Here is a 71060-nt window from a genome sequence, read left to right on the forward strand (position 1 = left end):
GTTACGTCCCGCAGCGACTGGGAAGTGCCGGAAAGGGTTACTTCCAGGTTTTGCTGCTCACACATGCGCAGAAGCGCTAGATCGTGCTGTGCACCTGCGCAGATACGGCGCTTCAGGTTGTGCTCTCTTCATGTTGCAAACAGGCCTCCGTTCGCAACCAGAGGTACCACTGTAAAGTATTTAAAGTCTGACACCTCCTTCCCAAAGCCCGGGAAACTTCTGTCCGGCTTAGAGAGGTATGATGTTCATGCACATGACATTCCCGCCGCCACCTTCACAAGCTGGAGCCTCTGGTCCCAACTGTTCCCCTACAAGAAATTTCACCACATGCCACCGGGGGAGGGGGGGTCCCTTCATGCCCAGCTTCTGGCTTTCCAGGAGAACCTGGCCAGCCACAGGCTCTTGATCCAGCAGGGCTTTTTATGTTCTCTCTACACACACACAAACACCTACTTCACTTGTCCTACAGCACTGAAGAGGAAAGCGTCAGTCTGCAAGCCAGCAAGAAAACCAAGGAGGCACATGCTCTCCCCTGCAAAAACACCTGGTGCTAGCGAGGGGAGAAGCAGGACCTCTCCTCTGACCCGCTGGGGGTGGTGAGGAGGCCTTTAGCTTTAATGCTCCTGCCTCACACAGATGCCTGATGATCGTCTTCCAAAGCAACTACTCTATTCCGAACTTAAAAATGGAAAGTGTAATGCTGGTGGTCAACAAAAGAGGTTTAAAGACTCCCTCAAGGCGAATCTTAAAAAATGTAGTATAAACACCAACAATTGAGAAACACTGGCCTGCGAGAGCTCCAGTTGGAGAACAGCCTTTACCAAAGGTGTCATGGGCTTTGAAGACACTTGAACTCAGGACGCAAGGGAGAAACGTGCTAAGAGAAAGGCACGCTTGGCAAACCCTCACTGTGATCAACTCCCGCCCAGAAACCAATATCCCCACTGTGGAAGGACGTGTGGATCCAGAATTGGCCTCCACAGTCACTTACGGATTCATTGTTAAAAGCGTGTTTATGGAAGACAATCTTACTCAGCTACGAGTGATCACCAAAGAAAGAAGATTGCTCCTGCCTCAAGGATGACTGAGCCACCCTGCTCCTTGCACGTTTGAGGCACAAGTGCTCTGAGTCTCTTTCTGTCCCTCATCCTGAAGACCCTTGTCATCTACGTGGCAACTCTAACACTCCTGGCCTTGCAGCTTTCTTCTCTTTCTTTCAGAACCCTTCTACTTTCTCAGCTTAATTCTTCAAACTATTCCTTTCTTCTGGGGGGGGGGGACGGACACGCTTCCCCTAGCACTCCTTTATTCCATCTCCACTCACTCCTCCCTCAAATCCTGCTCCCTCTTCACTTTTTTCCTTTTTTGAAGTGCATTGTTCTCTTTGCCCAGGAAAACCACTTACAGACACAAGCGGCGTCCCTTCTGTGGCCATGGTTTTGGCACCAAGTGAGGCACTGAACACAGTAGCAACTTGTTGCTCAAGTCCTTGGCAGACCTTAGGAGGCGGAAGTTGAGTGCAAAAGGACAAAGACCAGAACCTTGACTGTAACCAGGGTGGGACTCAGGAGCCGGCAGACCAGAAGGCAGGCATTTTTTTTGCCACAGAAACAAGTCAACAGGGGGGGGGGGGCTTTCGGTTTAGCCCATCAGAAGAACCCAAACATCCCCCGCTCTTCATTAATCCAGAACACAGAATTCAAGACTACAAGATCAATTTCCCCTTGCTCTGTTTTTTTTTAATCCATTACCCCCATTTCACTCAGAGGCCACACTGAAAGCTTTGTTCTACCAGAGTTTTAATGAGAAGCTTTGTACAGACACCTTGTCCTTAATATATATTATAAAAAAAATACAGAGATTACGGACACAGGGGAGATCTTCCCCATCACAGCCAGATGGTATCAATAGGAGCACATAAGCACCACACATAATGCTCCACTCATGCTCCCTTCAGGCTTTGGATGGAGTAAGTGAAACTACCCAGAGTCTGGGGGAGCAAGTGCAGCTAAAAGACAGCAGGACAGCCTTAGAGCACATGCTGAAATAGACCAAGCCAACCCTCGCCACCATGAAATGCTTCTGGCCCTGGTAGCCCAGCCCCAACTGCCTCCCCAGAGAGACACGACTTTGTCTTCCTCCTCTCCTCCACCTGTGAGAAACAGTCAAGCAGCAGTATTGTTCTGGTAAGTTCACATTCAGTCTCTTTATTGGGGGGGGGCAGGGGCACAAGGATAAAGAGAGTAAGCCGTCCACTCAAAAGCTCTATCACTGAAGGGGGTGCAGGACGGGGAAGGAGCAAATAATGGTGGATGAGCAGATCACCCAAACCCATGCCCAGAAAGTGAGGGGAGGGGGCTCAGCTAGGCTGCCCCCAGCCCCATGAAACATGAGTGTACAGCAACCAGGTGGAGACTGGCCAGAACCACCAATATGCAGCAGGGGAATCATTCTTCTTTCTTGTCTCTTGGTCCATCGCAGGCCTCCTGGGAGAAACAAGGAGGGTGGGGAAACAACATGGCGTTACATAAGAGGTGAATTATTTCATTCAACTGTATTTTTAAGCCACGTTTTGGACAAGCCAGTGCAAAGTGACTTACCACAGTTAACTTCTCCATTTTACATGCTTTAGGGACAGTTGTCTTGTTTCCTCATGCTTACACCCCCCGTCCCCATCCCCTTTTCAAAAACTGCAGCCGAGTAAGTAACACTGAATTCTGCAAGTGGTTTATTTTTGTGCTGGTTATGGGGAGGAGCCAGAAGTTATGCAGCACTAAGGGCCCCACAGTTCAAGCCACAGAACTCTCATTCCGTCATCCCCTTTGGCTTCTGAGAGGACAGCAAACACACTCTTCCAGGCATGTGTTGCTGCCATTATGGCCTGGAAATCAGCTTTAAGTGAAGATTCCCAGGAAACAAAATTCCTTATTGTCCTTTGCCACATGCTGCGCTTGTTACTTTTGCAGGATAAGGCAGACACATAGTTTTGGATTTGGAGTTTCACAGAACTCTGCAGACAGCAGAGCAAGGTAGCAAGTGGACACTTTGCAGCAGAAAGCGAACTACAAGTCCATTGTCATTTCAGGCAGATAATAAGCAAGTCACAAGGCCTTGCATGCCCAAATGTACACAACAGATTTGACTCCCTGCTGGCCGATGACGCAATATCTCCATTCAAGCCATTGTCCTTTGTATTCTGCAAGGTCATAAGCTGCTCATTCTTAGGCACATCATTCAAGGCTGCTGCATTTGTTTTGCTTCTGTGCTGTACATGCCTAATGCTGGTCAGTGTGTGCACTAGCCCCATGAAAGGCAGGTTCTGTGAATGTATTTCCACAGCAGCCAGTGGCGATTCCCTACCCTGACCAGTTAGGGATGCTCAAAAATCAAGGCTGTTTGCATGCTGAGAGAGAGGCCGCCTTGTGCATTTATGGCTCAGGTGACTTCCCCATTCATAGCTCAGTCTTAGCCCCAGGCATCTTGAGACACACACATCTCCACAAACTCCACCAGACTGAGCCACATGGCTGAAAGGACATCATCTTAGGTATAGCCCTGTTCTGCTACTCCACGCAGTAATGGCAACTTGAGGGGCAAATAGGCATTCTCAACAGTCCTTCTGAAAAACACAGTTTTGCCTTAGCAGAAATGCTGCCCCCACCCCAGCCTCCTCCACGGATGGCCAGGGACTTCCAATGCAATTCTATCCTGTGCCCAAGTGCAGAGCTCAATTGTCTAGGAGGGACAGCAGCTGCAGCAGCAACATTCTGCCTCTCTGCCAACTAGTCAGCCCTTAGCACTGCAATCCTACCCAAGAGGGAGGGATCTGCTTACACAGCCCAAGGAGGGGGAAGACCACCCAGCTCCCTACAGGAATGCAACCTGGAGAAAGCTGGAGGAAGCTGCCCAGAATGGCCACGAAGGCAAACAGCTGCATGAGCAAATCAAACTAGCAGCAGCTACGGCCCACAACACTCCTACCAAGCTAAGCAGATGCCAGAAATCGCCAGCTAACACAGGTTCAGATAGCGTCCTGGATTCTGCTGCCCATTCAGAATCCAGTCTTCCTCCTCCTCACCCTCCACCCTGCAAATTCTCCCTTTGAAGGGCTGCAGTAGTGCTCAACTTAAGTAGAGCAGAAAGGCCAAGGCACCCCTAATTTTGATGTCTGGACAAGATGCAGAGCAGTCTATCAGCACCCTGTACAGGGGACCATCATCCCTGACCTTTGGTGATGCTGGCTGGGGCTGAAGCTCAACAGTATCTAGAGTGAACCATGCCAGTACGCAGTACAGGGTGCTTTGGAGTATGATGGCAGCAAAGATGAAATATTAGCTCAGCAGGATACCTCACTGCAGAGAGGAGTTCCCACGCACTGTTTAGTATTTGCCGTCACTTAGTTCTCCCCTCCCTTTGAAAACATGCTTCGAACAGAGTTCCCAGGACACCAGCTGAGAATGCTGCTGTTTGCACCCACACCTCCTCAACATGGCCTTCCCCATCCTGGTGGCTTCTAGAAGGCTGTGCTGGGGCTCAAAGGAGGGCACCAGGTTGTGGAAGGCAGCCTTAAGGAAAGGCCAACATGAGAGCCTCCAATCACTACCCAGGAACAATGCTCAAGGGCATGTGAGTAGCTGGAAAGGCCCCTACCCTCCTCCTCCTCCTCGCAGGGCAAGGACATCTCTGCTTCCCTAGGTACCCAAAGGCACACTGGCCCTTCAGAAGCAGGAGGGTGCCATTCCTCAGCAGTGCCAGCCTGCAGAGCCATCAGAATAGCAACAACACTGAGATCCTATTTTTAAGCAGCTGGCAAGGCACACTGTTACTGAGTCTTGGCAGCCGGATCACACCAGCTCTGGGGAGGGGAGGGGGAAAGCAGGTGGTTGCAGCACACAGGCGAAGCCAAGACAGAGCTCAGTAAGGACTTGTGGGCTGAAGGGAGCATGGGGATGAGAAGGGATTGGAATGAGGATATTCAGAGCAACGCCCATTGCAATCCAGAAAGATGCTGCGTGGGGGGTAATTAAGCCCCGAAGGCAGGAGGCTTACTCAGCATGGGTTACAACAGAACCTTGAAACTTTTTTTTTTAATCATCCTAAAACTGAGAAAGAAGAGGCGGTTGCTGTCCCTGTCCAACCCACCCAAGCTCCACCATGGAGCAGATAGCAAGCAAAACGCAGAAGACTCGGCTCGTGTGAACTGTCTGGAGCCCAGTCAAGCCTTCCAGAACCACCCTCCCCAACTGCAAACTTCTAGAGCGAAAGGGGCAAGCCCTCGGTCACTAGCTATGGGAGAACTGTGCAAGCGATCAGGTGCATTCCCCAAGGGAGGCTTCCTGGAATGCCCAATGGGGACTAAGGCTGTGTACACACCACACAAATAAAGCACATCCTGGGAACTGTAGTTTACTCCTCACAGAATTACGATTCCCAGTGCCGATGACAAGCCACAGTCCCCAGGATGCTTTGGGGGAAGCCATGTGCTTTAAACGCAAGGTGTGTACGCAGCCTTGGATAACAAGAGGGGCTGGTTAAGCATGGGAATTGGGAAGGGGGCCATCACAAGATTGTGACTGAAAGGGGGGGGGATATTTTCCCAACGCCAAAGAATTGCCAGTAAGCTTCTGGAGAGGACAGTGACACACAGAGAAACCTCCTCCTAAGATCTACTAGAAAATATCATTTGGTCCCAAAACAATAGTTGAGAGGCTGTTCCTGAGGTTTCCCACCTCTGATAACCAGACCATAGTTGTCAACCTTCCCCTTTTTTTGCAGGAAATTCCCTTATTTCAGCGCCGTTTCCCACTGCTATCCCGGATTGTTAGATATCCCGTAGACTGTCCCCAGGACAGGTGAGGCTGCTGATCCCTTATTTTCAAATCTGAAAGTTGACAGCTATGAACCAGACATCACTATCCCAGTCCCAAGCTGCTGTTAATGAACTTGTATATAGTCCTTCACTCCTGAGTTTAAGTCCAGCCTGGGGAAAAGAAAAACATCCTCCACATCTTTGCAGGCAGTGCTGCCTCAAGTCTTGTTTTAAAACCTGAGCAGCGAGGGGCCAGCCCCTTCCGTACTTCCTTGAGGTGGTGCCAGGCCCAGCATTGTTCCTCCCCGCCCACCTGTTATCAGCTCCCAGGTGAGGCAGCGTCTTGTGACCTGCTGCTTACGTGCAGAGAGAAACGTGGAGGGTTGTTTACCGGGCAGGATTCCCAGGCGCTGCCAAGATCCTCCCCCTTGCTGGTACTCCGCGAATGGGAGAGGCTGGAGTAAAAAACCCGCAACCAAGGCTGGGCAGCTTCTCTCAGCCACTGTGTGCAGATTAGGTTACCCTGGCAACGAAAGCTGGATTATTTTTATACGTGTGTGTGTATGCTGTGTTTGTTGTGGGCTGGCCATTTAAACCTAGCCAACCAGTGACACAGGGTAGGAGAGAAGGCGGATCTGCGGCAGAAGACAGCTTTAATCCAACAGATTCAAAGCCCTCCCTTAAGAATGCAGAAAGAACCTCCATTAATGTACCAAAGCAACTCATCAACATAATCACACACACACAAAAATAAAAGACTGACTACTCCTTTCTTCCTGCTACAGGGGTGGCGACTTTCAGGGGACCCTGAGAAGGGGGAGGTTCAGAAGCACCCACTGCATGCACAAATGTGAAACCTCCCGCAACACATTCAAGGACTGGAAGGATGTATGTTTTGAAGGTAGAGACTCTCAGCAACAAGATTCCAGAACTTGTGGAAGGCTCTTGCTAACTTTTAAGGATATCTGATGCACAGTCAAAAGGTTTGGGGTGCAAGGGGTGGGGGAAGAGAGCACACCCCTGAGGAGGTAATAATGGGTTGTAGGACTATAAGCAGCAGGGACACAGCTCCTGCTTTCCCTGAAAGCTTAAACAATGGCAAGACACACATTTATTTTCAGTTACAGCTGAAACTTCAGAAGATGCCCCAGCTGCCCGCATCTGGAGGAAGATTTGTTCACAAAACTGGCTTTGCCCAGCGGGAGTGACCATGCTGGACTCACCACCTCACACACAGCTGAAATCCAACAAGGAACAAAGCACAGGGCAAGAAAAAAGGAGGTTCTACTTGGGATGCCTCCCTCTCAACCACTGTAAGGGCCGACCGCAGCTGAAACCTTACTTCTCGAGAGTCAGCCCATTCTTCCCTTATTTATGCATTCTGGTAACTGGGAAGCCACCTCTCTTTCAAGGAAGAATGTCCACAGGACACTCAAGTGAAGGCTGGAATGAGGAGCCCCCCCCCCCCCGAAGCAGGGGAAAAGAGGAAGACCAAGAAGCTTCCTTCCTTCTCTAAAAACCAAGCAGATCGGCCTTCTGCAACTAGGGGTCCTCCAGATCTTCTTGGGGTCCCACCAGCCCCAACCAGCCTGGCCAATGGTTAGGGATGATGGGCACTGTAGACCAACAATATTTGAAGGACACCAGGCTGGGGAGTGCCTGGCGTGCTCTGGTCCATGGGGTCACGAAGAGTCGGACACAACTAAACGACTAAACAACAACAACAACAACAACAACAACAACAGGCTGGGGAAGGCTGGCATTGACGACCCTCACATTCCCAGAGCAGCCACAGCACTCATGGGACAAACACTCTCTCTTTTTTCTTTTTTTTAAAAGGATTTTTGAGCCCCAAACCCCTCATCACACCACTACCACTGCCTTCTTCTTGCCTGCCCTAGAACACAAACACCACTGCTCTTCCTGGAGCAAGACACCAACTCAAGCTGGAACCCATATAGAAGCCAGGGAGAGGACCGGTTTTTAGAGTTTTGGAATAGTCCAGCCAGACACAACAGTGGCCTCATGCAGATGCCAGCCAGGCCCCTCTTGACTCCCTCCCACCTCAGAACAGATATTTGCAACCCCACTTCCCTCCCCTGGCACCTGGAGCTTGGTGTGTTCATGCATCAGTCTGTCATACTCCTTGGTGAGTCCTTCGGCCTGTTTGCGCATAGCCAGGGCCTCGTTCTCTGCCTTTTCCAGGGCTGGGGGTTAAAGGGGGAAGAAAAGCACAGGTTAGAGCAATCTCTACACATCCCAACTGACCCAGATAATCAGGCAACAGCAAGCCAAGTCACATGCATGTGTCTGTGTGTAAAAAATGGATCACTGCAGATCCTGGTTTTCCACGAACAGAAAACCACAGACTTTTGGATCAGAGGAGGAGCTGTGATCTTCCACCAAGTTCATTCCTCTGACTTCTAACTCCATGAAAGGACTGAGGTGAGTAGTTTGATTTCTAGCACTTACTTAACAAAAATTGTATGCCTGCCTTGATCCAAAGTTCATAGGACAGTTTACAAAGTAACTTAAGGTGGCTGCAGCCATGTTCCCATCTGCTGTGGCTATCAAATGAGGATGCTATAAAGCTTAGCCACTTATTTCCCTCTTGGTCTTCAAAGTTGAGATCACTGGACAATAAGCTAGGCTGCTTCTCAATTGCCACTTTGCCCACTGCAGGGTTTGTGCTTGACCACCAGCATAGACAGAATTTTAAAAAGTTACGCTCAAAGACATGGATGGTGGTTCTAGAGTGTAATTAGTACTAGGCAAGCCTGAAATAACCGATTGGATCATGTCACCACAAGCACATTTCAACTATTCTCAATAAGCTCTCATCCAAATTTTTGTTCTGAATTAGGACTGTGCTCCCTGGTCCCAATCACCTCTAACATTCACCAGTGTTTTATTGTGGGAGCAGAGAACCAGAACCCTAACCCAAACAATTCCCTGAGTCGCTTCCAGTTCTGCTTCTTAAGATTCCTACAACCTATCATGGGAGGGGAACCTCCAGCCCACACAACAAATCAGAGCCACCAGAGGCCCTAATGGGGCCCACAGGGTAGTTTCTGCCACACCTGGAGTCACCTATGACTTCAGGTGTGGTGCAGGTAAAGCCACATCTGCAAAGGAACAATTGGGAGCCTAAAGATGCACTCTCAGTTGCTCCTTGGCAAGAGGAGCTTGCATTCAGGGCCTTTTGCATGTTGGCCATCAACGGCACAGCCGAGTTTTCCAAGCAGAGCCAATCTGTGCCGAAAGTCGAGCTCGTGGTCAGTGCTGAATTTAAATTTAGTGTGCCAAGTGCAAGCCCCTCTGGGACCAGATCCATTCTGAAGCTTGCGTTTGGCGCCAAATGCAAGCTGCACTCCCTGCACTTCAAGGCTCCGGATGCCGACAGTCAGAGAGCAACTGGCGCACATCCCATGATAGCATTAGCATCACTGGAAGAGAGGGACACCCAAGGCTGGTTTGTGTCAGATGCAGACCTGAAAGGCTTTGAGGATCCTTAAGGAGGACTCAGAGAAAATTGGGAAGATGCTCCTTCCTTCACTTTCCTCACTGGCTTCAAATAGCACATAGTTAAGCTATTCAATTATTTCCCCTGAGAAATAATGATGGCTACAATCTTGGACAGTCACCAGACTTCTGTTTCAGTGTATCTGAAGAAGTGTGCATGCACACGAAAGCTCATACCAAGAACTAACTTAGTTGGTCTTTAAGGTGCTACTGGAAGGATTTTTTTTATTTTGTTTTGACTATGGCAGACCAACACGGCTACCTATCTGTAACTTAAATAATTCAACAAACTTAAAAGGTATATTGAGCACTTCTTGTGTGCCTAGTGTTGCACAGTACACAACCAGTTACAGTCCTGCCTGGCCACTGTGCCATTCACATGGGAAGGGGGAGTCAAAGAGAAGCTGGGAATGTTACACAAGCCCACCAAGAACTGAGAAGGTCGGAAGGGCAATTGACACCCAAAACTTCCCAGCTCCAGGATTCCTCCAGCACTGATGTCAACCCCTCTAGTTTGCCAGCTCTGGAAATGAGCCCTGGAGAAGCTGCTCAGACTGGTTGATACTGCAACTGAGAACTGTAGCCCCCCACCCCCGAGTGTGTGTGTGTGTGTGTGTGTGTGTGTTTTTAAACACATGCAGCATGAGGGGAGAGAGTATCCTATTATGTCATTGCAAGGTTTTAGAGTAATGTGCAAAGACCCTGCCCTGCTACCCTAAAAAAGCTTGCAACATTTATTTGGAGTTGGAGTTGTATTGGAGTTAGAGTTCTTTTCACAAACAGAATTGGTTTTAAATTGTTTGCGTATCTACTATACAAACAATTATAGTAGACACCCAAACAATTTTCTTGGAGGACACCTGGGAAATCGTTTGTCTGCTTCCTATGCATCTGGACACTGTGAAGATACCGTAATCCAATTTTGCATTATGGTTCTTGAGGTCAAGTAACGGGTTTTTCATCTATCGGATGCCAATCTGAATCAAGATGGCAGGCTGAATCTTACAAAACAGTGTGGATTTTAACCACTGATTTCAAAATAGCACTCAATTTGATGAGGTTTCTTAGCATTCCCAATCATTGTTGGGTATGAGCTTGCCAGTATAAAATAGTTTACATACAGAATTGTTTGATTTTCTTTACTGCGAAATCAGATCAAGATATTTTATGGGAAGCAATTCATCAATTGAATCAAAGAAATAAAGAAATACATTTGACTGTGGAGGAGACACAGGGAGAGGAGGGAAGGGTTTAGCAGTGGTGAAGTATGGTGCCGACAGCACCAAAGAGCAGCATTCCCTTCCCACTAAGTGACTGTGCTCTCACACATCTCCCACCCATTCCAGTGGGGCTTATGCAGGAGAACTTTCCACTTGACCGTGCGCCACAGCTCAGAGCAGCAACACCTACACTGCTGCCAGAATCAACCACTTCGCAGGAGGCTACCTGGGATCAATGTGACAAGTGGCACTACATCAGCTTATGCTGCATGTCAACTGGGACAGGAGAGAGAGGAATGGGGAATTTGTGGTCCTGCTGGACTTGCACCATGCCTGGGCATTGGTCATCAGGCTGGGACTGATGGGAGTTGTGACAAAGAAGGTATAAAGAAGTCCCAAACCTGCCAGTGTGTGCAGTGCCTAAACATTCAGATTTGAAGAACTGAGTGCACCAATTAGTGGTCCCCATCATCATTTCCCTTTTCAATAACTAAAGAGACCAATTCCAAAGTTGGACATTGCTTTGTAGAGCAAGGAAAAGAGCATCCTCACAACTATAGAGAACCAAAGTGTTTACAAACAAACTCTTCAGGGCTGGGTCCATCTGTTCCCAAAGTCTGATGCCAAGTGAAGTATTTTTAAGCGGGGGGGGGGGGGGGACAGAATTCTGAGATTGTACATGAGGAAGGCGCATGGCTGTACAGTTCTAGAAGTATAAATAGATAGTGTATCACCCTTTCGTCGGCATCTAGCCCGGATGATCCAGCTGTACACAACTGGGACGTGGGGGGAGAGGGATAGTCCAGGGTCTCTAATAGGTCATGCCCTTTCCCTATAAGTTACTGGGCAGTGGCATCATCTACCACACAAGGTCATTTTGCAGCCAGGACTGGAGGGGGCATGCGCTAAACATACTCCACCAAGTCTCTCACCTTTCTTTGTGGAGGCCAGCTCATCCTTCAGTTTTTTCACTTCACCCTGCAGTGCTTTACTCTCTTCTTCACCTCCAGCGCCTTTGGTGTCCAGATCTGTTATTTTCACCCCTGCTTGCTGCAGTTGCTGAATGAGAAGAACGAGAGAAGGTTAGAGGACACAGGAGAAATCAATCCATCAATGAGAAATAGCTTGACACAAGACTTAATGTGTGTGTACAGACAAACCCATCCTGTACATGGTCAGCTGGCTTATCTCCTGACCCTTTCCCCTAACCTACCTTGCAAAACTTCAGTGTCAACCCATTTCTAGGACAGTTGACACAGCCAAAAATACTAGATAGGCAAACCACTATTGCAGAATCCGAAGAAGCAATTTTGGGATTCCTCTTCAGCTCAGAGACCAGGGGCGGCAGCAGCGGCTGCCTGGAGGACTCCCAAGGAGAGGAGGCTGAGGGAACGCTCCACAAGGGAGGGTGTTTGAAAAAGGGTGAGAGGCTGCCAGCACTGCAGACAAGGAGTGACATAACTGGGCTCCTGAGCCCCACAGGTGTGCCACAGAAAGAATGCAGTTGTTTAAGGGAGCCATAGGCTCAGAAAGGTTGAAAAAGAAGAGAATGTTAAATTACAGTATATTAAGATAAATTATTAGGATAAAAACAAAGATGAAGGATTTGCTGAAATATCTAACTGAACCAGAATACAAAGAGGGGAGGTGTGAGGAGCTCAAGGAAATAAGCTAAAGAAAGAAAGTTATGTAAAGGTTTGATTTGTTCTTTTTTTTATTGTATGCATTTTTTTTCTTTTTTGTCTGTTTTCCTTTTTTTATCTTTTTTCTTTGATGGGACTTGTTTTTATGTATTGTTTTGCTTTCTTTTTTGGTTTAATTGGGTGTTTTTCTGCTGTTATTTTTTATTACTCATGTAACCTTTAAAATTTTAATAAAAATCTATTTAAAAAAACACAGAAAGGTTGAAAACTTCTGCTCTAAAGGGATGGTCAGCATGACATTCAGCGGTCTACAATTTCCCTTGGCATGGCAAATACACATCTGCTGAGCATGACAAGTCTCCATGTTTCCTTCCAACCTGAGGACTAAAAACCTCGCAGAAACTGGTACCCATTTGATGCTGGGCTTCCCAAGAGGAGGAGAACTATAGTGACGATGCCCCTACCCCTCTCCTACTCTGAGACTGAACCTTGGGCAAGGGGCAAAATCCCTGTCCTAGTGCTTTGAAGGTCAAGGACTGGGCCCTTCCTGCTGCACTAATGCATGGCTTAGCAACCAAGTCATCAAGTATGCAGAGGCATCAAGTTTGCAAACACAGATGCAGTGGTTTAGCATTGGGGGGGGGTCCACAAGGGCAGACACCCCAGGCACAAAATTTGAACACCAGATGCTGCCTCATTACAGCTGCATGCTTCCACCACTAGGCTCCACTGAAAACAGCTTTTCCATGCGACTCAGGAAGTGACCTCTCCAGATAATGGAATGACTCTACATCTCTCTGTGATCTCCTGGGTGGCATGATGCCGTTAGGCAGTTGAATGCACATGCATCTGTTTTTCCTCCTTCCCATCCACCCCTGTGCGTGGCCCCAGGCACTGGCAACCCATGCTACACCACTGCACAAACAATCCTCATATGAGAATGGGGAAGCTTAATAGTGAGGCCTGCCCAAGACCAACCAGGAAGCTCATGGATGAAGCAAGATTTGACCTGGGGTCTACCTATTGGAGGACTCTGGGCAATTTCATTTTTACACAATAAAATGCCCCATTTGAAATACCTGTATCTTGCTTTATAGCCCGGAGGTGCTCTCAAGAAGTGGCTTACGAAAGTTTTTCAACTAGGATGATTTAGGCTCTCACCCTTTTCTATTGCCAGGCAGCAGCTCCCACCAAAATCCTTTTGCCTCCAAGGAGCAGGGAGACAGCTGCCTCTCGTGCACAGCATGTGGTTGGATTAGCTGAGGGACTCGCCTGCCATGTTCCACAAACTTCCCAGCCACCTCATTTCCATCCTATCACTTTCTCCCTTTTTTGATGCATATGAAAAGCCACCCTGAATCCTGTCGTTCTCCTAACATTTCTTACTTTGGAAAAAATCCCTGAAGGAAAGTATCCCATAATAACCAGTCAAACAATAGGCATACTGCCTACACACCCCTGGAAATGCCAACCGCGAGTGTATAAAACAATGGTCGTTGCTTCTGGGCAGCTCAAAGGGAGCTGGATAAGCCCAGGACAGAAAAGGGGACATTTTCCTAGGCAAAGAGAAACCTGAGATTTTGGAAGAGAGAAATGGCTGCTGAAAAGACAAGGCATGGGGGTGTGAGGAGGAGAATCTTTCATCCTCAAACTGAGCCTCCACTGGGAGGGGGGAGTTGCACAAGCCTTCTCCAATCATGGTTCGTCTTATATGAGAAGAAGCAGTTGTGATTGCAAGCACTGGCATGACAGGCACAAAAGCGACAGCCTGACATTAGCAATGCTATGTATAGAAAGAATGTTATACAAGACCTTCAGAGCAGAGATGCCCAAGCCTGTGGCACACGACACGACAGCAACTGAAGCTGGGTGGAAAATCAGCACAGACCAGAATGAAGCGCTTCTTCACACAGAACAGTTAAAACTGTGGAATCTGCTACCACATTGACAGCCACCAACCTGGGTGGTTTTAAAAGGCAAGTTCATGGAGAATGGAGCCTATCAAAGCCACAATGTCTACGTTCTGCCTCCACCAACAGAGGCAGTGAGCCAGGCGTCTGGAGAGACTGCTGCTGTGCCCGGTCCTGCCTTTGGACTTCCAAAAAGCATCTGGTTGTGAGATCATCAAAATGCTCATTTGTATGCCACCTTTCCACAATTAAAAACAATGCTCAAGGCGGCTTACAACATGTCAAGATTTACATAATTACAAAAGTCATAAATAAACCACATCAAAAAAATACACAACCAAATGGAAAACAATTTCCACATAAATCAAAATCTAAAACTAAGATTACAGCATTAATATCAGTTTGAAATGACAAAGGTAAAAAAAACAGCAATTAAAAAAAGAAAAACGATGCCCAAGGATCAAGGCTTTCTGGGAGATGATATATAATGAAATGAAAAAGGTATTTAAATATACTTTCCTGAAGAAACCAGAGGCCTTTCTCCTGGGCATGGTCGGCCAATTGGTGCCAAAGAAGGATAGAACTTTCTTTTTGTATGCCACAGCAGCAGCAAGAATTCTTGTTGCAAAGCACTGGAAGACACAAGATCTACCCACCTTGGAAGAATGGCAGATGCAAGTAATGGACTACATGGAAATGGCAGAAATGACTGGCAGAATACGAGATCAAGGAGAAGAGCAGGTGGAAGAAGATTGGAAGAAGTTTAAAAACTATTTACAAAAATATTGTAAAATCTTTGAATGTTGAGGACACTGAAATGAAAAGAAGAGGTTCAAGTAACTAAGATAAATAATATGAAAGAAGGGATAGATATTGGATGAAAATTTGAATAATATAATATTTGAAGGAACTTTTAAAGGATAAAACTAATATAAATGAATTTGCTAAATTAAGTTTGAAGAGGAATACAAGAAAGGAAAGCGGGTGGAAGTCAAGAAAATAAGGTTATGAAGGATATGAATTTGAAAAGAGTGTTCTCTTTTTTCTCTATGTTAAGTGTTTGTATTTTTGTATCTTTGTATTTTTATGGTTTTGTATTTTTCTTGTGTTTTTCCCATTTATTGTTTTATAATCTTTTTATTATGGAAATTTAATAAAATATCATTTTAAAAAAAGAAAAGAAAAAAAGAAAAACAGAGCCCTCCTGGGTAGCCGGATCCAGCAAGGCTATTCTTAATGCCCTCAAGTGTGTTTATATCCTGTGCCCTCCATTTCTGGAAACCCCTTGCTTCTCTCCACTGCTCAAGTAAAAGGGACGCAGGTGCTGCCCTGTGGAACTCCCTGCCAGTAGATGTTTCGCAGGAACTAGCCCAGAGGTCTTTTGAAAACCATACCATTTCAAGCCAGATCTTTGTAATATGAATTCTCTTTTTTAACAAATCAGGGTTGACTGGTGTTTTATCTGCGTTTATGCTTTCATGGACATTTTGTTATTTTATTCTCATGTTGTATACCACATCTCTTTCTCTCTCTCTCTCTCTCTCTATATATATATACGCACACACAGAGAAAGAGATTCAAAATACACAAATATTCAACTGTGTCGCACATACAACTGCTCCATTGCCACTTCAAGGGCCACTGAATCTCCTTTCACAGAAGTTACAACATGCATGGATTCTTAAATTCAAACTGCTTTCAAAATGGCAACCTAAAAATATCCTCCCTCGTGTTCTGCAGCCGTTATATGGAGATGTAGAAAGTGTGCATCTGCTCATGCCTGTGTTTTGCAGGATGACACTATTCCGTCAACCAACTTCAAAGGCTGTGTATTTGCTTCCCACCAGCTACAACACATTATTCCAGCTCTCCTGTGACAATCTGAAAAAGTAGAAATCCTTCAATGGTAGATCACTGCACGTCTGCTGTAGATCACTGGCTCCCCCCCCCCCCAAAGTTCAAAAAGTTTTGCTCCTCTAAAAAAAGCTCAACATTTTATTTTTGCTCTGCACCCCCCAAAACAGCCCCCCTCTTCCCTTCCTAAAAAAAGCTCATCAACTTTTGACGTGCACCACCCCAAAAAAAAAATGGGGGTAGTCTTTAACATTATGAGTAGATCACAGTCTCTTAGGATCAGTTACAGATAGGTAGCCGTGTTGGTCTGCCATAGTCAAAACAAAATAAAAAAATTCCTTCCAGTAGCACCTTAAAGACCAACTAAGTTAGTTCTTGGTATGAGCTTTCGTGTGCATGCACACTTCTTATCTGAATTGATAAGAAGTGTGCATGCACACGAAAGCTCATACCAAGAACTAACTTAGTTGGTCTTTAAGGTGCTACTGGAAGGAATTTTTTTATTTTGTTTAGTCTCTTAGGAGTTGGCCATGCCTGCTATAGGCGATGTCCAACCTCAATCATGCTCAGAGTAACCCACTGAAATCAATGGAAGCTTATGTCATTGAATTTGTTGGTATCAGCCTTTGAGTTCACACATCAACGTGTACCAAGTAATTGGTGGCCAAAATGAAGGACACAGAATCTTTTGTTAAAACTTCCCTCCCTGGTTACCTTGAAGAGACTGACCTGCCACACCCAAGAAGGGGCTGTTTATAAAACTGCCTTAATCAAACAAGAATAGAAGTTTGACCAGTTCCCGTTGTCTTTAGAATACACAGTTCCCTCCAACTTGGCTGGCCTCAAGCAGCCAGGAATATGGGCTGAGTACACACTGCACATTGAAAGCACATGACGTCCCCCAGAGTCCTGGGAACTGTGGCATACTCCCTCACAGAGCTACAATTCCCAACACCCAGCACCTACAGTTCCCAGTATTCTTTTTTTGGGGGGTGGGGAGGGAATCATGTGTACACAGCCAGTTTTTAGAGAAGCTTCTGCATTGATCCTCTTGGCCCCCCCCTCCCAAGACATACTGCAACAGGGCCAGCGTTCAAGAAAGTGATCTGCCCACCTCCCTCTAGGTTAGGGTGGGTTCCCTGTGGCCCCTGCACATGCTGTTAAGCTAGTCCAAAGGAAGCCTGTAAGGGATTCCCACCAGCCCCAGTCAGCATATCTAATGGTCAGGGGTGAAAGTAAAGCGAAACAAAAAACAAAGATAAAAAAAAGAAAACAAAAATAAAAATCACACCTACAAAGAAAACCGTGTCATCATATTAATCGTTACACATATTGACTTCCTTCCTTTGTTCTGAGACCTCATAGTTTTTAATCATTCTGTATTGTTGTGTCTAGTGTAGATTCCCTCTATCTTTATACCTCTTGCACCATTTTTCAATTTCTTTAACCCTGCAAAGCTTCATTCATTACATACAGATAACAGTGGTGCCCCGCAAGACGAATGCCTCGCAAGACGAAAAACCCGCTAGACGAAAGGGTTTTCCGTTTTTCAAGGCGCTTCGCAAGACGAATTTCCCTATGGGCTTGCTTCGCAAGACGAAAACGTCTTGCGAATCTTGCGAGTTTTTTCCCTCCCCCCCCTTTTTCTAAGCCACTAAGCCGCTAATAGGGATGCTTCGCAAGACGAAAAAACCGCTAGATGAAGAGACTCGCAGAACGGATTATTTTCGTCTTGCAAGGCACCACTGTACTTACTCCAGAACAATGTTTTTTCATATATTCTTTAACACAACCCCATTCTTTTACTAATTTTTGGTCTAATTGTCCCCTTAAAAATGCTGTGAATCTTGCCAAATACGTATGTTCACAAAATTTGATTTGCCATTCTTTTATTGGTGGGTTTTTCCAATTTTTTGCAATGCGCATCCTGGCTCACTGAAGGGTGCTCCAACTCTACAATTCTAAGGTTCTATGAAAATGAATGAGAAAAGGGGGGATTTCCTCCCAAACCGGGGTGCCACATCCCCATCCTGTGATGCAGAACCTCCCCAAGCAAAATTCACGAGAGGTGACTTTAAATGGAATAGAAAAGTCCATTCCAAGCCGATCTCTAGCTGTGCCAGTCTGTAGTGCCAGAGAACGGGGGAGAGAAGAGCTCTCCAAAAAGCAGCCGCAAGGGACTGGGGCACTATCAGAAGCCCAAGTCATAATCACCGCCCTTGAGCAAGGTTTGCATTTTTATCTTTGCATCCTGTTTATGGCTGCAGATTGAAGACACACCAAAGCCGATACATTCAACCACCACCCTGCTATCCAGAGGGTCAAGGTTGTCTTGCTAATGCACAGTCCTTATTTATTTGACTCCATAAAAATTATTGCCATATTTAAGGCAGTGCCCTCATGTCAACCCAGTGTGGTGGGGCTTGCCTGCCCCATATGGCGGGTGGTGGCTCAAAACACATAAGGTTTGAAGGCTCTTTGGTACACAGGCAAATGTGAGGCCTCTCACCCCGCTGCAAATGGAAATTCCATGAATTTCCATGCTTAGTTTTATTGGTTAGGGAGGACAGAAAGTAGGGCTGGGCCTCAGAGGAGAAAAGCTGGCAAGGGAAAGAAAGAATGTGCATGAAAGGGAGCTGCCCCCAGGTTGGAGCCCCACCCTCCAAAGCTGAAACTTGAGAATGCAGGGGCACTTTCACCTGTTTTGTCCATCATGCAGTGGAAGGAAGCCTGCTCTTTTTTTTATTTTCTAAGGAAATCTGGATTCTGCATTAGAAGCTGCAGCTGCCATGAATTCCCAGAAACTCCAACACACTTGCCATGCGACAGAGCTTGCCTTTCACAGCCGCACTCTCCACGTGAAGAGGGGGTGGGGAAGACCTGGGATCTAGTTCAGGATTCTTATGAAGCAAAGCCGAGGTTCTCAGAAGTTTCAAGGCTTTGTAGCTGTAAAGATTGTGGGACTATTTAGCAAGCCTATGTTTAGGGAACTTAAAAGCTCCCAGGTACCTTTTCCTTTTGCAAGGGAGAGGGGGAAGCAGATGGAAACAAAATATTTCAGGTGTCAGGGTTTTACAGACTTTTCAGACATTACAGTGGTACCTCTGGTTGTGAACGGGATCCGTTCCGGAGCCACGTTCGCAACCTGAAAGGAACGCAACCCGCGTCTGCGCACGTGCGAGTCGTGATTCACCATTTCTGCACATGACGTTATTTTGCATGTGTGCACATGCGGTGAAACCCAGAAGTAACACTTTCTGGTACTTCTGGGTCGCAACCTGAAAAGACGTAACCCACAGCGTTCGCAACCCAAGGTATGACTGTATTTGTTCCCTCAGGGTGAGCCAGGTGTGAAGAGGCCTCAGGCACCCGTGCTCAAGTAGAAGGGTGCAAAATTACTAGTGCAGACTGGTTATTACCGCTTTCATCATTTAAGTGCAAGACTACACAGCGCCCTGCTTCATCGGGGTGCCTTTCCGTTGCTGCCAGCTTACACACAGTGTTTTGTTTTTCAAAAAAATAAATGCACAGTGAACTCTACAATTCAAAAGCTTGCAAAAACACCCAGCCACCCTAGAGCAACGGTTTCTGGTCTCAATGAAAGTTTGCCATTGAGAGGTGCAGCGACTGGCCAGCCAAACTACACTTTCCTCCTGTGTTACGTCCCAGTACACATGTGCACAATAGTACTGCAGTGAATTCTTATCTCCCACACAGAAGGAGAGATGGCGCAGCCTGTTTGCAAAGTTCTAACCTTTGCCTTCGGTGGGGAGGAGGGATTCCATAGCATGCACCCACACTCACTCACTGTGTAGTATTATTTGCAGAAAATGATTTCTAGGGACTACCCTGATCTCATAAAAACCGACCACAGGAAAAATGCATCCTGGTTGCTGGGGAAAAGGAATGGCAACTACAGGAATTCCAAGGACCTGAAAATAAGTCTGAAGCAGAAAAAGAACACGGAACAGGAGGGGAAAACAGCAACTTTTTAGGACCACAGGAATAACTATAGCCTGGTGTCCAAACAACTCATTGGCTAAAATGGTTGGAGCAGTCAGTCCAGCTTGTTTCACAGAAATTTCTTAGAAGGGGTACCTGCATATTTTGCTTCCCATTTCTCTGTCTAGAAGGGCAAGAGACTTGCTTCTTTAGAAAAAGGAAAGCTCAGAGTCCGGAGCCCCTGCCCAAAGGTACCAGTGAAAGCCTCTCCAGGTGCCACCTTGCTTGTGGGTGCTGAGTTGGTGACCTCCACCATGTAATATTTCTCCTGGCAGAGCACAATGTCCTATACCAGGGATGGAGAACCTGGCACTCCATGTATTTCTGGGGGGAAACTCCCATCAGCCTCAGCTAGCATGGCCCACAGTCAAGCATGATGGGGGCTGTAGTTCAGCACCAGTTCAGAGGGCCGCAGTTATAGTTTCCCTTTGCAAGATTGTCACAAGCACCATGCATGATGCTGAAAGGTTTGGGAGTTTGTTTTTAAAAGAACCAAGCAAGAAGATTTCCAGTGGTCAGAAGGTAAGGCTTCAGAGGAGCTTAGCTCCTTCATTAGATCATCCCAGTCTTCTCAAGGCAAAAAATCAGCAAAGCTACTTGCCACCCAGGAGATGGGGCGGGTCATGGCCCTGGCACACAATCTTGGAGGGGAGCAAACCAGCATCTCTGTCACGCCCTGCCTGGCTCCAGCAGTGAGGACTGGGTGGGAGTGCCAAGGGCAAAGAGCACCCTCTGTGCCCCTACCCTGCCCGGCGCATGAGCACCTGCCTGGCAGCGTTCAGCAGCAAGAGCTGGGCGAATGCGCTCCACTCCCACTGGTGAGCATTTGCGCCACCCCTGGTTCTGGCAAATGGCGCTATACCCCTGCCCAGAAGAGTTTGGCCTACAACACCTCTGCGCTCTCGCTGGAGGGAGGCAATTCCAGGAAATGCAGAAGCAGCGTTTTGGATTTGATATCCCGCCTTTCACTCCCCTTCAGGAGTCTCAAAGCGGCTAACATTCTCCTTTCCCTTCCTCCCCCACAACAAACACTCTGTGAGGTGAGGGGGGCTGAGAGACTTCAAAAAAGTGTGACTGGCCCAAGGTCACCCAGCAGCTGCATGTGGAGGAGCGGAGACATGAACCCGGTTCCCCAGATTACGAGACTAACGCTCTTAACCACTACACCACACTGGCTTGGAGGGGTCACCTGCTCTGCATGCAGAACGTCCCAGGTCCAATTCCAGATGTCTCCTGGTGCCAAGAAAGGGCCCCCAAGCCCCAGGAGACCACCTGCTGGTCACAGGTAGGCCACAGTGGGCTACATCTTCCTCCCCACACCTTCACTGAAGAAAAATGTGGTGGACGGAACAAAGCCTGCCTCACATGTAAATTCAGAAAGTGTGCCTTGACTACCGGAGGGTTAGCCAACACCATCTTGAACCCATTTTGAGGTATACTCCATATTTAGGTGCCAGCAAGCCTCTCACCAACACCAGGCTATCGAGGGAGCGGGTTGCAGTGCCAGCTGCTTCGAATGCTTGGCATTTGCTAGTGCAGCAATCTTGTAGGTCAAAGTCACCCACCAAGTATTCCTGAAAAAACAAGGCACCAGTGGGCGATTAACCCCTTGGGTAAGGTTACTGCCATAAAAGGGGACTGGGTATATAGTGTGACAGGCAGTCTCAGAGCCTTATAGGATTACAGACACCAGCCAATACACCCATAAATCAGACCTCTGAAGTCTGAGGATGCGTGGAAGTGTGCAAACTACTGCCCAGAGGGGCCACTGCACCTGTGTTTCCTCAAGAGCAGAGGGACTAGCATCCAGCAGGGCCATCCGCTGCTAAAACTGAGGGGAGCCTCAAAACTCACATTTGTAACAACACTGCAGCAATCTGCTAAAGTCAAAAGTGCCCCACGGCAGCTTCCCCCGTGCCTCTGGCCCAGGCAGGAGACCATACCTTCTTTAGCTTGTCGTTCTCCTCCATGTACTTCTTGGCCGCATCGCTAGCTCCTTCTGCCTGCTTCTTGAAGGCTTCGTTCGAAGCCAGGACGGTGGCGTGCTGGGAGATGAGGGTGACCAGGCGTCTCAGCAGACTGCAAGGACAGAGGCAGAAGGTGGCTCAAAGAGGGCATCGCAAACCAAGTCAACAAGAGAGTTAAGACACACACAGAGAGGTCTTTAGATCTGGGTCTGCTGTAAAGGGCACTGGAGTGACCTAGTTGATAAAGCACCGGGTTCAATTTCCAGGTCCGTCACAGGCTTCCCCAATGGCCTTGGGAAAGGAGGATTTTGTACTGGAAACTGGGAGTGACAGTAGCTTCCTTACCCACCAAGGCTGTCTCTGAATACTGGGGAAAGCAAGCAAGGAACACAACTAGGCCTTGCCCAAGGTGGGACTTGAATCTGAACCCAGCAGTGCTTTATCAGCTGGATCACTGAAGCCCCCACCTCCGGTCATAAAACGACTGAGCCATGCATACCCTTTGGGGAAAACAGAACAGCAAGGTCTAACAATGTCTCTGACCAGAGAAGACTGGTAAGAAAATGGAAGGCCGGTCTTGCCATCAACAGGATCATGGGTTTAACTGCAGTAGAGAAGACTGTGCTTCGTGTCAAAAGTTCAAGGATAGGGACCTGTGACTTTCTGGGTGTTGCTGGACCACCATCTCCCACCATCCGTGGCCACGGGCTGTGCTGGCTGGGGCTGACACAACCTGGAGTCCAACATTATCCACAGAGCTACTTAGGATCCCCAATCCTGCTTCATGTCGAGGTTCCGCAAACCTTTGATAAAAGAAGCTGCCTTATACAGAGTCAGGACATTGGTCCATCAAGCCCACTATCGTCTGTACCCTGACCAGCAGAGATTCTGCAGCACAGGAGTTCTCTTCCCACACCAAGACAGAGGAGAGCAAAAGGCAGAAGGATCCGTGGAGCGCTTGGCCAAAGCCTTTGCTGCCTCCCAAGTCAGGAAGTGGTTGTGGCCTCAGCCAATGCAGGCACAGCTCCACACTGAGAACCCATTCTGCCAGCCCTTCTGCAATTGTTTATATCAAAATATGGCCTCTCTTACGAGGTTGTTGCTCACCAGGGCTCTCAGCTTAGAGACAGCTTCTTCTCCACCCTCCACCTGCTATCACCACTGCTTCCCTCCAACTTAGCCTTATCACTTCTTGCCCCAACCCCACCAGAGGAGCGAGAACAATGAAGCAACGCTTCCTGGACTTGAAAGAAGCCACCGCACATCGCCCTTTCAAGGAGCAGCTCCTTTTCAGCATAGGAGAAGAGAAGAGTTTGGATTTGATATCCCGCTTTATCACTACCCTAAGGAGTCTCAAAGCGGCTAACATTCTCCTTTCCCTTCCTCCCCCACAACCAACACTCTGTGAGGTGAGTGAGGCTGAGAGACTTCAGAGAAGTGTGACTGGCCCAAGGTCACCCAGCAGCTGCATGTGGAGGAGCGGAGACTCAAACCCGGTTCCCCAGATTACGAGTCTACCACTCTTAGCCACTACACCAGACTGGCACCACAGGAGGCAGACTAATGTACAGGGAACCATGCTGAGCCAGCCCCCAGAGTCATTGCAAGGCGCTACATTGCAAGGCTTACGCAAGCCCTTCCGGCAGCTTGGATTGGCCCAGGGGAAGGAAGGCTGCCCCATCCAGGAGCCACCAAGCAGATCGATCACGACAAGGGAATGGATGGACACAGGCCAAGAGTGCCGCCCACAAAGCTCAGCCTTGGCCAGATGTCAAACAGGCTTTTGCCACCCCCAGGTGACCACCGTCTGTTAGAGGCCACAGACCGAAATGTCGGTCAGAGAAGGGAGTGAGGTGGCAATAAACCCAGCGCAAGGCAGAGATGGCCCTCGGCACAGATTCCTCTGGCAGTAAGAGCTGCCAACGCAAGGCCACAAAGCGGAACGAGAGAACACTGGCAGTCCCTTCAAGTGCTTCAATGCCAACTGAAGCCCAGAGCAGGGTGGTTTGCAGCTCTCGCCTGGAGAAAATGCTCCATCCCGTTTTTAAAAAAGCTTCTCTTGATAGTGAGGACACAAGAGAGGGAAGGGCAGGCTTTTTACCTTTCTGCAAGCCAACATGCTTTCAAGGGCAAGGGAAGGGCAATGCCACCTTGGACAAGCGTTATGGGAGTGAGATCTGGCCCAGGACTCCCAGTTCCCTCTGTATAGCCATTCTGAGCACGGACAACAAGCGCATTTTGCAACAATGAAAGGGAAAGTGAGCTGAGAAGCTGCAGCCCGAAGGCCAAGGGCTGAGCTCACAAGACCAGAACATCCTGCCTCCTGGCCAGACACTCACACACAGCAAAGATATGGAAGCCGACAGCTCGCCCCCCCCCATCCCTACTTCCAGCCCCAGCTGCACAGTCAAGCACATTCCCTTTGCATGCAACTCTGCACCCAGGCTGCTGATTTATGGCCCACAGGCATTGTTCACACCCTTCGCCAGCTGTCCTGTACGGCCAAAAGCGGCTGCTCATCAAACCAGAGAGCTGGCTGGACAGGCACCGTAATGGACACAACAGAGACCCTGCAGCCTGCTCAGTGCCAGGGAGGACATGAGCCCTGGTTCAGCCGGCCTCTGTGAGCAGCTGCTGCCAATGGCAAGGACCACTGGCAATGGAGAAGGGGTGAAGCAGGAGGCCCCAGGTTCAATCTCCAAGTGGCATCTCCAGGTGGGGCTAGAAATGCCCCCCGCCCACCTGAACCCCTGGGGGCTGTGGCTGCCAATCAGTGTGGCAATATCTAGACCAGCAGTTCTCAACCTGTGGGTCCCCAGATTGTTGAACTACAACTCCCATCACCCCTAGCTAGCAAGGCCTGAGCTCAGGGATGATGGGAGTTGTAGTCCAACAACATCTGGAGACCCACAGGTTGAGAACCACTGATCTAGATGGACAGCTGCTCTAACTCAGCATGAGGCCATCTTCCTCCACGGGGGAAAGGGCCACATCTCGGTGGTAGAGCGTCTGCTCTGCATGCAGAAGGTCCCAGGGTCAGTCCTCTGCACCTCCAGGTAAGGCTAGGAACACCCTCTGGCTGAACCCTGTACAGCCTCTGCCAGCCTGTGCAGACAATGCTGGGCTAGATGGACGAATGGTCTGACTCTCAACAGGTTGTAAAATGAATAGCAAACATAAAAACCCATTATGTGGGCAGGAGAATAACTTTAGGAATTGGAATTTCACCTCTTTTAGGCTTCTTACTGTTAATCTCAGAAGCTTCTAAAGAAAAAGTTGGCACGAAGGGCCAAGGGCTGCCTGGCCGTCACTACAGTCCAAGTACCCAGAAGTGGTGGTTCTGTCCAGAGAAAGCGTCCGGCATGTGCTCATTAGGGCATCACTTTGTGGCTTAATCCCCAACTCTGAAGAGTCCACTCTACTGGCTTGTAGACTCAGCTGCTGTCCTCATCCTCAGGAATTTTCAGTAAGAGGTAAGAAATTATGCACGCCTGCCACCTTGTGGCCAAAGAGAGCACAGCAGGCTGCTTCAGCCTCTACAACTACAGTGGTACCTCGGGTTAAGTACTTCATTCATTCCAGAGGTCCGTTCTTAACCTGAAACTGTTCCTAACTTGAAGCACCACTTTAGCTAATGGGGCCTCCTGCTGCTGCCGCGCCACTGGAGCACGATTTCTGTTCTTATCCTGAAGCAAAGTTCTTAACCCGAGGTACTATTTCTGGGTTAGCGGAGTCTGTAACCTGAAGCATCTGTAACCCGAGGTACCACTGTACTTGACTCTAGTCTAAACAGCAGCAAACAGACTACACTGGTACCTCGGGTTACATATGCTTCGGGTTACATACGCTTCAGGTTACAGACTCCACTAACACAGAAATAGTACCTCGGGTTAAGAACTTTGCTTCAGGATGAGAACAGAAATTGTGCAGTGGCAGCAGCAGCAGGAGGCCCCATTAGCTAAAGCGGTACCGCAGGTTAAGAACAGTTTCAAGTTAAGAATAGACCTCTGGAACAAATTACCGTAAGTTCTTATCCAGAGGCACCACTGTATGCAACAGGGGTTAGAAACAGGATGTCTTTGGTCAACTCCCACCTGGTCCTCACAGTCAGGTGGAGGCAAGAGGGAGCAAGCAGTGCATGCCCAGCTACTTATAGTCCCATTATTTATTATTATTTGTATACTGCCCTTCATCTGAAGATCTCAAGGCAGTTCACAGCATAAAATTACGTAATGAAAACACAAAATACATAATAAAAAAAAGAACTATCTGTGGAAACTGGAGTCCAACAGCATCCAGACGGAATCTTAGGAATCTCGGCAAGTCTTGGATAGTAAGCGGGAATACAGAAGGCACTGGGAATAAGGCACTGAGATGAGCAGTTGCATCAGTCGCAGCCAGATTGCATCACCCTGAGCACCCACTGCTTGCCAGTAAGGCCAAATTGTCAGCAAGGCCCTTGACATAGTTCTTGCAGATCGTGTTGCTGTATAGAAATTTTGACACCCTGCCTCCTCCAAGAGGCCTTCCCAAAGAGCTAGGCTGCTGTGCCAGACTGATGCTGAAAACAGGAGTCCTGCTCTGAAGATAAACAGGTTTTTTACAGCATAAGCTTTTGATGGGATGGAAGCCACCTAGACAGACAGGAGAGAGAAAAGAAACAGAGAGATAGCACCCAATGAGACTCTAAACGGCCTAGGACCCTCGTACCTCCGGGACCACCTCTCCCGGTATGCCCCACGGAGAGCCTCAAGGTCCATAAATAGCAACACCCTAGTGGTCCCGGGCCCTAAGGAAGTCAGATTAGCCTCAACCAGAGCCAGGGCCTTTTCAGCACTGGCTCCGGCCTGGTGGAACGCTCTGTCTCATAAGACCACGGCCCTGCGGGATCTGCTTTCCGCAGGGCCTGTAAGACAGAGTTGTTCCGCCTGGCCTTTGGCTTGGGATCAACTTGATCCCCTCCCCCTCTTTAATTTTTCTTTTCCTTTCTCCTCCTGCGATGAGGCTACATTTTAATATTTCAATATTTTAATGTTGTATTTTAATCTTGTTTTTAAGTTGTATTCATTCAACTTGTTTTTATTATTGCTTGTTAGCCGCCCTGAGCCCGGCCTTGGCTGGGGAAGGCGGGGTATAAATAAAAAATGTTGTTGTTGTTGTTGTTGTTTTAAACCAGGAACAGGAAACCAATGTGGCCCCTCTAGCTGTTTTGGGACTACAACTCCCGTCATCCCTAGCTAACAGGACCAGTGGTCAGGGATGATGGGAGTTGTAGTCCCAAAACAGCTGGAGGGCCGAGTTTGGGGATGCCAGCTCTAGATGCTGTTCTGCAGCCCTGACCTAAACAGAGCAACGCAAATGGGAGCAGGGAGAAGAGGCAAGGCCCTCTGCAGCTGACATCACGCTCGTTGTCAAAGCTTCCAGAAGGGAGAGCAGGGAAACGTGATGAAAACCCTGCCTCCTTTTGTACAGCAGTGGTTTTCAAATCTATCTTCAGGGAGTAATTTTTAGTATTGCTTTGCCTGCCAATCTGCACATCTCACAGTTGTTGTGAACAACACTGCAGAAGGTTAATTGCATTGCTTATGCAAGGGTGGGGAGACTTTTTCGTCCACCGTGTGGGCCAACCTTGACAGGTGAGTGGTGCAATCCATCCCAGAGGCGAAACTAGGCTTTATTTCACTTGGGTCAAAGACTCAGTTGGGTACCCAATCCCCCAATGCACATTTGCATATACATACACACACACACACACACACACAGAGAGAGAGAGAGAGAGAGAGAGAGAGAGAGAGAGAGAGCCTGGGAGCCTCAGTGGTGCCCCTCTGGAGGCTTCACCTGAGCAAAAACCCTGGCTAGCCCCCGCCTCCTATAGCTACAGCTCTGAGGCAGACAACACCAGATGATTGGCCACCCCTCCAAATTCATTGTGCAGGGTTCCCAAACTTGGCGTCACAGCGCAGGAGGCATTGCCAGCCCTGTGCCTTCCATGTTCTGTAGGCTGAAAGAAGCACAGGAGAGCAGTTGTAAAAAGGGAGAAGCAGCTTCCACTGAATAGAAACCACATGCCCACCTTAAGCAAGGTGCGTTCCTACTGCCCATCATTTGATGCCATGACTGGGAGTATCCCTTGCTCCAGCAAAAGAACAGTCAGGAATCCACTTTAAGCTCCTGGTTGTTCCTTTGAAACCCCACCCTTACCTGTCCCACACCTGCTATCATGTATGTGGGGCGGTGGGCCTGGATTCACAAAAAGGCCTTGTAGGCCAAGTGGGCAGGCCTGGCTAGCCATGTTTGGCCCATGGGCCAGAGGACTCCACCTCTAGCTTTGCCATCCTCTCGGGTGGTGCTGTGGGTTAAACCACAGAGCCTAGGACTTGCCGATCAGAAGGTCGGTGGTTCGAATCCCCGTGACGGGGTGAGCTCCCATTGCTCGGTCCCTGCTCCTGCCAACCTAGCAGTTTGAAAGCACATCAAAGTGCAAGTAGATAAATAGGTACCACTCCGGCGGGAAGGTAAACGGTGTTTCCGTGCACTGCTCTGGTTCACCAGAAGCGGCTTAGTCATGCTGGCCACATGACCCGGAAGCTGTACGCCGGCTCCCTCGGCCAATAAAGCAAGATGAGCGCCGCAACCCCAGAGTCGGTCACGACTGGACCTAATGGTCAGGGGTCCCTTTACCTTTTATGCAGCTCTGCAGCCACCACCTACGGTGCAAGAGAACCAGGCAAAGCGTCATTAAGGGGAGATGTCAAAGCCTGCCTAGAAGCTTTTCTCTGCAAAGGAGAATACCGTATTTTTCGCTCTATAGGACGCACTTTTTCCCCTTCAAAAATGAAGGGGAAACGTGTGTGCGTCCTATGGAGCGAAGACGCCATAGCTCCGCTACCCTCTCCAGGCTGGAGAAGTGACACGCGGCTATGGAAGGAGCCTCTATAGAGGATAGCAGTCTGTTTCCCGGAGCGCCGGGCGCACTGAAATCAGAGCGCCTGGCGCTTCGGGAACACACCCGCAGCCTAGGCAGCCCTGCGGGAGTTCCCCACGCTGCGGATAGCAGCCTGCCGCCCAGCGCGAGGGGCGCTCTGAAGGAGAGCGCCCCTCGCGCCGGGCAGACATCCGCAGCGTGGGGAGCCCTGCAGGAGTTCCCCACAGGGCTCCCCCCGCCGCGGATAGCAGCCTGCCGCCCAGAGCAAGCGGCGCCCTGAAACAGAGCGCCCCTCACGCCGGGCAGACATCCGCAGCGTGGGGAGCCCTGCAGGAGCCATAGCCCCGCGACCCTCTCCCAGCTGGAGAGGTGACGCCCGACTATGGCAGCAGCCTCTCCGCTGCGCCTTTCCGCTGCTCCCTGACCTGCTCTTTGGGGGCTGGTGGTGGGCTTCCCCCCGCCAACCCCAAAGAGCAGGTCGAAAGGAACCTGAAGCCTGGAGAGCGAGAGGGGTCGGTGCACACCGACCCCTCTCGCTCTCCAGGCTTCCAAGGTAGCCGCCTTGTTTTAGAGCGGGAAAAGAAGAGGGGGGAAATTCTCCCCCTCTCTGCGCAGCGCCTCCTGCCGCTTCGCTGAAGGGGCGCTGGGCAGAGAGGGGGAGAATTTTTTTTCTTGTTCTCCCCCCTCTAAAACAAGGTGTGTCCTATTGTCCGGTGCGTCCTATGGTGCGAAAAATACGGTATATGGAGGCCACCCTTGAAAGGGGGAGAGGGATACTCCCAAGAGAACTCTTTGCTACTATGTGCAAGAACTATGTCAAGGGCCACAAAGTAAATAATTTGGTTCTTACTGGCAAGGAGTGGGTGCTAAGGGTGATGCAATCTGGCTGCAGCTGATGCTCCCCTCAATGCCTTATTTCCAGTGCCTCCTGAATTCAAACCTAGTATCCAAGCCTTACCCAGATTCCCAAGCATCTGGCCCAGGGATTGGGAAACGGTGGCCCTCTAGATGCTGTTAAGACTCCAGTTTCCATCAGGCTCCAGGCAGCATGGCTAATAGTCAGGGGTGATGAGTCTGGCCGGCCAGGCAGCTTGCCCGCCACCTGATCTGGCCTCAGCAGTGCCCCTGAGGTACTCACAAGGACATCAGCAGCGAGAAGCCAGCAATGTAGAGGTTCCGCTGGGCTCGGAAGAGCTTCATGTGATAATGCTCCACAGCCCCAGGGTTAGTCTGCAGGTTCACTTTCTCCGTCACATCGTCGTATTTCCGGATCTCACGAATGGCATCTGAAAGTCACAAATTTATACACGAGTCAGAGCTCCACAGACTGACAATTTATTTGCAAGCCTTGTTTGAACTTAAGTTCCGGTTGGTTTCTGGAGCTTTCGTCCCAAGCCCAGCCCACTGCCATGAATCCATGAATCCAGCTGCAGTCTTTGACAAGACTCCACCAAAAGCCATCATGCCACAACAGCACGTCTTCCGGACAGAAGTATAAAATGGAGGTGGGCTTTGGTCACGCCAGCTTGGGGAAGGGAGAATGCTTGTCCCACTGACCAACGTAGGGTCCCCAAAGCAGGTCTTAGACTGATGGGAACATAAACAAGCTTTTCAGCTGCCCCCACACAATGCAACACTTTGCTACCCTCCTACCATGAGGAGCCTCTGGGTAATTTCCACTGGTCCAGAATATAGTAGCATAATTTCTATCTAGAACTAACCTCCAGGAACATATCTCACCATTCAGAGCAGGGCTGGGGACCTGTGGCTCTCTAGCTATTTATGGACTCCAGCTCCCATCAGCCCCAGCCAACATGGCCAATGATTGGAGATGATAAGAGCTGTAGTTCAACAACTACTTGGGGGGGGGTCACATGCTCCCCAGCCCAGTCTCTGAGGAGAATGCCGTTAGCTGCCAGCTTGTTTTCAGGCCCAGCTTAGGGTGTCGGCTTATAATCTTTAAAGCCCTCAGTGGCCTTGATCTAGGAAGCCACTTAATGAGCTCTTTCTCCTATACTCGCCACCCACCACATTAATTAAGATTGACACATGAGACATTACTTCATGTAATCATGATCATCTGAGGCAAGATCAGCTGTCACCAGGAATAGGATATATTCAGCATGGCGCCCAAGTTAAATTCTCTCCTGAGAGAAATCTGTCAGTTCCACTCCATTGTCATATATTTCAGGGCTTTTTTTGTTTAAAAGAATAATGATAATGAGGTGCCGGTTCTAGGATCTATACCAAAGTGCTGTGGGTGCCAGCACAAAATGGCTGCCATGAGCATCAAAGAAACAGAGGTACTAAAGGGCCCTGCTTCTCATGCTTGAGAATTAAGCCAATGTTAGCTGAAAGGTCTGTGTAGATGTAAGACAATGTCCCCCCCCCCCTCCTTCATTCTGTTCCATTCTGAGACAGTACGAATGCTATTTGGGTGTTAACATTACAAGCCATTTTGACAGCCTAAGTCATGGCAATGCATGATTGCAAAATCAAGTTTTGACTCCTCACTGACTGTGCTAAAGGTGAAACTATTTCCTCACATATTCAGCCTCGCCAAGTATTCTAAAAGCAGCGGACTTCCAATACCAGGCGATAAGTTGGTCACATGATTGTGCTGCCCAGGCTTCGTTTTCTTTTAGCAACAGAAATTGCTGGGGTGCAATTCAGATGGGGATCACAGTGCATGGACCGGCGTGTGTGTGTGTGTGGTGGTGACCTACTCCACAGCCTTTTTTTCACTAGAAACCCACTCTTCTGCTTATTGCCCCTAAAGGTGTGATTTACCACAAGCAGCTTGGGAGGCAATTTTGAGGGGGGAAATGTGTGGAGAGAAGGGACAATTCCCTCACCCCACAAATCCTACCCAAAGTCAAACCCCCACAGCTGATATTTCCAGAAGGAAAATCAAGCTCAAGTCACATGGCAAACATATCATCCAGTCTGGGTCAAATATGATAGTCAGGTTTCAAGAATATATGGGGTTAGCAGGATAAAGGTAACTAAAGTTTGAAGTGACTGAGAACTAAAGCACTGAATTTCTTCTCCTCCTAGGCCAGGTAGGGGATCCCAAGGCCCAGAGGCCAAGTGCACACCCATCTACCCCCAAGACCTCTCTATCTGGCCCACATGACTCTCTCCAGGACACAGCCCACACTAGCACCTGCCCCACTGTCTCCTTGAGGACTTTTGCCTGACTGGAACTGAGACCAGAGAGGTCTGCATGGGAATCTCTGGATTTTACATGACTTGAATGGAGCCTGCTATATGCAAGTGAGTAATGTCTGGGGTCCCACCCATTTTTTTGCCTCTGGCCATGCCCATTTTGTGGCCCCCAGGAGGAAAAAGTGCCCTATCCCTGCCCTTGACCATTATTACAAGAAAGCCTCTTCAAAAGAAAAGAAAAAAAGCCTGTGCAACAACTTCTTCTGCTAGCGCAATGGGGCTTGCCCCCTCAGTTGGCTCTGGGGGTCAGGAGAACCACTGGGACAGCAGGCAGGTGGAGAAGGCAGCTCATTTCATCAGGAAAGCAGAAATGAGTGAGCCGACAGAGCGATCCGCTTGGCTCTATGTTGAATTCATTCCCTAAGTCTCATTTTGGTTCTATAATAAGTTTCTGCATTTGTGTGGAATACAGCACACAAGTCCATCAGCTCCATCCATAGGGAGCCCCGACAAACTGATGGGATGGCGCTCTACTCACTCATAAAACGAATGCTTCAGTGGAGATTCCTACATTGGACTAGATGACCCTCAGGGTTTCCTTCCAACTCTACAATTCTGAGTGCATGAAAGGGGTTTGTATGGAAAAATGCACTTCTCACCCTCACTGTCCTACTGAAAACTCCAGAGGGCAGCAGAAGCCAACTTTTTGCATACCTTGCAAGCTCCATCTCTGCATGAACTGCAGCTTGCATGTGCCACTTTAACACTTGTGCTGCAGAGTCTCTCTTGCCAAAGGAGCCAGAAGCAGAGAAACCTGCTGAAGAACAGCCAGGAATGTTTCACAGGGAACAGCCTACCTGTCACTGGGCATGTGCTGCTGGCTAGAATGCTGGATTCTGGGCCATCACCACAGGTGACTTTAGAGGCAGTGACAAAGAACATGGTGCCCTCCAGGTGCTGGCGTACTACAATGCCTAACAGCCTCAGCCAGCATGACCAACGGTCAGGGATGATGGGAGTTGTAGTTCAGGGACAGCTGAAGGGCGCCATGTTGACCATCCTTGCTTTAGGGGAAATTGAGCATCTCTAAGACAACAACCCAGCCACAGAATCTATCTTAATGGAGGGGGAGGTAAGAATGTGCCCAACTTCTGATCCAATTTATTTCTAAGCCGTTTCTCCATCTCAAAGGCCTTCAAAGTGCCGGCAACCTTATCTTTTAAAAATATAGAATTCTGCACCATAAAACTGGACCAGGAGTGACACACACACACAATTCAGGGGAGAGCTTGTCCACAAAGGCACTACATAAAGGCAGGGCCAAGTGTCGAAATGCTAGCAGGGAGAGGGGGCCAAGTGAGCCCTTCAGGGCATGGAGTTCCATAATCTGGGAGAAACCACCCAGAAGGCTCTGCCCCATGTAGAGGGTAGACTGCATCTCTAACAGTGGCAGAGCAGGGCATCTGCTGAGGACCTCAAAAGGCAGACAAATATCACATGAAGGAGGCTGTTTCCTGAAATGTCCTGATGCAAGGGACTTAAAACAAATTGGTTTGCTTTATGTGGAACTGGTGTAGTGGAGGTAGGGGTCAAAAGAGCAGCCTCATTTCACAAGGCTTCCAGGGTCTCTATCGCCCACCCACCCACCTGAATAGAATACATTGCCATAACCCACACAAAAGATATTTGGCATCCTAGCCCAACTGCTGGTGATATATTTTATTATTATTATTATTATTATTATTATTATTATTATTATTATTATTATTTGTACCCTGCCCATCTGGCTGGGTTTCACGCACCCACTGTTGCCTGGGGCTGCAATGTTGCAAAAACGTGGTTACAAAGCACAGATCCACATGGATCCTCAGGATTTTTGCATTGGGCTACCCCAAACTCACCGTCAGATCACATGTCTGTGGCCATAGCATGAACCACAAAAATCATACATCCACTGTTTCGTTTAGAATATTTTTTTTTTGCCTTATATCCCGGTTCGGGATATAAGGTAATGAAAATAAGAATTGGGAATTATATTTGTTTTGTTTTGTCTTTAAATGTGTATTTTTGCTTTTTGTTTTGTTAACTGTTTTTCTTTGTGTATAAAATTGGAAAATTTTAATAAATATTTTTAAAAAAATAGAATTTTTTTTTCCTCCTCTAAAAACTATGTGCGTGTTATGGTTGGGAGCGTGTTATAGAACGAAAAATACGGGTACCTATAAAGCAGAGGTCTGTCATCTCCACCACTTTCGCACCCGCAACCCCCAATATTTTGACACCAGCTTTCCCCCTCTGATTTATCTTCAACTCTTACTCTTCTAGGATTTTCCAGAGCACAGAAATGCTTCTGGTTGCCTTTTAGATTTCACAGCCACCCTGTGAGGAAGACCCCAAGAAAATTCATGGCTGGGCAAGATTTGAACCTCAATCCTTCACAGCCAAACCCAGCACAGCACTCTGGGCAAAGCCCTACTGCAGCTACATGGAGGGAGATGATGGTTCTCCTGAATCACTGGCCAAGATAAAGTTGAGCGGGTGTGGAGAAAGGCCCTGAACCACAGCCACGTTCCTGTCCCCTTTCTGTCACAGCGCTGGGCTATGAGCAGCTCAGAGAGCACAGGAGGAAGAAGTGGCCCAAGGCCCTGGGGACCTGGCCAGCACCTGGCAGGCACAGGCAGAGAAGCAAACGCTCCCATGAGAGGGTGAGGCGAGAACACCCGCCCCAAGCACACGGGCTTCCGTCCACTCACCAAGAAACAACAGGACCAGGATGACTATGAGCACAACAAAGAAGGTATTCCCATAGGCCAACACTATCTTCACCAAGCGGGACTTGAAGATTTTCTGCCATCTGTGGAAGAAGGTTGGAGGTTAGGATCAATGCTTTGCAGGCAACAAACACAAACACACTTGACCGCAACACAGGCAGCAGCTTGTTCTGCTATGGGTGGGGAAGCAAAATGGAGACAGGACCCAGTTTTTCCTGTCTTGGGCTATTTAGGAGGCTGTGGACAAGCGACGACCAAGACTAGGATGGTAAACTTCCAAACGCGGTTGGCCTATAACATTCCCATCCTCCCCAAGTATTAGTCACACTGGCTGAGCTGATGGGAGTCTCAGCAACATCGGGAAGGCTCTAGGTTCCCCCTTCCCCACCTTCAGGGATTTCCCGCCTCCCCGGTTACCTCTGCCTAACCTGACGCCATGGAGGCACTTTCAGGCAGAAGGCATTTTGGGGCTACATCAATGCCTTGGAGGGAGGGTAACTCCTGGAAGAAATCAGGAGACAACTCGGTAATTGCCAAACAACATCCCCAGACAGCCTTCCGTCTGGGTTAAACAGCAGCGGAAGAGATGCCAGAAGGAGATGGGAGGAAGGAATGGGGGGGGGGGGATGTGTATGCCATGATTCGAAAGAAGTGCAGGTTGGGAAGAGAATTCAGCTTCCTGAGAGTCTTGCATATATGTATTTTTTTTTTTAAAGAAAACTAAGGTTCTAGGCCTCATAACTGGGGAGGTATGTTTGTAAGGTGAGCAGTGCCTGCGAAAGACTCAAAAGCCAGAGGAGCCGCCAAGGAAGGTGTCAGGGAACTGCCAACGGAAAGGCAGGTGGTGGAAGGGCTCACGGAGGCTAGGAGAGACTCGGCAGCGGAGGAGGGAACCGGCAGGGGGAGAGAGGGAGTTCCAAGGGAAAGTGAGTCGGAGGGATGGCTCAGGGAGACTTCCAGCGAAAACAGTGGAGAAGTTTCAGGACCTCCTATAGGTACACCCACTCCTCGCCGGAAACTGTCGCGCCGAGAATCCCGAAGACGCGTTTCCGTTAAGGAGCTTTTATGTTGGAAGAGATTCCGCAAACGCCCACTGTCGGATTCTACCAGCGATTGAGGGAGTCATGTTTAAGGGGCTCCGCTATAGACAGAGCTTTGATAACCAGACCCAAGCTCTGAGGGACTAAGCTTTTGCGCACAAGCTGCTCATCATCCCATCACAGCAATCCGACAGTCCCTGAAAGCCGCTTGTGCAAGGAGAGGCATCATGAGCAACCCAACCGGAGCCGGAGACGCAGGAGGAGCTGGAGCGGGTCCAAGCCTGGAAGAAAGGTACAGGGTGTTGGAACTCCAGCTAGCGCTGCAAACGGCGAGGCTCGAGGAGAGGCGGGCTCAGGATGCAGATAAGGGAAAGACCACCCCACTTGCAAGGAAGGTGCCAGGATTGGTGCAGAAGTTTGGGGGTGATCCCAGAAATTATCAAGCCTTTAGGACAGAGATGCAATACGCCCTCAATCTGCAGTTTGATGACTTTCCCGATGAGGAATCGAGGGTGGCGTTTGTCATTGGGCATCTCGAGGGAGGGGCGAAAGACTGGGTGAGGCCCCTGATGGCAGCGAATAATGACACCCTAAAGGACTCGAGAAAGTTTTTTCGCGCCATGGACCTGATGTTTTCCAGCGAGATTGAGCAGGGAGTGGTGCACAGACAGTTAATGGCGTGTAAACAGGGGAACCGATCCGTCCGTGAGTACTGGACTGAGTTCACCATGTTGATCCATAAATTGGGGTGGGACCTGTCGGCGGACCCGATACAAATGCTGTTTGAAGAAGGGCTATCCTCGGCGGTGAAGGACGAACTTTCCCGGGCGCCCAGGGCGGAGTCTATGGACCAGCTGACCAAATCCGCGCTGGCCATAGGAGCCCGCCAGGAGGCGAGAGCTTTGGAGAAGCGGGAAGGGAAAGGGGAACGTTGGAGTGATTTCCGCATTCCAGAGATTCCAGAGCAGCATTCCCCGCCAGTAGAGCCGATGGAAATTGGAACAGCGCGTGCGCGCAGAGTTTCAAACACCAATGAAGGGCGGAAGAAGGAGGGAAAGAGCGCCAAGAAATGTTTCCTCTGCCAACAGCCAGGTCACTTTGCCAGAGTCTGCCCGCAAAGAAAGGGATGGCAAGGGATGGCGGGAGCTGTTGGGAGTGAGGAGGAGGGGGTTAAGGAGCAGGTAAAAGCCAACGCCTGGCTGCCAGCATCGGGGCACAGCAGCCAGGCCAAAGAGCAGTGAATGTGCCCACGCCGGAACCCCCAAGACCAGCGCTTGTCGTAGAGGTGTTGCTAGAGCTGCCAAACGGACACCCACTAAAGATAAAAGCGCTATTGGACTCAGGCAGCTCCTGTAATTTTATGAGTAAGGAGTTTGCAGCGGAACACCAGATACAGACTATTCCTTTAAGCAACCCTTTGCAGGTGACCACGATTGATGGGAGGGAGCTGTTGGGGGGAGAAGTTAACCAACAGACTGTCCCAATGATAATGAAGGTGGCAAGACACACGGAAGTGATAGCGTTTAATGTGGCCACCCTGGGAGGAGCTCCCATCATTTTGGGAATGAGCTGGCTAGCGCTGCATGATCCGCTAGTGGGATGTCACCAGCGGGTAGTTTCCTTTGGGTCAGCACATTGCCTAGAACACTGCAAGGAGGGGGAGCCTCAGGGAGGAGCCAAGGCCACTCTAGCAGGGATGGAAGTAACAGATAAAGGGAAGGTGCCACGACAATACGCCGACCTGGGTAACGTCTTCAGCGAAAGAGAAGCAGATAAACTGCCCCCGCATAGACCCTTTGACTGTCAAATCAACCTACTCCCTGGAGCCCAGTTGCCAGTGGGCAAGCTGTACGCCATGTCCGATAGGGAGATGCAGGAGTTGAGGGAGTTCATTGACAAGAACCTCAAGCGAGGTTTCATCAGGGAGTCAAGAGCGGTAGGGGGTAGTCCAGTATTCCTTGGGGATAAAAAAGACATGGATAAACCCAGGTTGGTAGTGGATTACAGGGCCGTGAATGCCGTGTCAGAACCCGTGGCTTTCCCCATGCCCAGAATTGATGACATTTTGACCCGGCTGAGGAAGGGAAAGATTTTTACCAAACTGGACCTGAGGGGGGCGTATAACCTGATACGGATGAGGAAGGGAGATGAATGGAAAACCACCATGTTCACCCCTTTGGGGGCTTTTGAGTATCTCGTTATGCCCTTCGGTCTACAGGCAGGCTCCGCCTGTTTCCAATCATTCATGAACCACGTCCTGGGACCTTTGCTTTACAAGAATTGCGTAGCATTCTTAGATGACGTGTTGGTGTACTCAGAGAACGAGGAGCAGCATGTACGGGACGTCCGGGAAGTACTGAGCAGGCTGCAAGCAAACCAGCTGTGGGTGAAACTGGAGAAGTGTCAGTTTCATACCAGAGAGGTGGAGTTCCTGGGGTACCGCTTGTCAAGACAAGGGATTGGCCATGGATCCCGGCAAGGTTCAGGCGGTACTGGAATGGAAGACCCCTAAAACGAAGAAGGACGTGCAAAGGTTCCTAGGGTTTGGAAACTTCTATCGGAAGTTCATCAAGAACTTTGCCCACTTGACGGCTCCCATCACTGATTGTCTCAGCAGCAAGAAGAAATTTGTTTGGACGGTAGAGGCGCAGCGAGCGTTCGAAAAGTTAAAGAAAGCATTCGCGTCTGAAGAACAGCTCCTGCACGTGGATCTACAAAAACCAATGAGAGTAGAGACTGATGCATCAGACCGAGCGGTAGGGGCGGTGCTTCTGCAGCCGGGGGAGAGTGCGTCGGAGTGGAGACCGTGTGCCTTCTTCTCGCGAAAGTTGAATAAATCCGAGAGGAACTACACCGTGTATGACCGAGAACTACTCGCCATTCATGAAGCATTCCGGAGATGGCAACACTTACTGATTGGTGCACAACACAAAGTCCAAGTGTGCACTGACCACAAGAATCTAGAGTATTGGAGAACGGCCCGAGTGCTTAACCAACGACAAGTGAGATGGGCCCAGGAGTTCTCCAAATTCCACTTTGAAATTTGCTACGTGCCGGGCCCGGAGAACGTCAGGGCGGACGCTCTCTCTCGAAAACCAGAGTATTTAGAGGGGGAGCGCCAGAAGAGAGACATATCATCCCCGAGGACCACTGGGAGTGTGGGGCGGCATTGGTGGGGCAAAGAGAACTGGTAGAGGGAACTGAGAACGATGAATACGCCCAGGATAAGCTCAGAGGACTCCGGGGGGAGGGAGAGAACCCAGGAGGTTTTGAGGAAAGGAACGGGGCATTGTATTACAAAGGGGCACTGTATATACCCGAAGGAGAATTGAGGGGCAGGGTACTCAAACAGTTGCACGACAGCCCCACAGCGGGGCACTTCGGGCAACACAAAACCATGTGGTTGGTTACCAGGGAGTTTTGGTGGCCCAAGGTGAGGGAAGATGTACGTGAGTATGTAAGAGGGTGTGACCGATGCCAGTGGGCAAAAGGGGAGAGGAGGGCACCGGCGGGGTTATTGGAACCATTACCCACACCAGAACGACCATGGGAGGCAGTATCCATAGATTTTATGACGGATCTGCCAAAATCCAAGGGGAAAACAGCTATCATGGTTGTGGTAGACCTATTAACCAAGATGTGCCACTTTATAGCATGCTCACATGCAGTCACGGCAGAAGAGACAGCCAAGTTGTTTGTAAAACACATTTTTAGGTTGCATGGCGCCCCCTTGAGGGTGGTCTCAGACCGAGGGAAACAATTTACGTCCAGGTTCTGGAGGAAGCTCATGAGCTTACTGCACGTAGAGGTTAATTTTTCGACTGCCCGACACCCAGAAACCAACGGGCAGGCGGAAAGAGCAAACAGTATTCTCCAACAATACTTGAGGTGTTATGTCAATGACAGAGAAAATGATTGGGTAGAAAAGTTGGCTCTGGCAGAATTTGCCTACAATAATGCGGAGAATGTGTCCACAGGGATGAGTCCCTTTTTGGCCAACTATGGGTGTCACCCCAGGGCATTTCCAGGGGAAGGGGGGGAACGATGGAGTGTCCGGGCAGCGGAACACTTTGTAGAAGAGATGGAAGCGATCCATCGTCAGCTCCAACTCAACTTAGAGAGGGCCAAAGAAGAATACAAGAAGCAAGCAGACAGAAACAGAAGGGAAGGTGAAACCATAAGGGTGGGGGACCGGGTGTGGTTATCGACCCAAGGGTTGCCGTTCAAAGGGGGGTGTAAGAAATTGAGACCCCAAAGATTGGGACCATTTGAGGTCATACAACAGGTCAATCCGGTGGCGTTCAAACTCAGGTTACCGAACCACATGAAACTACACCCAGTATTCCACAGGTCATTACTGTCACCGTACAGAGGGGGACGTGAAGGGGAGGTTACGCAGGGACCAGTCATAGAAGAAAGGGAACGCAACAGCCACGTGGCGGAGATCATTGACTCCAGGTGGAAGGGAAACCAGGTGGAGTATTTGGTAGCTTGGGAAGGGGAACCAGAGTCAGAAAACACCTGGGTAACTGCAGAAGAAGTCAATGACGAGGTTTTAATAGAAACGTTTCATCAACGGTTCCCAAGGAAACCTCAGTCTGTAACGAGGTTCCGGAGGGAACATTTTGGCGCCACCGACGAGGAAGAGGAGTTCGAAGGGTTCCCAAAATCGGAGCTAGAAGAAGGAGTAGACTCCGATGAGGAGGAGTACTCGGGGACAAGGGACGGCAACCGGTGGAGGGAAGTGTTCGAGTCTTCGGAAGATGAGGGAGGTTCTTTCCGGGGTTTTGCATCCTCACCACCCGTGGAGGAAGGGGCGGGAGGGGGTGAAGGGGGCCCTGGAGGGGAGGTGGATGTCAGGGAACTGCCATCGGAAAGGCAGGTGGTGGAAGGGCTCACGGAGGCTAGGAAAGACTCGGCAGCGGAGGAGGGAACCGGCAGGGGGAGAGAGGGAGTTCCAAGAGAAAGTGAGTCGGAGGGATGGCTCAGGGAGACTTCCAGCGAAAACAGTGGAGAAGTTTCAGGACCTCCTATAGGTACACCCACTCCTCGCCGGAAACTGTCGCTCCGAGAATCCCGAAGACGCGTTTCCGTTAAGGAGCTTTTATGTTGGAAGAGATTCCGCAAACGCCCACTGTTGGATTCTACCAGCGATTGAGGGAGTCATGTTTAAGGGGCTCCGCTATAGACAGAGCTTTGATAACCAGACCCAAGCTCTGAGGGACTAAGCTTTTGCGCACAAGCTGCTCATCATCCCATCACAGAAGGCTTGCAGGAGCTAGAGACAGAGCTGAAGTGTCCCAGGCAGCTCTTTGCTTCTCCCAAAAAGTTAAATTAGCAGAACTATGCAGGGTTTAAGTAGGTCATTTTAAGGATTGTGACACATGGCACCAAACACAAAAATATTTTTTAAGCAATTGCCTCTCATGTTCCAATCATGTCACACAAAAGATTCCATCAACAATCAGATTTCATTAACTGAATTATGCAAACTAAGTTTACGAGTGTTAGAAACTCAGATATAGATCGCCAAATGACAACTTAAACCAAGGCTGCGGTCACCCCAATGGCACCATTCCCCACCCACCCCCATGGGACGATGACAATTATTATTATTATTTCTGTTTCTATACTGCTTTATATTTTAAAGAACAAATCTCTGTGTTTTATAACACATTAAAACATCAAATAAAACAATTCAGAATAAATCTAATTCAGGCTTCAAGGAAAGCATTTCAGATTCTTCTCGAAGTGGCATTTTGTTTTCCTCAATCGCCAGCCTGGCATCCAGAGATCTCCATATGGTCACAACTGGACCCGCACCAGTCACAACTGGCTAATTCCAAACACCGTTTACAAGTTTATGTAGCAAAACATGGCTTTTCTTGCTGCAGAATCTGCAAAATTTGGACTTAGCAGGCTACAGAATTTTATTTCTTAGTGCATCAGAATACAAACAGCCCTGACGGTGCGCTTTACTATCAACCTTTGTAATAGTAATAAAAAATTACTTAGCCGCCCTTCTATAAAGTCCCAGAGTTGCAGCACTTTTTAATAGGTATTTTAATCAGCTTAAAATAAATTAGTGTCGTAGAATAGGGTGGTTCCTAAAAACACTGTCCAAGAACTATGTCCTACATAAGGGCTGTTGCACCATTTCCTAACCACAACCCCCCTCTGAGCTACTTAGCAGATGTTTGACAATAGGGAACTTGGCTAAATAAATGGGAGTGACTTTTCATCCACCTCCTTGCCTCCTCTCACAGATTCCAGTGACAACCAGATATTAAAAAAAAATTCCCATCGGTCTGCAAGAGCTAATCACTCTCACCCAGCTCAACCCACTGTTTCGTTGACAGGCATCCGCCTCCTGCAACATCCTAGAAACCAAGGCCGAGAGAGGGTGTGATTGCGTCCTTAATTGTCTTACACAACAGCTGTGGCCTGGAAAGGCTCCAAGTTCACCCGCAATCCCACCCCCACCTCAACTCACCTTGTTGCTGAGATAAAGGGTATGCACAGGAGGAAAACGAGGAGGACTTCTGCATAGAGGAAGGTGGCCACAGCCGCCCACTGGAGACTCATCGTGAGAAGCTTGGAAGGGACACTACGTCGGAGAGACTGAAGACTTCACGGCTAGGATGCAATTCTTAGCTGGAAGAGAGAGAGAAGACACTTGAATATGAAATTTGCTGGGCAAAATCCCCTATCTTGTACCCTCGCAGCAACAACCACTCAACTCCAAAGCTAAGGTTTAACCTGTATGGCACACTGAAGGAGGGAGAAGCCTCAGCTATTGGTTCCCCCAGATGGCAATGGACTCCAAATCCAATCACCTCCAACTAGCATGGTCAATGGTCAGGGATGACCACTGGGAGTTGTACATCATCATCTAGAGCAGTGTTTCCCAACCTTGGGCCTCCAGCTGTTTTTGGACTACAATTCCCATCATCCCTTGCCACTGGTCTTGCTAGTCAGGGATGATGGGAGTTGTAGTTCAAAAACAGCTGGAGGCAAAAAGTTGGGAAACACTGATCAAGAGGACCACAGGTTCTTCCCCTCTGCTTTCAAGACTGGCTAAGCTTATATACCATGCAAGTTCACTGCCATCTCAGAGGACAGCCTTTGAGTAAGCTCAGGCAGGGTCTGCCTGCAGGATCAGAGGCAGTGTGTGTATCTTGCTGGGGTTCCACAAGTGGGGCAAGTGCTGTTGCCTTTGCTATGGGCTTCCCAGAGGAATCTGGTCTGGCCATTATGAGAACAGGAGGCTGGACTAGAGGGGCCTCTGGCCTGATCCAGCAGGGCTCCCATGTACTTAAAGTCTGTAATGTTCATGAAACCCACATCAACACCCCCCCCCCCAAATGTATTTGGCACAATGGTCAGAACATGTTGTTAAGCTGCTCAAGAACTGGAACAAGTTTGTTCCTTTTCCTTAGGTAATTAGGCTCATCCTCACATTTTAGCATTTATTCTTTTCTACCTTGTGAGCTGCCCAAAATACAGGTTATATAAATAGTTTGTTTTATGATAATTTGGATTGTTCCTATCTTTGTACAGTTTATCATCATTATTATTATTTTAATTTAGTACCCGCCTTTCACCCTAAGGTTGCAAGGCGAGTCACGACAATTAAAAAACTGACAACTGGACAACACAATCACAAAAAATAGGGAGGGTCCTAGTCTGTAATTTTATGTACACCACTTAAAAACGTTAATGGTTTAAATAAATACATAATGGCTTAAATAAATAAATATATTCTTTATATTAAATAAATATATTCTTAACACAGCTTGCTCCATGGGAGATTTCTCTGCAATCCAGACAGAGATGGATACATTAAGTGCCCTATGATAATCATCTGCTGTCTCTTTAGATCAAGGCCTCTTTCTCCTCCCCGTCTCCATTTTGATTTTACCTTCAGATTAGGGTTGGGGGAATCTGTGACCCTTCAGATGTTACTGGACTGCATCTCCTTCCCATCAGCCCCAGCCAATGACCGATGGCCAGGCTTGTAGCTCCACAACTTTGAGGGCCACAGGTTTCCCATCCCTGCTTTAGGCACAGTCTAATGCAAATAAGCAGGGGCCTTGGGGCAGGGTCTGACACCCCAAGAAAAACTCTTTTAGGGAAAGAAACAAAAGTAGTGCTTTCTGTTCAGTGCCATCTTTCCTGCGCATTTAGGGAGTGATGCTGCCATGGACACCAGGATAGTGCCCCACCTAACAGGCAGTTCATTCAGTAACAACTTGCAGGCCTCCAGCCCCACAGCAAGCATCAGTGTTTAGAAGCAATCAATATTTCACCCTTTGCTACCTATACAACCTTTGCAAGGACCCAGTGGATGAGTTGCATTTGGGACTAGAAAGCTCTTCTCCACTTATTTCAGCATATTATTTGAAAAAGTGCAGGCATGGAGGCAACCCTGGAACAGGCCCATAAATGCCAGGACAGCAGAGGGGTCACCACAGCCTGTTCGCTTCCTTTTATCTGAGCATTTGGTGCAGAAATAGCCCACCAGGGGCTTAAAGAGACCCTTGCAGCAAACAGGGGTTTCGTTTACCGTTCCCTGCCTCACTTCCACGCCCAGAGAAAGCACCAGAAAAAGTTCTATCCGCCTCCCACAGTGTTACACCATCAGCCACATTCAGAGAACACGTGGGCAGGGCAAGGAAAATCATTCCCTAAGCAGTATGTACTTGCAACAAGGCAAGGTGCAAAGCAAATTTTTGGTTTGCTATGGAAACCTAAGGCCTTAAAAAGGCGGCGGGGGGGGGGAGTTCTGTCTAACTCTAAAGCTTGCTTCTAGGTTGTTAAACTTTAAAACGTCCGAGCAATAAGGCAGAGGGGGGCAGGGGCTAGCGGGGTTTTTTGCCCCGGGTGAAGCCTCCGGGGGTGCCCCAGCCTGTGTGCGTTCGCAAACGCATGGGTTTTCTTTTGCCAGCCTGGGTCTTTAACGCAGGTGAAATGAAGCCTAGTTTCGCCCCCGCAAGAAGGCAATGCGTTTTCTCCCACGCTTGATAGCCAGCAGAACCAGCCGCAGGATCCAACCGGGCTCCTGCGAACCACCGAGGCGGCAGGATTGTTGCAGAACCGGTCTGTGCGCGCCTCTTCCCACACAAACGCCCAGCAGGAGCAGCAAACGGAGAAACCTGCGCGCCGATGGGTTTCGTCCGCTGCCGGCGAGGAGCCTCACCCGCCGCGCTCGCCAGGCGGGCCGACACGCAGCCCAAGAGGAACGTGGGGAAGGGTTAATTGCGCGCGACTAAAGGCTGGCCGCGCCTGGGCACGGGGATTCAGGGAGCTGCAACTGGAGCCCGGGCGGCGCGCGCCTCTTGCTTCCCGCCCCCGCCAGATTTCAGGGGGGCAAGAGGAGCCTGCCCGGGGTGGGGGGCGGGGGGCGGGGAAGCAGCGGGAACCCGCGCCGGAGCCCCGCTCTCCCGGGAAGGCCTCGGCTGCCCGGCCCGCTCCTGCGGCGCCCTCGGTGCGCCCCGGCCCCGCTCCCGCGCGCTGCCCCCGGGGCCAAGGCCGGGCGGCGCCCCACTTACCAGGCCCTCCAGCAGAGCCCAGCTGCGGCCGAAGTCGGAACTAGAAGGCTGGCAGGCCCCGCCTCTCCCGGCGGTGGGCGCGGCATCCCCGGGTCTCGTCGGCCGGGAGGAAGAGGGCGGCCGGGCCGGGCGGAAGACGCCTCGCCATCGCCGCCGCCGCCGCGCACAGTCCAGGCCCGCCCTGGCTGCTGCGCCTTTCTTCTTCGTTTCTTCTTTGCTTTGGTTTCTTCTTCTGCAAAGGGAGGGACTCCGCAGGGAGCGCGAGCCCCGGCAAAGGAAGCGGGCGCCGTAAAAGAGCAGCAAAGTTGTTTTCTTGCGACTCTCGAAAGGGCTGGAGTTGCGCCTCCAAGGGACCTCCATTTTAGGTTGGGTGCTTGCAATGTGGGGCCGCCTCGTTGAGCCGATGAGTCTTCTTTACGGCTTTAAAAAAATGAAGAGGCATACATATAGCGGGCACACGCTCCGCAGAAAAATGGGAAGGGGGGGATTCTTGCAACAGAAAAATACAGATCGGCCTTGCTTTCCTCAACTGGTTCCTGCCTCCACTCATTCTTCTCTGACTGATAACGAGCAGCGGATCCTGGGTCCCTTGGTGGGAAATTAGGACTTTAAAAGTCAACCCTAAATTTTATTATAATATTACTTAACTTTCCACTTTTGCATGACAAGCTGCGCCCAGAAAGCAGCCCAGAGCAAACGTACAAGATGCAGAGTGTGCCAGTAAATTTTTAAAAAAAGCAATTTAGCAGACGCAGAATAAATTGAGTATTACACCCCCCACACATACAAACAAACAACCCACCCAACACCAATCTAGGCTTAAGTACATAAATACAAAGCAAAAAGGAAAGTTAACCCACAATAAAGTTTGTGGTACTGGTCTTGCTACACCCAAAGGCGCCTGGCTCAGTGGGGTTTGCTTCTGCACAGCTTGCATAGGAGTGAACTGCAAGGCCACAGGGTGATGGCGTTCTCTGGACAGTGAGCCTGCAGTGGGCACTGTAGTTGACCTCACACAGAGTTACAATCCCCAGCAACCTCAAGGTACCAGTGCCATCAATTATTTTGAATATGCTTTAAAGGAATAGCATGTATAAGGGGAAAGCTGGCTACAGGATAGCCAAACCTGCCTTATACCTGGACAGATTGTCAGCCCATCTTCCCCAGTATATTCTATTATTAACAGCTAGCATCCCTCACAAAGGGGTCTTCCCCATCATACGCAACTTGAGGTCCTTTAAACTAACAAATAAAGAAGACTTAACTGAATCAGGGACTTTGCACATGCAAAGCAAGTGCGGTTTCACTGAGCAGTGGAGTGTACGCTTTTCACCTGGCCTTTGTCATGTGACAAAGACACATGAGAGCAGAAGCAGCAAAGCAGGCTGAGAAGTGCTGGGACTGCACAGTCATTTTGGGCTACTAAAGTTATCCAGGCCTAACTGCTAACTGTGGAGTCACTCTGACACTCTGACTTAGTAGCCACTTTCTCTTTTGGGCTCTCTAAGATGTCAGTGAGAGTCTGTTTCAGTTGTGAGCAGAGTCAGTATGTAATCTCAGTCAAACTGTTTGGAACCATGTTGTTTATTTATGGAGAAGTTTATTTTAACTCAGTAAAGCTTTTATTCTTTAAAACTCTGCATTATTAATTGACGCTTCGCGTCAGCCTTGCTGGCTAGGCAAACCCTGCCGTCTCCAGCCCCCCCTTCCAAGGGAAATGCCACCCCTCGCTCCCTGCCCGCCCCACTGCCTATTGTGGGGAGAGTGGCCTGTTGGGCACGGCAGCTTGAAAGTAACATCAGTGCCTGAACCACCAGTATTCAAGATGCAGTAGAGAAATATGATTTATTCACATATTTACACCTTCAGATTGCATGGAAGGAGTCCAGATCTTAACAGCATGGTCATGTCAAGCAAGGCTTGTTCCCCACAGCAGTGCCGCCATAGAGTCTAAGGCAGGGGTCGGCAAGGTTTCACCTGCCTGGGCCAGTCAAGTCCCGGGGAGATCTCTCCGTGGGCCAGATCGCGCACATGCAATTTCCGGCATCTGGGCATATGCAGACACGATTTTCCGCACCACACCGCATTGGTTTAGCGCAGTGCACAGGGACTCATCAAGTGGGCGGCTTGGTTCAGGGGTGGCTCGTGGGCTGGTTAAACTGCCCCCGTGGGCCACAGGTTGCCGACCCCTGGTCTAAGGCATCTCTCTCAGCCAGCCTGCCCAAGATGGATCTCTCTTCTCTCCAGCACACTTGCAAAAGACATTCTTTACCTTTCAATTCACACCAAATTACTCTAGCAACTTTCTATCCAGGCCCAAGATTCCTCTTAAATGAGCCATCAACGCCTTTTTGTCATGCTAATGCCTCTATCCCAGGTGAGATTCTGGCTTGGAAAGAAAGCTTGACCTGTATTTTTCCACTGGTCTGCAATCTTCCCTTCAATACTCCAAATAAAATCCTACCATTTATTAATTTCTAGGGTTTAGGGGGGTCCCCCCCCAAACTCACAACAATATTTTTCAGAAACAATTGAAGACTTTTTTTATTTCAACAACTTGGGTGCTAATTTTGTATTTTAAACCTATATTTAGCTATTTTTTCCTGTTTAAAAATATATGTTAGCTGTTTTATGGTATGTTTGTAAATCATTTTGACATGCATTTGGAAGGCAAAAAATTAGTATGAGTGAATAAACAATGCAGCATCAAAGTAGCTTTAGGAATTGGTGGTGTGTGCATAGGGTCGCAGCCTCAGCTCTCTCCACAAACCTGGGGCTAATAAAATTGGACTACAGTATATTGTGGAGAAAACCGCTTCCTCCGCCTTCCTCCCCACATCTGCAGTATGGGGATAATTGTGTCTACATCTGCAGCACATTTTTTTAAAAAAGTAAAGATAAATTCACAGCAAAAAAAAAAATTGTTATGCTATATATTGCTATATTTAATTATATTTCCTTTTATTTTTGTAATATTGAATATATTCTGTGTTTTCCAAATTGCCGATTTTTGTCATTTTTGAATTTATTGCCATGTTCATGGTGGAAAAGTGACATGTAAGTAAATTAATCAAATCAATCAGTCCCCAAAACTACAAACTCCCATTTCTTTTGCTTCCCTGATTTTGTCTGAGGAGTTTGTGGAGCTGCCAGATAACAGCTGTCCTAAATAGCTAGGTTTTTCTGCTTTCTCCTGACAGCTGTTTTCATTTCTGCCCCACTAAACTGGAGGGTGATTGAGAGGGGTGGAGGAATAGTGTCAAAAGTTAACTGAGAAAGACTGGTCTGCAAAATGGACAAGTCTGGTCTGATCCAGGGAGAAGGAAACAATACTATAAAATGAGAACTGTCTGGGGCACAACCATGAGGCAAAGTAAGGTGCCAGCCTCAAGTGGCAGAATCCACAGGAGCGGCAGATCCTGATATAGATCTTTATTTGCCCCTTGTCCTGGAGACAGATCTTCACTCACCCCTTCTTCCCTGGCAGGGAGGGGGTACCATTTTGTGGTTTGCCTCAGGTGCCAAAATGTATTGAGCTGGCCCTGCTCATCATGCTTGGGGCAGCTCCCCACATCCCATATTGGGCTCTTGATCCCCATAGGGCAATGTTCAAAGTGGAACTGGAAGCAAGGTCCACAAAGTGGAATTCTTAAACTCAAACTCATTTGCATCTCTGTGGTTCCTGCTTTCATCAGAACCTCAGTGCCGAATTTATTTATTTTTATTTTTAAATTATGTGATAAAAAGTGGAAAGGGACGGTATCCGCAATATACAAAATACTACTCCAAAATCCCACAAACCCCCTAGACACAATAAAAAAACAATGGGAGAATGACATAGGCTATGAGATTAACCCCACTCAATGGACCAGAATGTGGTCTAAACCCCCCTTTAAATCCATATCAACGAAAAGAAAATAACTCACTTTGAAACTCACCTACAGGTGGTACCTCACACCAAGAAAACTAGCGCTAATACGCCCAGGAACCTCACCAAAATGCTGGAGAGGGTGCACCTCCACAGGCACATACCTCCACATGTGGTGGGAGTTCCCCAAAATCCAACTACCGTATTTTTCGCCCTCTAGGACGCACTTTTTCCCCTCCAAAAATGAAGGGGAAATGTGTGTGCGTCCTATGGGGCGAATGCAGGCTTTCGCTGCACCGACCCCTCTCGCTCTCCAGGCTTCAGGAAGCTATCTGCAAGCCTCGCGCGCCTGGTGGGAGGTCCCACCGGGCACGCAAGGCTTGCGGGCTGCAGCCCGAAGCACGGGGCGCGCTGCGGAGCACGCCCCATGCTTCGGACAAATGTGCGCAAGCCTCGCACGCCGGGCTTGCAAGACTTGCAGGCAGCAGCCTGTTCTGGGGTCGGGGGAAGCTCGGGCTTCCCCCGCGCCAGCCCCGCGCCTGGGGGGGGGGGAATAATTTTTTTTTCTTTATTTCCCCCCAAAAAAACTAGGTGTGTCCTATGGGGCGGTGCGTCCTATGGGGCGAAAAATACGGTATTCTGGAAAACAACCACACGAGAAATATGTAAAATAACTCAGCAAGTATTAGACACCACCCAGAATTGGCCCTACTAAACATCTTCCAAGACAACAATGCCCATTTACACCACAAAGAACTCATAACCCACCTACTTTCAGCAGCCAGAAACGCCATAACCAGACACTGGAGAGACCTGTCAGGAGTAAGCATGGACCAATGGTACCAAATAGTATGGGAAACAGCCCTACTAGGAAAATTAACCAATAAACTGAAACTGACACGGGGACAAACAGAAGAAGACGCCTCTACCCTGGTATGGCTCCCCTTTATCACGTACACAGCCCAACAGGACAATGACAATAATCCACCAACAGCATACAAATCAATATGGCTAACCTGATCCAAAACACCCACCCACCCACCCCACTCACACACGAAAACAAAGATCACCACAGCCAATCACAAACAAACAACCACACCCTAGGCCAACCCCAACCTCTTTCACCACCAAAGGAACACAAGTGAACAGCACAAGCAACGCTGACACCAAACCCTACATACATTAAGCATAACAGGAACATTGCCACCCGACCCCACCCATCTTCCCTCCCTCCACCCCTTTTTTTCCCCCTCCCCCTAATGTCTCAACAAATGAAACGGATTTGTAAAAATGTTACATGGAAAAAAATATGAGAGACATTACACTTACTTCTGTAAAACAAGAAAATCTTTTAATTTTTTTAAATTTTTTTTTAAGTGGAAAGGTGACCAGGAACAGATGGAGGGGATGCAGTTCTAGTCAGGTTTCTGTTTCTGGTACTTGAAAAAGAACAGAGCTTTTATTGGCACTCATCTCATTAAACTGAATTGGCTGCTACTGTTTAATTACCAAAAGGAATTTTCACCTCTGACCCAATGGCAGCTGTCAATTTAATTTTATACTTTTAGTTTAGATGGTGTGTTACTCTACATTTTCTTATCTCTGTAGTAACAAATAGAGCAACTGTCATGACACTACAGGAAACCTCGGTTGCCATGGCAATGCCAAAGGGTAGTGGCCTTAGTGATTTCCAGGCTAATGAGACTTCAGGTTCCCATTCGCAGGGGATAGGCTCTTCCGTGCAAAGATAGAGACGTGGAAATACAGTAGCCAACAGTCCAAACTCCACATCCCCGGGTTCTTTTTAATCTTCTGGCTCCTCCAGGCCAGCCAAACACTCCTTTGCGGGGTGGAAGGCATGTTTATGTCAAAGCACTGCAGTGAAAAGGAGATTCTAGTTCTGCCCTTTTTTTACTTTATTGTCTTTTCAAGAACTGGTTTCCAATTCTTGCTGTGGGGAGGATTCCAAAAGGAGCTGGAACTGGGTTCTGGCAGAGAAGCAGGTGCATGACCATGCTTGGTGCATTGCACTCAATTGAGCATTGCCACAATACCTGCCCCTTTTCTACCTCTGCCATATTAACAACCAGCCACTTTGCATATGTGCTCTTGAGCACTTGCTGTGTGTGCAGCACCTTGCCTTGGCTTAATCGGAACAAATACCAACCATAGTTACAGCAGAGTACCCAGTCATTGAGGACCTGGCTTCTGCAGCAGCGATGCTGCTATGCATGTAGTCAAACAGACTTTGCAAGCATCGCGGCCAAAGGAGCAGACTGATCACCAAGGACATACCAGCTCTCCTCCGGTCACCATGGCTAGCTCAGTTTAGCAGCAAGCCTGAAAGGAATGTTTTATTGGATCCTAATGTGGCTGTTACTGTGAAACTTGTCATGGGGTCTATGCTCATAGCAGCATTCTTGCTTCCTAGCCTTTGGTTATATAAGGATGCAATGTAAGCATGACATCAACAAATAATTGCTTTGTGAAATTTATACATGCCATGAAGTCATGGAAACCTTTTGAGTTATTGTGAAATCCCAGGCAGTTGTTTTGTAAAGAATGCAAACTGAAAGATCTTGAGGCTTAATCACAAACCTTGGGCTGGGTTTCATCCATGGGGATCCTGCATGCAGCTGGTGGGAAAACTTCAGGACTTTGCTGACATTGGGGTTTTGAGGACTTCAGCTCCTTCCTCTAAAAGAACTATGACCTTTAGCTCCTTCAGATTAAAAAGACATTTGAGGGGTAAATTAAAGAACCCGCAGTGATAACAATCAGGACAGAGTCTAATTTTTATCTCTATGGTGCCAGCTCTGAACTTTGTACACCTAGCAGTTCTTTAAGCTTTTGGATTGTCTATTTCTTATAGAAACTCTAACATACTGAGCAGAGTATAGTTTAAAGGTAAAGGTAAAGGACCTCTGACAGTTAAGTCCAGTCGCAAACGACTCTGGGGTTGCGGCGCTCATCTCGTTTTACTGGCCAAGGGAGCTGACGTTTGTCCACAGACAGTTTTTCCGGGTCATGTGGCCAGCATAACTAAGCTGCTTCTGGTGAAACCGGAGCAGCACACAGAAACACCGATTACCTTCCCGTCAGAGCAGTACCTATTTATCTACTTGCACTTTGATGTGCTCTCGAACTGCTAGCTTGGCAGGAGGTGGGACCGAGCAACAGGAGCTCACCCTGTCGCAGGGATTCGAACCGCCAACCTTCCGATCAGCAAGCCCTAGGCTCAGTGGTTTAGACCACAGCGCCACCTCAGAGTATAGTTTAGGAACTCGCAAAGACTTAAAGTATTGGTGTGTTCAAACTTGAGTAGAGGTGGATTACTGAGCTAGCAAAATAATCTAATCCTCTCCTCATACACAAGCATACTCACCATGTCCATTATCTCTTGAGTTCACGAAACCATTGATGCTGCCAAAACATTTCCTCTCAATATGCATCCATAACTGTGCATCTTCCAGGGCATGAAAGGAAGTGAAATTCCATTTTGTTGGAAGCTGCTCCCTGCGCTTGAAATGGTACCCCAGTAACTGCCTTGAACAGTCTGCCCAAACTGGTGCTTTCCATATATTTTAGACTACAACTCCAAAACACTGGAACTTGGTTGACCTATGACCACAGACGATGGGAGCTGGTGGTCTGGAGGGTTGCCACAGGTTGCCCATCCCTACTCTATATGGTCTTGGACTACAAGTCTCATTATCTCTTACCATTGGCCATGCTGGCTGGGGCTGATGGAAATTAAAACTCCAACAACATCTGGAACCCACAATAGAAAGCCTTTTTGATATGATCTAACAACGCTACGCAATGCAATTTCCATTCTCCCACACACCATGATGGCTGTGCTCTGCCTCAATGCTGGAGGCGCAATGCTTCTGAGTACCAATTGCTGAAAACTGGAGGAGAGGAGAGTGCTCTTGTGCTCGGATCCTGCTTGTGGGTAGGCATCTGGCTGGCCAACAGTGAGAACGAGATGCCAGACTAGATGGGCCATTGGTCCTGAACCAGGAGGGCTCCTGTCTCTTTCATACACACACCCCACCCTCAACAGGACACAGAATTTGCTTAAAAAGATATTCTATATATGTTACTGGTTTTTCAAAATAACAAAACCGACATCCAACAGTACCCCCTTCTCACCCAACCCCTACCTTCCAAACAGAGATTCCTGATGGCAAAAATATTTTCTTAACCTCGTGTGTTACATCAGGTTTTATTGTCAAACTTTTAAAGTCATCTACATGCATGTACTTATTATTAATTAAGCACGCAATAACTGTGTTCTCTCGGGGAGTTGCAAGCAGTAAACATGCTCCTCCTCGGCGTCTTCTAATTAGAAAATAAATCATCCGTTGTTTTTTCAGAAGCCACAGCGCCATTGCTTGCAATGATGGATGCGTCAGATCAACCAACCCCAAAATAATGGGTTAAGAAAACAAAAAACCTCTGGATTTAAGAGGAACGCCTGGACACATACTGTATTTACTATCTAGGTGAGTGCGATTGGTGCAGTGGACTCTGGCGGGGTCTAAAACCTCCGAATTAGAGCGATTTAAAGGCAGAGCAAAGGCAAGCGAGCGAGCGAGCGAGCGAAAGAGCTAAAGGCGCGCGATTCTTCCAGGCGCCCCCTCGTGGCTGCCTTGAGGAGCGCCCGTCTGCCGCCGTCCTCTCTATGGTGCCCTGAGGCTTTCTCTATGGTTCTACGGGATGGCCATGGCTCAGTCCCCTCCCACCTAGTCAGGCTGAGGGTTGGGCATTGTGGGGTGAGAGCGGACTCTGGCTGAACAGCCAGCCCTGCCACAGCCAGGCAGAGAGCAGAGCACCCGAGCTGGAGGAGGAGGAGGAGAAGGAGTGGTGGGGGGGCAGAGAGGAAGCCAGGAGCAAGGGGCAGTGCCCCCCACCCCACCCTAAGGGACACCATGCCAGTTGCCACAGCCAAAGTGGCAGCCAGGTTGGCCCAGGGGGTCACAGCGAAAAGAGCGGCAGTGGCACTCCTGGTGGCGGCGTATGGAGCCAAGAAGTTGTACCCAGTCCTGCGGCGACACTGGGTTTCCTCTGACCGCCAAGTGAATGCCAACTCAGCAGGGCACCACAGTGCTGAAGAGCCAGCCTCCAAGTGGGGGGCAGCCGATGAGGTGGCAGCATCGCCACCTGGGGTGAACAGGGTGTTTTTCTTCCGCCTGCTGCGCCTGCTGAGGTTGCTGTTCCCTGGGCCACTGTGCCGTGAAACGGGGCTCCTGGCCTTGCACTCGGCCGCCCTAGCCAGCCGCACCTTCCTCTCGGTCTACGTGGCCCAGCTGGACGGGCGCTTGGCCCGCTGCATCGTCCGCAAGAACCCGCATGACTTTACGTGGCAGCTTCTTCAGTGGCTGCTCATTGCCCTGCCTGCCACATTTGTCAACAGTGCCATTCGATACCTAGAAGGGCAGCTGAGCCTGGCCTTCCGCGGACGTTTAGCGGACCATGCCTATCGGCTCTACTTTGAGGGCCAGACCTACTACCGCGTCAGCAACATGGACGGACGCCTGCGCAACCCGGACCAGTCTCTCACGGAAGATCTGGTGGCCTTCGCCAACTCCGTGGCTCACCTCTACTCGAACCTGACCAAGCCGGTGCTGGATGTGATTGTCACTTCCTATACCCTGCTCAGCTCGGCCAGATCGAAAGGAGCCGACACAGCCTGGCCCTCGGTCATTGCCGGCCTGGTGGTCTGCGTCACTGCTAAGGTGCTGCGTGCCTGTTCGCCAAAGTTTGGCCAGCTGGTGGCTGAAGAGGCACGTCGGAAAGGGGAGCTGCGCTACATGCATTCCCGGGTGGTCGCCAACTCGGAAGAGATTGCTTTCTATGGGGGCCATAAGGTAAAGCAAGTGGGCAATGTGCCATGGTTCTCTGGGAGGAAAGCAGGAATCAGCTGATAGGAGGATTACTGGAAGCCAGGACTCCTGGGTTTCCGGACAGGAAATTATAGTGTAGTAGAACTGGAGAAACACGAGAGGGGTAGTTTACCCCCACCCTCTTTTGTTATATGTCTTTCCACTTTCTCTTCTTCCCCTGAGCTCTGAAACGGAGGCAGCTGTCCCTGCCAGGCCCTCGGCCGGTGGAAGTGAAGTTGGCTTTATAGAGAGACAAGCTAGAGCTGAAACCAGCACCCTTGTTTACTTCCTTTTCTTTGTAGTCTTCTTCCTTGAATTTGTCCGAGGGCAAGGCTGAGGCCCTGACCTGAATTTATCCAGCTTCAAATCTGTCTATGTTCAGTAATCCTCCACCAGTCTAAATTTCCATAGAAACCTTTCTTGGTTTCTATTGCTCATGCTTGACTTCTGCCTCAACCGTCAAAACAGCCCCAGGCGTTTCCAAGTGTGGCACTTAAGGATTCCTGCACTGCCTAGCGGAGGCGATTGGACGGCAGTTGCAGTGTGTTTATCAGACACCATTTCTGATCCCCAGATTTGGAAAAGCAATGGATCAGATAACATATAACAGATGAGAGCTGGGAATCGGGATCTAGGCTCTTCCTGTTTTCTGAATCATTGTGAGGGTGGGGGGCGGGGGGGGAATGCTCTTATACTGAGGTCGATGGTGACTGAAGTTAATCGTCATTTTTATCACATGTACACTGCAGTCGCCCCTCTCCATTCCAGCCCAGCTGTGTCAGGAACATTCCAAGGCCGAAAACTCTCCTACCTTTGGCATCCTTCCCAAATTAAGGGTAATTGTAGGTCACATTCGCACACAGAAATACAGCAATGGGGCCAGCCTTTGTGCTTAAACATTTATTAGAACCATGTAGATTTGTGCACACATGCACACACCTCAGACAAAAAGTCTATAGCAGCAGTTGCCCTTTAGGAAAAAGGAGCATGACCAGTATTAGTCATGATGACATTTGAATTGTGTCACCACTTGTGATGTTTAAGACAATTATCACTGAATGTTCAGGGTTTTCTTAGGGCTATTGGGTGCATTTGTGCTGTGCCTCCAGCTGCCCCCTCCTCCACTAGTCTACCTACCTGTGGCTCTTCAGCATAAGATGGCCTCCCACCAGTCTTGCACAGCAGATTGGAAGGGTGGGGGACACAGCATAGGACAAAAATACTACTCCCATATGAAAGCCATTGTCAGAATAGCAGGACTGTGACTCCAAAACAGTAGCCACCCCATCCCCATCTCTTTGAGACAAGATCTGTTCGTTGTCACCTCAATGGCTTTAGTAAGTGGAGAACAGGAAATGCTGACCTTCCTGCCTTGGTACTCATTAACTTTGGCCTCCCTATTAAAGTTGTGGTATTGGTGCAGGATTACGTATCTCATACCCCTTTGCACCTCCTGTATTTTTTCAGGGTGTTATTTATTATTATTACCATTATTTATTAAATTTGTATGGTGCCCTTCATCTGCAGATCTAAGGGCAGTTCACAACATAGAATTACAACATAAAAAACAAAAAATACATAGTAAAAATAAGAACAACAAAAAGCCAATAATCCCCCCTCCCACAACACATTTAAAAGAGCATCGGATGTCAATCAGCGAAAGGCCTGGTTGAAGGGAAATGTTTTCACCTGGCACCTGAAGGTGTATAATGGAGGTGCCAGGCAAACCTTCCTGGGGAGAGCATTCCATAATTTGGGAGTCACAGGTAGATTTGGTTTGGTGCAATCCAGGCTCCCTGTCCCAGTGCGGCTGAACTAGCACTTTTGTAGTCAGATTTAACACCAGGCGAATTGCTGTTGTGAGGCTAACAGGGCTTGTACCACAGAGATGAAGGGACAGAGCAATTTCCCAATTTCAACTGCAGAGAACTAAGGAGAAGACTAGGTATTAGCACCACAGCCTGACCTTCCAGTAGTTAATTAAAAGCTGCCATTGGCCAGTGGTGTAGCCTGGGTTGCTGGCGCCTGGGGCAGGCAAGCCACCAATGCCACTGGAACCAAACGGGGCTGTGCTGTGCCACCTGCCTGCCTGCACAGGAGGGAGCCCAGCTGGCTTACATGACCCTTTGTGGGCAACACCCCTCAATGCCTGCAGAGAGGAGCGCTGGGTCGGGCTGCCCTGGGGTCACCCTCCCTCCATCTGCATCCACTCACTGTGGACCTGGGCTATTCTTGCTGCCGTCCAAGGAGCGTGGCACAATGAGCAAGCACTGGCCGGGCAGCCATTCAGTGAGGCCTTGGCATGGCATGGCCTGGAGAATGAAGGGTGGCATGGCCTCAGGAATGTGAGGAAGGTGGACGGAGCCTCTTCAGTTGCCAGCCTCTGCCAGGGACATGGCGGCAAGGCCAGGTTGGGCTCCAGGGTCCAGAAACCCCGGGTGGCAGGCAGGCAGGCAAGGACAGGGAGCCTGGGACAGGGCCTTCCAGGATGTGCCTGGGTGGCAGTGGCGCAACCCGCTGACAGGCTGCTTTGCTGCCTTTGCCAGGATAGGGATCCCTGCAGAAGCTGGTGGCTGTATGGAGGCCACCCCCTCAGAATTTTGTGCCCGGAACCATAGCCCCCCTGGCTCCCCACTGCCACTGGCCATTACTCCATGAATGCAAATACTGTGTTGTATTGCTGCATCCCTGCATCTATGTGATGAAAACCCTGACAAACCATTTAGCACCAGTGAAGTGCTAGTAAAGGCTGGTTTTGGAACTGGGACTCCTTATTCAAAATGTGGCTTTTCAGTTTGTAACCCAAAGTTCAGGGTGTGTGTTGCTATAGTACTTTTCCTATTTCTGTAGTCACACAGATAGTGGAAGCCACACTTACTGGGAAGCAAGTCCCATTGCAACCACTAGAGCTTACTTCTGAGTAAATATGCATAGGATTGTGCTATTAGAACAACTGAATTTTAGAAATCTTCCCCCTACTTTTTATCCTTGAGATTACTTTACACCTCTTTTCTCCTCCCTTTCAGAAAAGGAGGGACAATCTTAGGGTCAGTTCACATATTCAGGTACATCACTTGAGCACTTATCACTTGACAATTACCAGTGACCCAACTTTTTTTTCTTTTTGCCCTTGCTGCTGTGTCTTTAACAGCACATTGATTGGGCAAATATATGTAGATGAGGCTTCTCTTGTCATGGGGGTGGAAACTGCTGCCGTAGCTGCTGTTAAGGACAGGGCTGGTTAAAATCTTAGAGTTAAACTCTCTAAGAGTTCTGTCTATGACAGCAGAGAACTGCAATGGCTCATTCACATATGTCAGTCGTCCCTTAATTCTGTAGTCCTGAAAAAAGACACACATGTAATGAACCAAACTGTCCTTCTGCCTCTTTCTTGTGGAAATTGCTCAAGTGCCTTTTAAGAGCTGGCTGGTGGTCAGTAAAGAAGGAAACTTTTCCTGACATGGAGATAAAGGAATGAGCAAAGCATCACCTGCCTTATTTATGCAGGTCAGTCTGCTGCTAAAAGCACTGCACCTGGTGGGAGTGGCTGCTTTTGAACCATTGAACCTTTTCATCACATGTGCACAGATGAAGCAGATTCTCTAACAAAGAGGTAATGCTACCTCTGGCCTCCAGGGAGCAGACAAAGAAAGTTGGTAGCATTTGAAACTTTTTAGTTTCTAGCAGTTCGAAAGCACGTCAAGTGCAAATAGATAAATAGGTACTGCTCCTGCGGAAAGGTAAATGGCGTTTCCGAGTGCTGCTCTGGTTCGACAGAAGTGGCTTAGTCATGCTGGCCGCATGACCCGGAAGCTGTCTGTGGACAAACGCCAGCTCCCTTGGCCTACAGAGCGAGATGAGCGCCGCAACCCCAGAGTCGTCCGTGACTGGACCTAATGGTCAGGGGTACCTTTACCTTTACCACCTCTTAGTCATCTTTAAAAAAGGTAAAGGGACCCCTGACCATTAGGTCCAGTCACGGACGACTCTGGGGTTGCGGCACTCATCTCGCTTTATTGGCCGAGGGTCCTGGTGCACAGCTTCTGGGTCATGCAGCCAGCATGACTAAGCCGCTTCTGGTGAACCAGAGCAGCGCACAGAAACGCCGTTTACCTTCCCGCTGGAGTGGTACCTATTTATCTACTTGCACTTTGACGTGCTTTTGAACTGCTAGGTTGGCAGGAGCTGGGACCGAGCAACGGGAGCTCACCCCGTCGTGGGGATTCGAAACGCCGACCTTCTGATCGGCAAGCCCTAGGCTCTGTGGTTTAACCCACAGCACCACCCACGTCCCTTTTTAAGAGGTGGCATGATAGAAGTTTATAAAATTATGTATATCATGAGAAAAGTGGAGCTGTTGTGATCCTCTGTCTGTCTTGAGACAATGGAGTGTGCCTCTGGGGGTGAAATCAAACCAGTATGTTAGCACCACCAAAGTGACCTCCCTGGGCCGGCACAAGCCTGGGCAGTATGTCTGGGGGTCCTGGGCTGCCTAGATGACAAGAGGTCATGGACAGCCAATGAAGCTGAATGTCAGAAGAATTCAGAACAGATAAAAGAAATTACTCATTCACAGAGCTCTTAGTCAAACTATAGTACTTGCTCCTGCAGGAAGCAGTGCTGGCCACCAGCGTAGATGGCTTTCAAAGAGGATTAAACAAATTCATGGAGGAGAAGGCTATCCATGGCTACTAGCTCTGCTGTGCCTCCACAATGGGAGGCAGTACTGCTTCTGAATACCAGTTGCTGGGAATTTCAGGTTCTGTTGTGCTCATGTCCAGCCTGCAGGTATCTGGGTGGTCACTGTGAGGATGCAGGACTAGGTGGCCATTGGCCTGATCCAGCAGGATTCTTCTTTGGTTCTTAATTAAACTCCAAACATTGGAAGTAAAGCAGCAGTTCTTCTGAAATTAGAGCCATATGGAAATGCCCTCCATCTCAGCAGCTGCATTAAGGCAAAGTCTAAGGGTGTGGGATTTCAGCTACCTGACTGAAGCTAAGCAGGTCGCAGTCTGGTCGCAGTCTGGATGGGAGACCTGGGAACCTCATAGGGGATACACCCGTATACCAATGATAAATAATAAACATCTCATCACCCTGCCGAATGCCATAATGTCTCCTGGCCTCCTCTCCAGGTGGAGTTGTCCCTTCTGCGGCACTCTTATCGTGAGCTGGCCTCCCAGATCAACGTGCTGCTCCTAGAAAGGCTCTGGTATGTCATGTTGGAGCAGTTCCTCATGAAGTACGTGTGGAGTGCCGCCGGGCTGGTCATGGTAGCTGTGCCAATCATCACCGCCACTGGCTATTCTGAGACAGGTGAGTGGAAGCAATTTTTGTAATTAGAATGGAACAACAGGGTGACGGGAGCATGTTGGGTGTCACTTATTGATATAGTAATAAAGTAAATAATTGTTTGTTGGCAGGTGATACTTGAGAATGCTTTCAAGATGCCAGATGAAGTGCCCGATACCAGCTTGCTTAAGAGGCTTAGGCAGGGCATCAGACTAGGCATTGCTGCAGATTCTCCTTGGCCCTCTGCTTGCCAGTTTTGCCACAGTGAAGTACATATAACCACAGAATTGCAGAGAGGGAAGAAAACAGGATAGATGTGACATGGCAGCCCCTGTCTCAGCCACATCTTTCCAGTCCCGCCCCCCTTGCAGGAACAGATTGTCTGAGCAGTGAAGATGTGGAAGTGGCTGTAATCTTTGGGTTGAATTACACATTTGGCAGAGTCTGGGGTCAGGACATTCAAAACAGCTTCAAAGTGACAGGAAGACTGTGTGATTTAGAGAAGAAGCTTCAGGTAGTGGAAGAAAATTTAAGCTGTTTTCCTGAATAACACAGTAAATGAATGTGCAGAATCTTAGATTGAACTGGGGCAGGAGATGATAACAAGGTGATTGAAGGTTGAAAGTAGCAGGTAAGGAAAGGGTTAAGCCCTGCACATCCACTGCTTTAGTTTGGAGCTGCACCCTTTCTTGCTGTTTTGCACCTCTTTGGAAGATACTTGCGTTCCTAGTCCTTGGTCTTTGCTTTTAAAGGTCCACAACCATTCTTCACTCTCCCTGCGGTCAGTTGTTTTTGTGTGTACAGAACTGGAAATCTTCACTGCGCATGAAAATCGCTAGCTATGGCACTGAACACAGATGTTGGTTTTGAAAAACGGCTGTAGCTGGGGAAGTGTGAAGAGGAGACCCTGTTTTTCCTCCTTAGTTTTATAGGCAACAGGTGTCCTTGTGTTAATTGCAAGAGCTCCACTTATGGTGGAAGTGAGAGGAGTGGTAGCAGATTATACAGACAGCTCACAGTGAAACTTTACATGGGATGTAGTATTTAGAATGTTTAGGATGTTTAGAAGATTTTAGAATGTTGTATTATTTTATTGTTGTTAGCTGCCCTGAGCCCAGCTTCGGCTGGGGAGGGCGGGATATAAATAAAAATTTATTATTATTATTATTATTAATTCACCCTGTGTGTGTGATCCTGATTTCGTCAATGATAACTTGCTGGGCAGGTCGGCAGCTCACCTGTTCCATATATCTTCTTGAGTAATGATACCTAGAATGACATGAAGGGTGTTGTCAGACTGATAATCTTATAATGTCTAGGCTTAAGCCTAGGCTAGAGCCCTGCTGCCTTATGCAACAATTTTCTTTCTGGAAGGCAATTTCCTCTCTTGTTGCTCAAAGTTCTGGTGAAATGACCCATCAGGATCAGCAGTAGGTGATCAGGTTCCTCTTCCTGAGTTTAAATCTAATTACCGTATACAGATATTTGATGGTTAAATGTAAAGGTATTACAGAAACCGAAAGGCTGATCATCCCAGGAAGATTTGTTGCCTTCTTTGTTGTTTTCGCTGTGGGTGTCTGAGCTGTCCCTGCCCTCGCCAATGCCTCCTCCTCCTCCTTGAAGTCTGAAGAGGATCTTTGTTAGCTCACTCTCTAGGACCTGCCCAGTTAGAATAGGAACTGAAGGTCCAGTGATCCAGCACAGGCTGTTCAGGGATTTCCTAATCTGGTTGCAGCTGTAGCATCTGCTACCAAGGGCCCCTCCGCTACCTATATTATGTCTTCGCTGCTTTCTCCCATGTTAGCCAAGAGACAGGCCAATGGCTACTTAAGCTACTCCTTCCTCCAGCACCCACATCTACAACAAGGAAGGCTCTGTCACCATATGTTCCTGACATTAGGCCCTGTTTGCAGCACCACTGCCAGGTGAAACTTAAGGGGTGGCAGAACAAGGGGGGTGTTGCAACACCCTCCCCTCCGACATGTGTCTGGCCCCAACATTGCAGACCCTCCAGCAGACACACCTGTTCACAGGCCTTTGGAGGTGGAAGTTAAAGATAGAATAACCGTTTTCCCCATGCTGTGTCGCTGCAGCTGTTTTGCCATTGTTAAGTTAATGCTATGGTTTTCAAGTATGGTTTTAGCTTAATGCTGCTCGAATTTGTTTCATTGATTTTTGGAATGCACCTTGCCCTGGGACATATGATGAAGGGCAGGTAATAAGTATTCCAAATAAATAAATCTGGCAAACAAAGGAAATATTTAAGGGAAGAACTCTGTTAGAACATCTTTGCTAACCCCAAGGGTGCAAGAGAGAATTAAAGAGCCTTTTCCTGTGCCTAGAAGCAAATGCCTCAAATGCCTACGGGAGAGGTTTCACCAATGCCAGTGATGCTGGGAGGAGGGAGTTTCAGAGTCCCCTGCTTATGTTTTCATTCATGCAGGAAGTAATCAGTAGGCAAGTGTTCCTGGCCAGAGGGAAAGGATTCCAGGTGAGAGCATGTGATTTCCAGGCAAACTCAGGTCCTAAAAACAGCTGTGGAGCTAGAAAATGGAGGGTAGAGATGTTGTCCTTGGAGTTTCTGCTGACCATGTCTGTTTCCCCTCCTATGCCAGACCCTGAGGCAGTGAAGCAAGCTGCGCTGGACATGGAGGAGAATGAGCTGGTGAGCCTGAGAACCGAAGCCTTCACCACAGCACGGAGTCTACTGAATGCAGCAGCTGATGCCACAGAGAGAGTCATCTCTTCTTACAAAGAGGTACGGATGCAGCTTGGCTGCTTGGGTTGACCCAGAAGGAATTGGGTTGGTTTGATTATCAGTTGAAGGAAGGGAATAAGCCACGCCGTTTCTGTTTTCCTCTGAGGGGAAATCCTAAAATTGCACATCTCTGCAAGGCACAGCCCACACCCAGAAGGTTGGAAGACCTGGGAGCACAATGTCCTGGCATCAGTTCCCAGTTGCACATCAGCGTCCTAGATTCTGCCTTACACGATCATGTTTTCCAACACCCACATGCATGATCTTTGACCTAGTGCAGTGCTCTAATACTTCGTGGGATTGGTTTCGATCTGTAACAGACCAAATGGTTCAAAGCAAACATCTAATTTTGCCCTCCTATGTACACACTCTTGGGAATAATTCCCTTTGAACTTGGTAAGACTTATGCATAGGATCTGTCTAGAACATGGGTCGGCAAACTAAGGGCCGCAGGCTGGATCAGGCCCAATTGCCCTCTGGATCCTGGAATCACCACTTGGATTGGTGTGATTGTTTGGACTGTGCCTTTTTTTGCAATTTTTTTCGGGCGCCATTTCCGCCCCCCCCCCCAACACACAATGGCGGTGCCTCTTCCTGGCTTCTCCCTGCCCTGCAGAGGATGGGAGCTGGGCTTTGATTGGTGCCAGCCAATCCAAAGCCTCGCCATCCGCCCGCCAGCCTCTCCATCCATGGCTGCGCTGTGGGCATCGTGACGGGTGCGTCAGGGGGCTTTGGCTGAAGCTTGGCGTGCCTGCTGGCCCCGCCACCTGGCACCTGGGAAAGCTGGCCCGGAAAGGAGAGGCAGCGCCAGCGGTGGCTCCCAATCGCAGGCAGAGTGGCGGAGGAGGTAGGAAAGTGAGGGGAGGGGGGGAGAGGGGGAGAGAGAGAATACCCCTCTGTTCCGTGTGTGTGTGCGCGCGTGCGTAGTCCGGCCCACCACAAGGTCTGAGGGGCAGTGAAGTGGTCCCCTCCTAAAAAAGTTTGCTGACCCCTGGTCTAGAATAGGAATGAGCATAAGGTGGATCTGGAACTAGTGCGGTATTTCTGCAGGGATTTGTGACTCCCAATTGTTTAATAATTGCAGCAACAAAATGACATATCTTGCTTCCCAACCAGACTTCTAAAATGAAGAAAGCTGGAGTAACAAGGAGTAGATTTTTTACATGGAAGAACTGTGAACTCAGTTCAGTTCTGATAACTCAACACAATTCCCTGGGTTCAGTAGCTGCTCAAAGGCACCATGTTTTTTAATTCTTAGTACATGTATTCCAAATCAGGCTCCAATCGGTGGAGCTTGAGGGTTCTAGGGAAATGCAATGTATATTCCACAAATCTGCCCTTTCCTGGACCAGAGCATACTGTATTTCCTTTATTTCATCACACACTCTAAGGGAATCTCCACATGACTGGTCTTTAAACCTGATTTAAACTCTGGTTCTTTACACACTATACCTTTAAAGAACATTAGGAACTTATTCTCCTCCCAAAAATCCTGGGCACTGTAGTTTATCCCTCACAGAGTTACATTTCCCAGCAACCCTTAACAGACTAGAGTGCCCATAATTTTTTGAGAGAAAGAATGTGCTTTAAAGGTATAGTGTATGCTTTGATTGAAACGGGCCAATGAAACTCCTGGTTAGACATCTGGGACCCTCAGTTAAAGAGATTTGAAACTTACTTAAATGTGTTTAGTCTCTCTCTCTCTCTCTCTCTCTCTCTCTCTCTCACACACACACACACACACACACACACACACACACACACACTGCCCTGCCCTGCCATCTAATGGCATCCTCCTAACAATGCCAACTGTGTGCCCCAGGTAGAGAGAAACTGCCAGTGGTTACTCACAGGAACTTCCTAGGGAACTCTGCCTTTGGAAATGTTTCCTTCTGGGAAGCTTGCTGAAGCAACCTCCTGCAACCTTGGGAAAGGACCTTGGCTCAGTGGTCAATCAGATGCTTTGCATGCGGAATGTTCCTGGTTCAGTCCCTGGCATTGCCAGTTAAAAGGATCAGATGCTGGGAAAGGCTGAGATTTAAGACTCTTGCAGAGCTGCAAGCCCAACAATAATGGGCTACATATATGAGACCAAGAGTCTGACCTGGTATGTGGCAGCTCTCTATATCCGTTAATCAGAAAGGAGCATTGAGCTATATGGGAATTCCGAGTAATTAGGCATAATAAAACTTGACAGACTGAGCTGGTTTCAGGAGCCTGGAGCGAAGCCAGAAGGTCTGTAATATTAGTGATTGTTATGGGATTGTTGTTTTTACCTGTATGCTTGGAGTGATTTTCCAATGCTGGATACTCTGGGTAACACTCATTGACATCAATGGGTTTACTCTGTGAGTTAATGGATATCAGTGGACTTAATGGGATCTACTCTCAGTAAGACTAATGTTGGCTATTACCAAGAACATCCCAACTCCATCCCTAAAAGCTTTGTGTTTCCCTTCTGGCGCTAAGGTATGTTACTTGCTGCTTCCTAATTCAGGTGACGGAGCTGGCCGGGTACACTGCTCGCGTACATGAGATGTTCCAAGTGTTTGAAGAGGTGAAAGCCTGCAACTTCCGGCGCCCTGGAGAACTTGAGGAGGGTCAGGCTCATGCTGGGAGAGTGATGAAGCATGGCGTGCGGGTAGAAGGGCCGCTCAAAATCCAAGGTAAGGCCTTCAGCTCCAGACTGTATTGGGCTGACATGGCACACCTGCACTGCTGCTGGCTTGATAACTGCAAGATGCATCTTGCTAGATCAAGAGATGATGTTCACGTGGTGGCAAGGATCAAACCAAGATGGTTATCTTATTTACAATTACTCAGAAGTCCCATAAAACCCAATGGGACTTTCGGCCAAGTACAGGAACCCAGAGACAGCTGCATAGCTTACGTCAGATCTCAGTGAGCTGGTAAACCTGGGCCTGGGCTATAGCACTTCGAATTGCAGGTAGGGGCTCCCATGACTGAAGGCACTTCATTACAAAACAAACCATGTAGGAGCCATCTTGCCAGGGGTTCTCTCAGCTGTGTTCCTGCTTTTTCTTACTACAACATGCAGGGGAGTTACTTGTGAGTGCTTTATTTTAGTTACTTTTTTTTTGTACAGTCCAAAATAAAGAAAGGCAGCATGTCAGGAGGAAGGCTTCCCCCAGATAACAAGGGGGGGGGAGGGTTGTGTGGAGGTTTAAAAAACATGTTTCATATGGAGGGGACTTTTCAAGGGAGCTCTTACACCAACAATCTAAAGTGGTACATTCCGGATGCATGTTTTACCACCTCGGTGAGAACTAGGCCTTTCTGCCAGCAAGTCAGGATTGTCTCCTGTGTGCTGATCCCGGGGGGAAGGTTACCGTTGGCGTAGTCAAAGTCCGGTCCTGGGTCACTAGCCTGGAATCAGTCCACAAGGAGCAGGGCGAGGTCCGAAGCAGGGAGCCGGGCGGGGACAGGAGCACTGGAGAGTCAGGTCTGGGTCCGGGCAGGAACAGGTACTCAACAACAACGTTGCTCCCACAACCTGGGACCGGGCCAACTGGCCTTTATCTGTTCTGAGGCCAGGGGCGGTCCCGGCCACTAGGAGACCCGCCTCTCGGCCTTAAGGCGAGCACTCCTCCTGGGAGAAACCAGTTCCCTTCGCCTCTGCCCTGAGCCTCTGCAGTTCAGGAGAGGCTAAAGGGTTACTGGGCCCAGGGGGAGACTCACCTTCAGGCACTGAGTCCTCAACCACCTCTGGAGCCAGAGTGGGATCACCTGGTGCCTGCTCCTGAGGATCCGGCACAGGTGCAGGCGCTTCAGAATCAAGGCCCTGCCCCAGTTCAGCCGGCCCTGGAGGCGGGGACTCCTGTGCAGGCTGGGATTCTCTGGTTCAGCCTCTGAATCGGAATCCCAGGCCATCACATCCTGCCTGCTTGACTGTGCATCTACTTTCTTTCCCCTCCTTTCCTGGGTAATGCACATAGCCCTTAGTAACTGCTAAGGAGAGGCAGATTGGCAATTGCTCTATAGCACAATAGATGCTTGAGCAACATCCTATACAGACAAATAGTGATTTCAATTCTCGGAGTGCCAGTCCTTATGTAGCCAATATAGTATTGCCCATGCACAAGAGGGAGGCATCAGCAGACTCGGGGGAACACTGCCATTTGAACTACAAAAGAACCTTTAGAGAAAGACATGCGAAAACACTGAGCATGTTCAGTGGGCGCCTAATGCTGACTGTCTCTTGGGAGGTAAAAATGGAAAGATGGAGTGGCGGGAATCCTGAATAGGGAGCACTGCACTGCAACATTTTGTTCTTGGTCCAAGAAATGGGGAACCTTTGCCCCCCCATGCCACTGCCATCTGCCTCAGCTGGCATGACCAATGGCCAGGGACAGTGGGAGGGTTAGCTCAGCAACATCTGGAGGACCAAGGGTTCCCCACACCTGCTTTATGCTATGGACAACTAACCTATAAAGCATGGGTAAATGGAAAGACAAAGGAAACACAACCCCAAACTACTTTTGATGAGTTGATGGCTGTGTCAGTTGCCCATCTCTAGTTGGGGAGTGGGCAGTCTGTGAATCCAGAGTCTGTGCCTGTAAGTTTTGTCTCTCTGCTGCTCTGTGTCCGCTCTTACTTCTTTTTTTGGTGTCCTGCTTCTTTTCTTGTTCTCTCTCTTCCACCAAACCCTTCTCTTTCTCCAGCATCACCTCCATCTGTCCCAAAGCTAGTTCACCTCCTCTTGTATTTGCCCTCACATTTTACACCTCTCTCCATCTCTTCACCCTGCAGCCTATCACATCGTGGGAGCAGGCATTGTACCTGCTCCTTACTCTCTGTTGACAACAGCTTCCCTGGCTATTATTAAAATGTACAGTTCTAGGCCAGAGTCTGGGCTGGTAATTCTGTTTTGTGCGTGTTCATTAGATTTTTATCTTGCCTTTCTATCAAAAGAAATGGCTCAAGTGACTTACAGAGTTGAAATTTGCAAGTCGACAAGGCTAGGGCTGTGGGTATTCTGTTCATTTTTTATTTTTTTAAAACCTGCTTAAATTGAGCTTAAATTCAGTGCCCTCGATAAATTATGCAAGTTAAGTATATTTCCCTGATATGTTTTGCATAATCTATTGACAACATTGCACAATAGGTCCTGTTTCTGTTAGTCGTGGTGGGTGGGATATGATGGCAAAGGAGCCCCCTGCAGAGAGCAGTGTTGAACCCTCCACTCTTCAGCTGGAGAATGGAGACGTCAGTCCTGCAGACTCCTCCACCCACCTTGCACCTGATGATTGGCAGATGGGTGGCCCCACACACCTGTCAAAGCTGGCTCATGGGGTTGGGGAAATAAACATCTTAGCCCACTGGGCCAAAAAGACTCCACACTCCTGCACTACAAAACTGTTGCCTCAATGGCATTGTTAGTTCGGGAAAAGGTGCAGCAAAGGGCATCCAAAGTGATCAGTGGGTGGAGCAACTTGCCCAGGAGGAAATGTTACAGCTCTGGGGGCTTTTCAGTTCAGGAAAAAAGTGAATAAGGTAGGACATGCCTAAGGTTCACAAAATGCTGCGTGACATGGAGAAAGACACATTTTCCTCCCTTCATCACAACTCTAGAACTTGGAATCATCCTGTGAAGCTAGTTGACGGGACAGAAGTGCTTCTTCCCCAAGCACATAAGCAGTGAAATTGCTTGCTCAGGAATTCACTTGCTCAGGATGTGTGGACAGCCACCTTCTTTAAAGGTGGATAAGGGAGGATTAGGCTGCTGCTGGGTGCAAGGCATGATGCCCATATGTTACCTCCAGGGTCAGCGGCTCTCTCCATGCCAGTTGCTGAGAGTAGGCCATTTCCCTCATGTCCTCTTTGTGGGCCTCTCAGGGGCATCTATCTGGCTGGTCATTGGGGAAATGGGATGGTGGATTAGACAGACCTTTGGTCTGATCCGTCAGGCCTGTTTGTATGTCCGTTGGTTATCACTGGATCCTCTAAGTTGGGACAGCTCTGGCAACCCTACCAGCTAATGGCTCATCCTTAATACACTTCCTCACCTGTTATCCTGGCTTCATCCCATAAACAAATACCAGCTGAACCTCCTCTGACCTGACCGCAAGGTGACTTCCAATTGGGTCAGATAACATGACCGCAGTGGAAGGATAACTATTTGTCTCCTGTGCCTTGAAGGCTGAGGAGGAGTTTTGGCAGGTACAGTGTTCCCCACTTTGTATGAAGTGGCACCTGTCAAAATTATGTCTCCCATTTGGTTTGCAGTAGTACAGCAGCCCTCCTTTCCATCCCATCATTCTCCCTGGCCTGACTGGATTAGACCAGCAGGGCTTTGGGTCCTGGAGCCTCTTCTGAAAGCCATGCTTTGTTCCCAGAAACATATAACATGTGCATGTTAATACCAAATGGAGGAGTGCACATGAGCATGTGCAGACTGCCTTAATCTAACCAGTGAGCCATAGCCATTCCCTGCAGATCCAGTGTCAGAGAGGGGCCTGTCGCAAACCATCCTGAGGACTGAGATGAACAATGTTTAGCAGATACAGGGGCCCCACCTTGCATTCTTTCTCCATTCCCAGGCAAAGTCTAAATTTGGGCTTGAGCAAGAGAGGAGACAGGAGGAGGATTGTGAGAGGGTGTGCTGCCCCCTTCCGGCTGAGTCTGTGTTCACTCTCGCAAGGGTTGGAACACTGTCTTTCATTGTGGATTTGATATCCAGTCTCTTCCTTCCTTCCCCTCACATCCCATCCCATCCCACCCCACCCCATTTTGCTTACAGGACGTGTGGTTGATGTTGACAATGGAATTGTCTGTGAAAACATCCCCATCATCACCCCCACTGGAGACGTCGTGGTCACCAGCCTCAATATTCGGGTAAGTGGTAAAAAACAAAGTTTGAAAGCGGGGAGCAGGAGCCGGGAGACTTTGGCTGAGTTGGCTGTGCCTTTAACAGTTGCCTGATATCCAGGAATTTGCATGTGATAACATTGATCCCTATATTCCAATGCCATGAGAAGTTTCATTTGCAGATTTCTGCAGATCAACTTGCTCATGAAGGCACAGGAGCAGAGCAGACCCCATTTCCATTTTTGCTACTGGTTGCTAAGCCTGTTGTGTATTATTGCTTGGAATTCTGTTCTGTATTGTTGCTTGAAAGATATATCCTAGGGCAGAGTTCTAACATTGAGAGGTTTCTAATGCTGAAGGCCTGGAAGAACCTTCTTCAGATTCAGCAGGGTTGTTAAAAGAAAGATGGAGATAAGGCTGGGCTGAGATTGCAAGCTTTTTTTGTCGGTAGGAGATATGAAGCAGCAAAGTTGAGGGAAGGGGGTGGGTGGGACGGAGAGTCCCTGCCAGTGCTGCTGACTTTGCAAGGTCAGGTAGGAGGAGCAGGGGGTGTGGTGTTGGGGGGGGGAGCTGATAAGACCTTGATCACTGCCTTCTCTTTATTATATTTTGCAAGAGCATAGAAAGAGCTGGAAAATCGGCCAGAGTACAGGAGTGGGGAGAGAGAGAGCAAGCCTGACGTGGCTCAGAGATAGTTGTCAGGGCACCATAGGGGTAATGTCACTTGGCAGGTGGCCTAAAGCGGCTGGCAGATCACAGATTTCTTACGTTCTGGACCATTTGGGGTGGGAGTGGGGCCAGGTTCCCAAGGCAGGGGAGTTGAATCTATCCTCCGAAGGCCAAGGAGAGATGGGGCAGGGGAGTCTGGCCTTTACAGGTCCAAGGCAACCAAAAGCGACTTACAGCCAGCCAACCAACCAAATTAACAACAAAAAAAACATAGATACATTAAAACTGAGGGGGGGGGAGGGAAACAGTGCATTAAAAGCATCCCACCCACTTCTAAAAGGCCACAGATAGTGAAAGGCCAAAGGCTTGGCTATA

General features: G+C 48.9%; 2 protein-coding genes across 2 annotated transcripts in view; one reads left to right on the plus strand and one right to left on the minus strand.

Annotated features, from left to right (window-relative positions):
- Nucleotides 1-1782: 1782 nt before the first annotated feature.
- BCAP31 (B cell receptor associated protein 31) lies at nucleotides 1783-45536 on the minus strand. The gene is made up of 8 exons (XM_081844566.1): nucleotides 45383-45536; nucleotides 42325-42485; nucleotides 34774-34874; nucleotides 29991-30138; nucleotides 21904-22039; nucleotides 11484-11610; nucleotides 7916-8016; nucleotides 1783-2486 (listed from the first exon to the last, which is right to left on the minus strand). Exons 2-8 carry the CDS (start codon nucleotides 42414-42416, stop codon nucleotides 2448-2450), a joined length of 744 nt encoding a protein of 247 aa, XP_081700692.1. The 5' UTR covers nucleotides 42417-42485; nucleotides 45383-45536; the 3' UTR covers nucleotides 1783-2447.
- Nucleotides 45537-53963: 8427 nt separating this feature from the next.
- Nucleotides 53964-71060, plus strand: part of ABCD1 (ATP binding cassette subfamily D member 1) — a 23408-nt gene continuing 6311 nt past the window's right edge. Inside the window, exons 1-5 of the mRNA XM_081845780.1 lie at nucleotides 53964-55123; nucleotides 60274-60454; nucleotides 63046-63188; nucleotides 65686-65854; nucleotides 69949-70043. Coding sequence (XP_081701906.1) covers nucleotides 54185-55123; nucleotides 60274-60454; nucleotides 63046-63188; nucleotides 65686-65854; nucleotides 69949-70043 — 1527 coding nt within the window. The 5' untranslated portion in view covers nucleotides 53964-54184. The remainder of the gene's footprint in view (nucleotides 55124-60273; nucleotides 60455-63045; nucleotides 63189-65685; nucleotides 65855-69948; nucleotides 70044-71060) is intronic.

The sequence above is a fragment of the Podarcis erhardii genome (assembly GCF_964252035.2).
Source record: "Podarcis erhardii genome assembly, chromosome: 17".
NCBI classification, from domain to species: Eukaryota; Metazoa; Chordata; class Lepidosauria; order Squamata; family Lacertidae; genus Podarcis; species Podarcis erhardii.

What these genes read in the sequence shown, in the direction of transcription:
- BCAP31 (XM_081844566.1), bottom strand. Translation starts at nt 42,416, where the DNA reads ATGAGTCTCCAGTGGGCGGCTGTGGCCACCTTCCTCTATGCAGAAGTC. An exon ending in CCTGGTCCTGTTGTTTCTTG is followed by an intron (nt 30,139 to 34,773) that starts GTGAGTGGACGG and finishes TGTGACTTTCAG; the next exon opens with ATGCCATTCGTGAGATCCGG. An exon ending in ATGAACACACCAAGCTCCAG is followed by an intron (nt 2,487 to 7,915) that starts GTGCCAGGGGAG and finishes TGTTTCTCCCAG; the next exon opens with GAGGCCTGCGATGGACCAAG.